The sequence below is a fragment of the Trichosurus vulpecula genome, chromosome 2 (assembly GCF_011100635.1).
Source record: "Trichosurus vulpecula isolate mTriVul1 chromosome 2, mTriVul1.pri, whole genome shotgun sequence".
NCBI classification, from domain to species: Eukaryota; Metazoa; Chordata; class Mammalia; order Diprotodontia; family Phalangeridae; genus Trichosurus; species Trichosurus vulpecula.
In genome coordinates this window covers 396,838,559-396,910,647 of record NC_050574.1, presented here as the reverse complement: position 1 = coordinate 396,910,647, position 72,089 = coordinate 396,838,559, and the positions used below count along the sequence as shown (strand labels likewise).

At 36.1% G+C, this 72,089-nt stretch overlaps 2 pseudogenes; one reads left to right on the top strand and one right to left on the bottom strand.

The window, feature by feature from the left end:
- Positions 1-28,501: 28,501 nt before the first annotated feature.
- Positions 28,502-50,505, bottom strand: LOC118837244 (annotated as a pseudogene).
- Positions 50,506-52,309: 1,804 nt separating this feature from the next.
- LOC118837243 lies at positions 52,310-52,714 on the top strand (annotated as a pseudogene).
- The last annotated feature ends 19,375 nt before the right edge of the window (positions 52,715-72,089 follow it).

Here is a 72,089-nt window from a genome sequence, read left to right as displayed (position 1 = left end):
ATGATTTGAGAATATTACATTTTTTACAAACTTGTTCATCTCTTCATGTAAATTCTTTTTGTCTTATATAGTTTCCATGGTATGAAAAGAAAAACTAACCCATATCTCATTAAAATTTAAAAAGTGAAAATGAGACAATAAGCAGGTGTGGGAAAACATTTGAAGCTCAAAATGTAAGGAAATAGTGGAGATGTCAAGGGATATAGGTAAAAGGCCTAGCCTTGATGCCACTTACTCATCCTTTATCCTCTAAGATTCATAATCTTGGCATTTTTTTTCCTGGTCTCCTCACTCTCCTTCACTCAACATTTCCAAGCCACTGCCAAATCTTGCCATTTGTACTTCCCTAACATCTCTTACGCATGTTACCTTTTCTGCACTCAAACAGATACCACCTTAGCTCAAACTCTTGTCACCTCACACCTAGATTATTGTAACAGTCTCTTAATTGGTCTCCTTGCCCCAAGCCTTCACAGAACCAACAAAGTAATTTTCCTGAACTACAGATCTAACTACGTAACTCTAGTGGCTTTCTATTGGGTGGAAGATAAAATACGATCCCTTCTGCTGAGCTTTTAAAAACCTTCACAACAATCTTCCAAACGATCTTCTGTACAGCATCCCATCTGCCATAACCATGCTTTTGCCCACATGCTTGGAATGTACTTCTTCCTCACCTCCATCTCATAAAACCCCTCTTTTCTTTTAAATTAACACATCATAAATATCATCTTCTGCATGAAATGTTCCCTGATCCCCAAATGTTAGTGCCTTCTTTTCCAAATTATTGTTTTAATGGTTTTGTATTTATTTACTTTTTATTCATGCACTATATACCTAAATATGTACTTGTTCTCTTTTCCATTAGAATGTAATATTCTTGAGAGTATGGAATGTTTCATTCTTTGTACTTGAATATCTAGAGCCTAGTAGCATGTTTGGGGCATAGTAGTCATTTAATACATGCTTGTTGATTTATTGATTAAGTATATTGCTAAAGGTGGAAATGTTTTCACTCTCATCTAGTCTTATGGAACTTTATATACCACTTATATACTTATATTTCTCTGATTCATATATTTTCTGTATACAATTTTCATTACTAGATTATAATATCTTCAAGGGCAGGGACAAAATCTTCTTTATCTGAGAAATTCCTTCAAAACCTAGCATAGTGAATTTGCTATAATAGGCGGTAAATAATTATTTGAATAAATAAACAACTGGATGAGTGCAATTAGGATTAGATTATTTAGCTTCCAATTGATCTTAGTCTATCTTTCCATGGCCTTTTATTAATATAATTTGTATTGCATCATGACCCAAAAAGGATGCATTTAACATTTCTGCCTTTCTGCACTGGATTGTGAGATTTTTATGCCATAGTACATGGTCAATTTTTGTGTAGGTGCCATGTATGAGAAAAAGGTATATTCCTTTCTATCCCCATTCAATTTTTTCCAGAGGTCTACTATATCTAATGTTTCTTAAATTATTTTCACTTCCTTAACTTCTTTCTTGTTTATTTTGTGATTAGATTTATCTAGTTCTGATAGGGGGATATTGAGGTCCCCCACTGATATAGTTTTGCTATCTATTTCTTCCTACCCTATTTCTTCCTAATTTAACTTATCCTCTAAGAATTTGAATGCTATACCACTTGGTGCATATATGTTTAGAAATGATATTACTTCATTGTCTATGGTGCCTTTTAGCAGGATATAGTTTCCTTCCTTATCTCTTTGGATTAGCATAATATATTCTACTTCAGCCTTTTACTTTTATCCTGTGCATATCCCTCTGTTTCAAATGTGTTTCTTCTAAATAAAAATTGTAGGATTATGATTTTTAATCCATTCTGCTATTCACTTCAATTTTATAGGAGAGTTTGTCCCATTCATATTCACAATTATGATTACTATCTGTGTCCCCATCCTATCCCCCCACCCACATTTACACTTTTCTTTCTTCTTTTTCCCTTTCCCTCCTCATTATAGTTTTGCTTTTGACCACTACCTCTCTCAATCTGACCTGTCTTCTATCAGCCCTCTCCCTTTTCCTTTTCCCTCACTACTTCTTCCCTCCCTTCTATCTCTCCCTTCCTTTTTTCCTCTTTCCTCTCCAACTGCCTATATAGCAAGTTAGATTTCTATACCTGAGTATGTTATTCTCTCCTTGAACCAAATCCAATGATTCAAACAATGCTCATCTCTCACCCTTCTTTCCCTCCACTGTAATATGTCTTTGTGCCTCTTCATGCAATGTAATTTAACCTTTTCTGCCTCCTCCTTTTCTCTTCTCCCATTACAATCCTTTTTCACCACTTAACTAGGTTTTTATCATCACATCAAAATCTACTTAAACCCACTCCCTCTGTTTATATATTTTCCTTCTAGATGATGTGATAAAGATACAGTTCTCAAAGGTGATGAGTATCATATTCCCATGTAGGAATGTAAACAGTTTGCCCTTATTGAAGGACATGCTTTGTTCCTGTTTTCCCCTTTCCTGTTTATCTTTTTATGCCTCTCTTGAGTTTTGTATTTGAAGATCAAATTTTCTGTTGAGCTCTGGTTTTTTTCATCAGGAAAGTCTGAAAGTCCCCTATTTCATTGAATGTCCATCTCCTCCCCTAAAAGATTATGCTCAATTTCGCTGGGTAGTTGATCCTTGGTTGTAATCCAAGCTCCTTTGCTTACAGAATATTATGTTCCAAGCCCTCTGATCTTTTAATGTAGAAGCTGCAAGGTCCTACATAATCCTGACTGTGGTTCCATGATATTTGAATTGTTTCTTTCTGGATGCTTGCAGTATTTTCTCCTTGATCTGATAATTCTGGAATTTGGCTACAATATTCCTTGCTGTTTTCAATTTGTGATCTCTTTCAGCAGGTGATTGGTGGATTCTTTTGATAACTATTTTACCCTCTGGTTCTAGGACTTCAAGGTAGTTTTCCTTGATTTCTTGAAAGATACTGTCCAAGCTCTTTTTTTTCATCATGGTTCTCAGGCAGACCAATGATTCTTAAATTATCTCTCCTGGATCTATTTTCCAGGTCATTTGTTTTTTCCCAATGAGGTATTTTATGTTTTCTTCTATTTTTTCATTCTTTTGATTTTGACTAATCATTACTATCTCATAGAGTCATTAGTTTCCCCTTGCCCAATTCTAATTTTTAACAAATTGTTTTCTTCAGTTAACTTTTGTACCTCCTTTTCCATTTGGCCAATTCTCTTTTTTAAGGAGTTGTTTTCTTCAGTGTACTTTTATTTCCATTTTGTCAATTGTATTTTTTGAAGGAATTGTTCAATTTGTCTTCTACCTCTCTTATTTGACTTTTAAAATCCTTCTTGAGCTCTCCCAAAAAGGCTTTTTGGGTTTAAGGCCAATTCATATTCCCCTTTGAGGTTTGGATGTGGGTCAATTGACCATATTGGCCTCTCCTGAATTTGTGTTTTCATCTTCCCTGTCACCAAGATACTTCTCTATGGTCATTGTTTTTCTTTGATGCTTCTTGCTCATGTTGTTTGCCTTTTTTCCTGGCTTTTAAGTTTGATCTCTGCTTCTGGGGCCCAAGGGCCACTGTCCCAGACTTCTTGTCCTGGGGGCTAGGGGCCTGGTTATTGGTTTTGTTTACTGGGGCCTCAGGTGCTAGCATCTGGATGTTGTAGTGGTCTGGTAGTTTACCTGGTGCTGAGCTGGAGCTGGTGATGGTGGCTGGTGTGTGCTTGGTATTGGTGCTTGCCACCCTGGGCCTCAGAATCTTCCACTGGTCCACTGAGATGGGGCTTGCCCCTAATTTGGTGGGACACCTCCTGCCCTGGTCTCCTTCATCCACAGCAAGAGGGACCTTTCCCATTAATCTCCCTAGCTTCCCAAGCTAAAAGACTACTGTTCCTTTTTTTTGTTGTCTGCTGGCTCCACTATTAACAGGATTTTTTTTCCTGGGGCAATACTCTCTGGGGTTTTTAAAGTCTATAAGGCAGGGTGAGAGCAACTTACTTCTTACTCTGCTGTTTTGGCTCCAGGAAGTTTAAATAGGTGACTTTCAAACATTCAGTCTGCAGACTGATAGCCCCAGGAGCCGCTGTTGCTGCTGCAACAGGCCCTGTGCAGGACTGCACTTCTCTCTCACCCAGTTCTGATAGACCCGCCCTTGTCCTGACCTTCTATGTTGTCTCTGGTATCTGTGGGCAGAGAGATCTAGAAATTGCCACTACTGCCAGTGATTCAATCCCCCAGGTCTGCTCTGGTTTTGCTATGGTCGGGTCCCCCCGGTGCAGCCTGCATGCTAGACTGCACTCTTCTCCCAGTGCAACAGACCCTTCCTGTCAACCTTCCCAGATTGTCTTGAGCTGGACATCTGCCACACTCTGTCCCCTTGTGGATTCTGCTTCTCTAGAATTTGTTTGGGGAGTCAATAGCCAAAACTTCCAGTAATATTCTCTACTGTAAGAAATATTTCCTAATGCGAGGTCATCTAGATGACTTTAATGTACACACACACCAATAGATAGATAGATAGACAGATAGATGGATGGATGGATGGATAGAATGACAGGAAACAGGGAGAAAGGATTTAAAAAGGCTTATGTGGGGTAGGAAGTATGAAATGATAATCTCTTCCACTGAGGGCAAAAAAAGGCTGATTAGGAAGTAAGGAGTTATAAAACAAATAATAAGAATGCAGTTTCTTAAATAAAAGGCCTTTTTGCCATGCCCACAGGAGGCAGTGGTTCAAGAATCCTGGAAGCAGATATCCAATCCTGCTAGCATGGTGGGCTGACCTTGATGTTTAAATTTGCCCCTCCTTGAGGAAAAGAGCTCTTGAATAGAAGCATGCAGAAGGATAAAAGGGAGAGACCTGAACAAGAAGGAAGAAAGGAACCCTAGAGGGTAGAGACATACACAGAGAGTAGGCAGATGTTGAGAGACAAACCAGCAGAGCAGAAGGTCTGGCCTTACCCTATGCAATGCAGCAAATGGAAAAATGGCCAAAGATCTGCAGTTCCAAGGAGGTGAGAACTGGTCAAAGGTCATTTCTCAGGTGACCCTTTCTACCCCCTTACAAAATTTCTTGGCACTTTTGTGATTAAGCAATACAAGCAAAATGAATTAGATTAGGTTGTGATTGTGATGGAATACTACTGTGAAATGATGAGCTCATGATTTAAAAAAACATGTAAAGACTTGCATGAAGAAATAAAGAGTGAAATGAGCAGAACCAAGACACTGTTGTATACAGTAACAGTAATATTGTTTTAAGAATGACTTTGCATGAATAATTCATTGTGACTATTATAAATACCCAAATTAACTATAAAGGACATATTGAAGAAAGACACTATCTGCATCCAGAGAAAGAATCGATAAATAGAAGTATGCATAGAATAATCTTACACACATATGTGTATATGTGTTTGTGTGTGTGTATGCGTGTGTGTGTGTGTGTGTGTGTGTGTGTAATTTGTGTGTAATTGTAGCCACCTCTAGGGAAAGGTGGGGAGGAGAAAAAAAGGGAAAAAAGAAAAATAAAAATTTACATGATAACTTTGTTGTATATTTAGAAGGAATAGCAAGTTTTGCATAATAGATTTGCATTTTCATGTGCAATCATCTTTTTTATTATACTATGTTACGAAAATGCTTGTTTAATTCCATAAATTAAAAATTAAAAATAGATTAAGTATAAAAGCTTGTTTATTCCTTATCTTTTACTTTTCATCTGGATTTGATTTACCTACCCAAAACTCCAATGGCCAGAAGGATGTTAAGCTATGTTTCTATTTTATTTAAGGCTTAGAAATAGAAATTGAGTAGGAAAAAGAGCTCCTTTGATTCTAGGAAGACAAAATTTTACTTGAGCATTTTTAAATGCACAAGAGAATGCAATGAAGCTCAAAGAGACACACAGACAGGACAGTTTTGAAGTTATTGTTGAACTTGCTGCATGACTTTCTCAAAACCATAAGCTGTTTGTGGCAGACTTGCAGTTTAATATGCAATCCTTTTTTTATTATTAATCTTTGTATATGGAAATGTTCATGGTCGTTTTTGTTTGTCAGGTTCAGAAGCCTCTCTTTACAAATTTGCAAAGGGGTTTCTTTTGGTGGTGCCTCATTCATTTGGGAATTTCTTATTCTGCATGAGATCTACCAAAGAACATTTATTCTGTCCCGGTTTGCCCAATCTTAGAACTTCACCCTTAAAAGGTCTCTCCCAGAACACAAAATTCCAGTTCACTCTGCCTGCTTGACCCATTCTTCATTCATTATGGCCTCATTTCCTTTCTCACTAGGGAACATAATAAGTCCACATGTGTCTTTGTTTACAATTCCATTATTCAGGTCTTTTCCCCCTAACCAGAGTGGATGCTTTACAAGGGGATCCTCAAAATATATCATTTGGCACCTGGAAAAATATATATTACTTCCAGACTATTAGACTAATCATTTCTAGACAGATCTGGAGCAATCTTTCTCCTCTCACACTTTAGTGTCAGAAAGAATAAGAGAACAATGGGTAATGATAATGGTAATGATGATGATGATGGTGATGATGATAACGATGATAATGGAACATTAATAAGGGAACCCTGGCATTCCAGTGATTCCTCCTATTTTATATCATTCTCCTTTCTTGAACAAATAGCCTAGGTTTTTGTTTGTTCGTTTGTTTGTTTGTGTACTTCATTCCTCTGTTTCATGATACCAGTTCCCCCCTATTCTTCCTTTATCTTTTTCTTTCTTTTTTTTCTTTTCATACAAAGATTTTGTATTTCTGTTTCAGGTACCATGAATGCATCAGCCAAATTCATACTTTCTTCATGGTATAGAAGAAAGAATACTTTCCCTGGAGTCAGGATAAACCTGGGTTTGAATCCTGTCCATAATCTATTCGACTGATGTGGCAATGGAACCAAACCTTCTAATCATTTCCGGGTTAATTTTCTGAAGAAAAATGGGAATAATATCTTTAGTACCTATTTCACAGTGTTATTGTGAAGGATATAATGAGATCATGTAGTTAAAATCCTTTGTAAGATATGAAATGTTATATTCGTGTTAGCTATTACCTCTTCTTCCACAATTACCGAAGTATAGACAAAGGATCGTAGATGTAGGGCTATAAGGGAACTCACAAGTTATCTACCTAGTTCAATGCCTCTCATTTTATAGATAAAGAATTGAAAGCTAAGGAATTAGTACAGTGCTTGCCACAATGTAGGTATTTACTAAATGTTTATTGAATTAGATTAAGTGATGTGCCCAGGGTCAATAGGGAATAAATATCAAAGCAAGGACCTGATACCAGATCCTCTGACTCCAGAAGAGTTGTTTCTTTTTTTCCCCATTGTACATGAAGCCATTGCCCACTGGACTTTGAGGGAAAGACCCTAGAGAGTTAATCTATACCTGGACAAATACAAATAGGTAGAAAGGAAATAAACATTCATTAAACACCTACTATGTGCAAGGTACTGTGCTAAGAGCTTTAGAAATATCATCTTGATTGTCCCAAAAACCCTTGTGGTAGGTCCCATTTTAGTGTTGAGGAGATTGAGGCAGACAGGTTAAATGATTTGTCCAGGATAACATAGCTAGTAAGCAATGGCAACAAAAGGACACTCTCAAGGTCTCTCTGAAGAACTTTGGAATGTGATTGAGTGTCATGAAAGATCCTAGAAAAGGCTCACCCAGAATGGCATGCCTGTGTCAAAGAAGATGCAGAGCGGAGTTGTAGTATCTCAAAAGAAACATGAGATGTGCAAATTTAGAAACACCAACACTTCAAATGTTCATGGGAACTATTTGTGTCTGACCTGTGGTACAGCCTTCCAAGCCCATACTGGTCTGATCAGTCACAGTCCGATGCACTGTATCTTCACTCCAACAAAGTTATGTTATTTTGGTCCTCTTTGAGAACAAAGGACAACAACCAACCAACCAACCAACCAACAGGTAATAAAGAGGTCTGAAGTTAGTAGCCCAGTCTTCTGACTTCAAATAAAAACCCATTCAAGATCACACAGGCTGAGGATTCCTGTTTCCTCATCTTTCCTTTTGTGGTACAGTGGAGCATGTGCTAGATTTGAAATCTAGAAAGCTGGGGTTACTCTACCATTTACTGCTAGTGTGACCTAAAGCAAATTCCTTAACTAATCTGGGCCTCAGTTTCCTCTTCTATAAATGAAAGCTTTGGATTAGATCTCTAAGTCCCTGTCAACAATAAGTTTTGATTCTGATTCAATTTGTTTGCTTTATAGTTGCATAGTTCTCCCTTCTATAACAATGCAAAATTTCAAAGCCAAAGAGTAACCTGGATAACATTAGCTCAAAGGTGAGTCAAGAATTTCCCTTTTACTCCTAACTCAAAAAAAGATGCAAAAATGAATTATTCTCCTTCATTTCCTTTTCCTTTTTTTCTCTTTCTCATCCCCAGGACTCCCATGTTTAGAATACAAGGATATGGAATGAAAAGGGGGATATAATTAGTGACTAATAACTAAAGGAGTCTTAAAATGCAAAAAGCTCCATAAATGTCAAAAAACAATGGATGGGAATGAGCACACCATCTTCAAGTAAGGCTCCATGTGGAAAAAATGTGCAATTACCAAAGCATCAATCGCATAAGCTAAACCATTTTGTATACATGATAATGCTTGAGGAATTACTTTCCTATGAAGAGCCATCATTCCCTTCAGATGAAAAGCAAATGTCACCCACAATGGAATAGCCCACACATAATAAAACCCACTCACACCTCATGCCAAATATGCAGACATGGGAGTGCTATTGGCAAGCTTTCCAAGGGAAAAAGATACATTCAGTCATAATAATTTCCTGCCTAAATAAAAGAAAGCTGTTGTGGGAAACACACCTTCTTTGACTTGGGCAATGAAAAGAAACTACTGTAAAAGCCAAGGCATATTGATAGGAATCCATATACAAAACTGATAGAAGCATTACCACAGGGTTTCATTATTGGTAACTACCTGACTTATGTGACTATTTCACCTGAAAGTTCTTAGAATTTAATTCAAGGCCAAAACCCAAACAGACTACTCAGAGTCCATTCTTCCTTTCTGGAAAGCCAGAGAGCTCTGTCAAATCATGGTTTAAATTCATACACACATAGCCACTCCACCCCCTTCCCACCAGATTCCATCAGATTCTGGAACTTCCATTTCTCAAATGCTCAAATGGATTTATGTTCTCATTAATTTGGATATTCTCTTTAAGGTCATGCAGCACAACCCATTTATGTCTTCCAATCCTGAGGGTCTCTTGTCAATGACCCCCCCCCCCATAATTATAGCCTTGTTGCTATCTCCTGACCCCAAGGAGAGCAGTGTAATACTAGGGCTGTGCACTTGCCATCCTTCACCCTTGCCATGTGATATCCCATTTTTTTCCTTCCTGTTCTGAATTTTCTTGATAACAGCCTTTGTCCATGATGAATTCTTGAAATTCTGCATTGGTTATATATTCCATCTTATTCTAAACCTGATGTGCCTCTACATTATGCATTTTCAGTTCTTTTGACACTGTTGGAATCCATGTCTCCTATCCCATCCATGAGGGAAAAAGCCACTAGTAGAATCTTGGCATTAAAAATCTAGGTCTTTGTTCCTGGAAAAAGTTTGTGGTCATTAAAGGAGCTTTGCCATTTCCTGTTGAATTTTTTGGCACAACTCCTTGTTCATTTGTACTAACTATCCCAGATGTAAGCACTGATGACCAAGGTAAAACCTTATTTATCCAGCTGTAGCTACTATCCTCCTCTTAACTATACCCACCCGATAGATCCCCTAAAGGAAGTAATAGCTAATTCTCTTTAAGATGAATTTCATTCATTCATTCAGAATTTGTATTCATTTAGAATATCGTACTTATTTAGACAAGGATCTTGGGTGATGTTCATTTTTTAAAAATTAAATGTATGAAAGATATGTAATGTTGGAAGGGTAGCATGGAAAGTCCATGGAACCTGTCTAAAAGTTAGTATAAAGATCCTAGAGAGTTGTACAAAGAACTCAAAGATTGAGGACTTGCTGAAGGCTACATAATTAGTAAAGAAGGAAAGAAGCATTTATTAACTGCTTATATATGCCAGATGCTGTGTTAAGTGTTTTACAAATACTTTTTCATTTGATCCTCAATTCTACAATTTTCCTCATTTTACAGTTGAGAAAACTGAAGCAGAAGAGGTTAAGTATCTTGCCCAGGGTCACACAGCTAGTAAGTGTCTGAGGTCAAATTTGAATTCAGGTCTCCCTTACTCCAGGACTCTATCCAACATAACATTTAGCTAGCTAGTAGGTGTTAGAGGAAGGACTTGAACCTAGATTTTCCTGATTCAAAGCATGGAATTCTATGTACTATATGCTATGTTGTCTCGAAACTTCATTTTTGCTCTAAGAAACAAAGCTTTATCATGCAAAACAAATGTGAATGTTTCACAAGGGGGATGTTTAAGTTACTTAAAAGAACAAAATCCTTGCAAGTACCTTAACTTCCACCTGAATGTGAGCACTTGAGTGTTAAGTACAAATAATCACAAAACAAACTTAGCAGGATTCCTACTTGAATTGGGGGAAAGTTTAACTGTACTTGCAAACATGTCATGCTGCCATTGTTTTTAAAGCCATGAAACAGAGAAATCCTCTTCCAGCTGCATACATTGGAATTACAGCCATGATACAAGGTGGTTTATGTGAAATTTGGGATCACTTTATATTGTTTTTATTTCATCTTGGGAAAGGACCCTTCAATCCCTAAAAGAATTTGGAAGGAAGACCCCAGATTTAGCTACAAGCATTGCATTAAGACATCTTGACCGCAGTCTATGAAATTTTATTTATCTTTATACACCTCTCTGTGGGGCTGTTTCATCATTTTATTATTTGTACATTAAAGAACATTGTTGCTAATTAATACTGTTCTAATTGTTGGTGTGGTATACTTTCTGTCTTTGAAGTTTTTTTGATCCTGTATTTAGGGAATTCCATTTACTGTTTTACTTTGCATAGTTTGGGATTTGGGAACCTGTACTTGCAAGTAATTATTTAATTTATCTTGATATTGAAATATGTCTATTATCTCTTCTCCCCTCCAATCTCATCACTTCTCAGAGACCTAGTTCTTTTTAACAGTATTGAGATTCTCTGTTCATCATGCCTTATGACCTCAATTCCTGGTAGAATGCATCTTAAAGAGACACAGTATAGTGTACAGAAAACCACCCTTATAGTCAGAAAGATGAGTTTGAGTTTCACAACTGAGTCATTCTGGCTGGGTGACTATGGTGAAGTCTCTTAACTCCTCAGTGTCCCTAGAAATTCACTAAAATGATATGTTGCAGAATAGTTGCCAGTCTGCATTGGTAGAGGGAGTTTTCTCATTGAGAGTTCCCCAATTTGATAAAATTATAGGTCCAATTCATACATAAAGTGAACCCTAATAAAGTGCTAAAAGTCTTCCTACTGCTGCAAACATTTAATTGCTTAATAAAAAAGGATTAGACTTATTCTGTGATCAAGGACCAATCAGAATTACAACCTGTGGATATTGGAGGAGTTTTAAAAAGGGACAGATTTTAGCATAATATTGGGGGGTGTCATTGCTAACAGAAATGGAATTGACTAGTCCTAGAAATGATCATGAATTCCCTGTCCTTGATGGTTTTTAAGAACAATTCTGGATTGCTATTTCTTAGGAGTGCTGTAAAGAGAATTCATGCTTAAAGTTAAATTAGATGGCTTCTGAGGACGCAATTCTTGATACTATGTCTATGTGAAATCAATAAGCTTGGGATCTCCAGACTGCTTCCTTGGCTTCTCAGGAAGCACTTGAATGAGTAGAAAGAATTACATATCATTAGAATGTGATATGGACTGTTATATTTAGGCTAGATATTTAGTAGCTTTGATAAACCATATATTAGAATTTAATACTTTGAAAAACTGTGATTTGGGGTATTTCCACCATCAATACAAATCTCAAAATCTCCACATATTGGTAAAATTTATTTGGTCAAGTACACTGAAGAACACAATCTTTCTTTTTGGTCTAGTTTTATTCAAATAAGATATTTTTATGAAATTATTCCACCTCCCAAATCTATGCATTTTCACTGATTATCCTCCATGCCTGGAATTCTGTCCTTCATTATCTCCTGCTTTTCTTGGCTTTCCCAAGTCTTAGCCAACATCCTTCATTCTACAAGAAGCCTTCTCATCAAGTTCTCATTAATTTCATCACTTTCCTTTTGAGATTACTTCTAATTTATTATAGATATTATATATATATATGCATATATATATACAATCACAGAAATCTATATTTAATGGATAGCTATATCTATTACAGGTATAATCTATATTATCTATATAATTTATGTCCAGTATACATATAGATAATAGATATACTTAAAACATAGTATTATTCTTTTGCTACTGCTACTCATTCGACTGTTCCTTCTTCATCTCCTTTGTTGAATCATCATGTATACCACATTCATTGGATGAGCGTTATGCCAAGACAATGTCCTGGGCTCTCTTCTCTTTTCTTTCTATATTTGCTCATTTAGTGACCTCATCCATCTCCTATGGGTTCAATTTTCATCTCTATGAAGATGATTCTCAGCTCTAGACTCCTTTCCTATACCATAAGCTGCCCATTGGACATTTTGGACAGAATATCTCATAGTCATTTCAAATTCAACATGTCCAAAAATAGAACTCATTTGCCCTCTCATAAATCTACTCCTCTATCAGCCATATGTATAAAGTAGAGGGCTCCATCAAGTGTTAGTTACTTAAGTTGACAACCATGGTATTATTGTCTGTGCCTCACCCTCACTTACCCTATATATCTTATCATTTTTGTCATTTCTGTCTTTACAATATCTCTTGTGTCTATCCGTTCTCTTGGCTCACGCTATTTCTGTGTCTTTCAAGCTAGCTGAAATCTGATGGTAGTAACCTGAATGCTGGCTCCCATTTGACAATGAAGGGAGATTTAGTCATTTATATATAAAAGTGACTAAATACTACCCTGATTCAGGTCCTCACCAGAACCCATCTGAATGATTACAATGACTTCCTGTTTGTTCTCCCTGCCTCAAGTCTTTCACCACTCAATAAATGCTCCATCTAGTTGTTGTTCAGTTGTTTCAGTAATGTCCAATTCTTTGTGACCCCATTTGGGGATTTTCTTGGCAAAGATACTGGAGTGGTTTGCCATTATCCTTCTCCAGCTCATTTTACAGATGAGGAAACTGAGGCAAACAGGATTAAGTGACTTGACCAGGGTCACACAGCTAGAAAGTGTCTGAGACTGGATGTGAACTCAACAAGATGAGTTTTCCTGTCTCCAGGCCTGGCATTCTATCCCCTGTGCCACCTAGCTGCCTCTAATGTGCATTTCTCACCACCTCACCACCCATACTCAATCTAATAAATATACTTCTGGATCAATAAACTCATCTGTTAAATTTAAAGCTCTCAATAACCTGGTCCTTTCTTATCTCTCCATTCTTCCTACATTTTACTTGCTACCTCACACATTCTATGATTCAACTTTACTGACATAGAGGCTGTTTCTCATACATGATGCTGCCATGTCCATGCCTTTGTGCCATTTGTCCTCTAGCAGTCTTTGGTTTTCTTCAAGAATAAGCATGTGACACCTTCTGCAGGAGCCTTTCCCTAATTCACCTTTTGTTCAGTTGTTTCTGTCATATCTAACTGTTCATGACCCCATTTAGGGCTTTCTTGGCAAACTAGAGTGGTCTGCCATGTCTTTCTCCAGCTGATTTTATAGATGATGAAACTGAGGCAAAAAGGGTTAAGTGTCTTGCTTAGGATCACCGAGCTAGTCAGTGCCTGAGGCTGGATTTTAACTTAGATCTTCCTGAACCCAGGCCAAATGCTACATCAGCTGCACCATCTGGCTGCCCCCAGTTGCTAGTTATTATCTTCCATCCAAATTTACCTTTGTATGAATCTTGTATATACCTATATTTGTGTATGCTATATCTCTGCTTACGTTAAGCCTTTCCCTTAGCTAAGAAATCCATGGGAAAAAGACAGGTCTATCTCAGGGCTAGAATTCAGAGTGGGTGGATATCACTTTTCTGTGTGTTTGGGGAGGAATCATTTTGAGTTGGAGAGATCTGACAAAGTAATGTGAGAGGGGGAGACTTTTGGAATTAGTATATCTGCCTTCCCTATTTCAGTGGACTGTTTCTATGTAGTTGCCAAAGAATGACACTTAAAGCTGTTCTCTATTCCCCCAAGACTTAGGATCCCCTCCAAATCTTTGTCCAAGGAAGGGAATATACCAAGAACATAGTTTGTTGGCTAACTTTGCCAGCAGGGCTTTGATTGCTCCTAGATCTCTAGATTCAATGATAAGTTTCTATTATAGCTATCCCTTTAGCTTATCCTATAAAACTTCAAGCAACTGTATGACTTCTTATTTCTCCAGGACTCAATTTTCTAGTTTATAAAACAAAGAGATTGGTCTAAATGGTCTCTGACGTCTTGTTTACCTCTAAATAGCATATTAGACAATCAACCCAGGAGTCTTTGAATCTATCGAAGCTTACTGCCAGTGAATCCAATAGCTGATCTGCAGTATAGCAAGAATTTGAGTCTTCCTTAATTAGAGGCTAAATGCTAGATTTACCATAACTACAATGCGAATGCAGTTTTCAGTCATTTGAGAGTACTTTTAATTTGAAGATAGCATAGTGTTTTCACCTTTTAACCTTTCAGGAAGAACACTCAAATTTCATAGACAGCAAAAATTATAGATGATTTTCTTGTCTATTGCATTCTGGTGTCTCATCCTAGCAATTCCACTCATATGCCCTCTACACACCACCACCATATTTTTTTTCAGAGAGATTTAAGATTGCCTTAAATTTGGACATACTTCATATTTTGTTGTTGTTTTTTTTTTTTTTTAAGATGGAAACACAAGGATTTTCTTGGATAAACTTTGCAACTAATATTACTTCAAAAGAAGATGAAACCGAAACAGTCAAATGCAAAGGCTTTGCTATAACTTCTAAGTGATCAAGGGGTTTATAGAAAGGAATCTTAACAGAGCCAAAATTTAGACCAGGAAGAGCTTACATGCCACAAAATGATCCACTAAAATCTCAACTATAAATTATCAAAGCAGGGCACAGAAATTAGTTACCCAACTCTCACTAAAATTAAGGGGGTTTGATTGATCAGGGTTTCAAAAATATGGGCAATTCCCCATGAGAAAATGCAGAACAGACTCAGAAGTAAGAAATAATAGAGGTTATCTGTGACCAACCAGGTCTTTTCTAGAAAATATTTGATGAGATCTCCAAATCTATGGTGATATACTTCCTCTTGAAGAAACACATATCCCAAACAGGGATCCCACAATGATTCAGTTTGTTTTAAGGCTCATCATAGCCAACTCAGGTCCTATTTTAGAGTATGATTCTATGACTTTAGGCATGTCCCTAGAATTCTTTATCCAGTATAACAATAATATCCCATTTTACATAGTACTTTATATTTAATAAAACACATTACATTTATGGTATTTAAGCCTCATAACAACTATATGAGGTAGTTGCTATTATCCTACAGTGAGGAAACCAGAGCTCATAAATTCTAGTTAAGCAACTTTGTCAGGGTCACATGGATAAGTAAGGTAGGATGTGAACCCAGATCTTTCTAACTCCAAGTTCAGTTCTCTATCCAGTAGACTAATTGCTCGGGGCTGATCTACACTTGCTCTCTCACTTGCTTCTCTCCCCCTTATGATGACCCAAACAGAATTTTGTGATGCCTGGAAAGGTTCTATGACCCAGCAACTGAGTTTTTCCTTTATGGGCCTCATGGGAATTAAGAGCCTTTACTCTCAGTAAAAGGGCAGCTAGGTGTTATGATGGATAGAATACAGGCCCTGAAGTCAGCAAGACTCATCTTCCTGAGTTCAAATGTGGCCTCAGACATTTATTTACTTGCTGCATGACTCCAGGCAAGTCACTTAACCCTATTTGCCTTAGTTCCTCATCTATAAAATGGCAAAACAGTATAAGATCTTTTGCAAGAAAACCCCAAATGCAAAAATACCACATAATTCCTCTTGTCTTTGAATCATTTTGGAAGCAGAATTTTAAAGTTTCATTAAGTGGAGATGTGACTACATGGAAAAGGACTGTTGTCTGGGAGAAAAAGATGTATGAAACTCCATACCTTATGATAGTGAAAGTAAGCATATTTCACCTTTGAAAAATGATGTGAGAAATTTCTCTTCAAACCTTATAGTCCAAAGACTTAAGAAACAAAACAACTTTTACAATTTCAACATTTTGACAACCACTCTTTTCTGTTGAAGGCATTGTCCTGATGCCTAAGAATACAAAGACAAATATGAAAGTAGCCCTGCCCTCAAGTATCTTACATTCTGCTCTAATGAAGCTGTGTAATTTGTATGCTATGAAAGATTAATTATTTCAAAGAGTAACATCAATAAATTAATTAGCTCATTGTCTCTCAGGATTTCTGATGAACAATATGTTGCAGTTTCAAAGCTATTGGCACAGTGGGACCAGGTTTCTCTGTAATGAGTGTCTATTTACATAAAAAAATAGGCAATGCTTTATAAAGGAATATTTCTGTTTTTCTGGAGTTTTCTCATGAGAAACCATAGCAAAAGGCATATAAGAAAATTGTGGTCACACTGTCTAAGTATATTTTTATATTTCTTTATTATCTATGGGTTTTTAATTACCTGGATATGGAATTCAACAGTATGAATTATAAACAAGTCTTCATAACTATAAGCAACATTTCAAAATGATAGGAATATTTTTTATTAATTCAAAGATTAACAGACAAAGGCCAGAAAGAAGCAATGATGGGCAGGATAACTTTGAAACCTAGAGGTTGAATTTAAAATTTAAAAAGAAAGTAAGCAGTATCTGATGGCTGAAGTTTCATAAACAATGCTCTTTTCCTGTTCTGTTTTGTGTGTGTGTGTGTGTGTGTGTGTGTGTGTGTGTAAAATTTCAGTTCCTTAATTTCAGTACACACACACACACACCTTCCCCTATCCCTCAGATAAAACAGAGACATTTTATAGCCTCTTTGGCATAATTTTAAATATAAATAGGTATATGTTTTATGTATAAGCATGTATTTATAAATTTAAATAAATGATTATATTTATATAAGGACAGCTAAGTAGATAGATTGCCAGGCCTGGAGCCAGGAAGACTCCTCTTCCTAAGTCTAAATTTGGCCTCAGACACTTACTAGCTATGTGACTCTGGGCAAGGCACTTAACCCTGTTTGCCTCAGTTTCTTCATTGGTAAAATGAGCTGGAGAAGGAAATGGCAAATCACTCTAATATATTCACCAAGAAAACCCTAAGTGGGATCACAAAGAATTGGACATGACTGAAAATGACTGACAATACAATATATGTGTATGTATATATGTATATATACATTCCTATATATGTACATATACATATATTGTGATATCGTTATATATAATTTAAATATATATATACAAAATTTAAAATGATGCCAAAGAGGCTGTAAGATATGTTTTGTCTCAGCAATAGGGGATTATCCAGCGTAAATTTTAAAAGTATGGCTGTAGAGGAGCTACATTCTTGTATTCCAAATTCAATTCAATTAAAGAAACATGTATTAAGTTCCTACTAGGTATAAGTTATTTCTCTGGAGAATTGAGTGATGCCCCAATAAGCTGTCAAATCATCATTTGAGACATTAAAGCCTACAGTTGTGAAAATGCAACAGTTCCTTTTTTATTTTTTCAACAAGTTAAAAAATTGATCAGGATGCAATATTCACCTAGAAAGTCATATGCATTTTAGTTCATGATGATAACTAATGCATTAGTCCTGAAAGATAGTACTGTGATATTAAAGATAAGAACTAATCTTTTATCAAGAGACTAGGTTCACAAATCTTTTCTCTGTCTTTGTCATGTTAACTGCGGTAGGTAGAATTCAAAGTTTGTGTTCACTGAAATAGGAATGATAACAATGGGTTAATGGTTATCATGTGTTCTCAAATCTTGTAATGTAAAGTATTTTGATGAGAATATTTCAACACCAAACGCCCTGAGACATACATTAAATAACTTGAGTAAACATTACATGGCAAAGCACTCACATATATTTATCTTTACAAATACATCTCAGAGTATTTTGGTTTTATACAAATTTATAAAGACTATTTTACACTTAATTAATTAAGAAAAAGCTGACAATATTGCTGAATTCAGTACCACGTGTTAGTATCTCCAACTGATGCTTCCGTATTGAGTCTTATTGAACTATTAAAAAATTTTTAACTTCACTTGTTTTCTGAAGGACTTGATTAAATAGCTTAAAATGGAATTACAAACAAATGGGAGGAAAAGGGAAAAAAAAATCTTTACAGCATAGATCATTTAGCCTCTCCAACTATTTTTGTTTTTAAGGTTTCTCTTGATTAAGAGATTAAGAGATTATCCCCCAACCCTCTAAAATCACTTTAAAAGAATGATAAAGTTTCTTCATTGATTTTTGCACTATAGTCAAGAAACTCTTATCTGATTTGGCAACTAGAAATTTGTTTCATACTGGTCCAATGTAAAAAGGAAAACATTTGATTTGTATGAAAATTTTCACTATTTAACCTATGTATTCCTGCAAGAAAGTAATCCACAATGGAAAGGTTGGGGAGGGGTGGTGAAGAGATACATTTTGCATATGAAGAGGACAGACAAAAACTTCAGGGGTCAGTCACTCATTGCTCTTCCTATAAATCAATTCCCCTACATGTGTGGATATGTGCATTCTTCTCCCTGTTGTCATGCCCTCAGTCATAGCCATGCCTGATGTGAGGGCCACACGTCGAATCCTTACTCTATAGACTGCAATGGAGCTGCACAGTGGTACCTTTACATCTCTGCCAGCCAGGGTTATTACTGAGTTTTATAACTTTGGCTATAAATAAGGCCTTGTCATCTAAGCATTCAATTTAAATACCTCTCAGTTTTATTTTTGAACACTGGAAGTTAATAATAAATATCATCTTTGTTTTCTAATTTTTTTACTGAGTTGATTTAAATGCTCTTGACAGCTCCAATCCAATACTCCCATCCAAGCTGACAAGCATGACACGCATCTCTGCATACAAGCTCTCAATTATGCATAATCCAATGTTTTCTAGGGTTTTAATTGAATCACTAGTCTCAAACTTGTTATTTTTAATTTACAACATTTGATTTCTGACACCGGCCCCTCTCTGTCATAAATTATGCAGGCAAGAGCTTTAGTTGTGAGGGTGATTAAAAAAAAACTAATTAGGCATGATTAAAAAAAACTAAAACAGAGACCTCTTAAATATGTGCATGTTACCATGTAAAAGAGGCTTATTTCACTGGAAATGCCTCATTTTTTTTCTTAGAGATTATGTTCAGTTTGGTACAATTTGATTGATTTTGACAGAAATGAAAGAAAATGTTGGATTTTTTTTCTTCCTGAATATATACCAGAAATTGCATTACATGGCCCGTTGATGGGAATTTCTCCCTCAGCTCATTGAATGTAATTTTGTTAAGTGGGCAAGAAAATGAATATGAAGAAAACTGAATATAATCCAACATTTTCTTTGGCACCAACAGCAGCAAAGTTCAGACATAGCATACATAGATACAGATGCATACATATATACGTTTGTAAGAGCTACAATTAGTGGTATTGCTCTCTTATGCCACAGTGACAGCAATGTGGGAAAATATGGGAAATGTATAACTTCACAAAAAAAAAAAGTGAACTTTACTCAAGAAAGAAGTGACTTGAATTTAACCACAGAAATGTAGTAAGAGATCAGCTGACTGGATTGCTTAGCCTTTCAATGTGACTGAAAAGTTATGAAAATCAGTCTCAACAGATGACATGAATCTACAAATGTTTATTACCAATATTCTTCAATAGCTAAAACTGGCTTATTAAGTCTTACCAGGTCCAGTGTTTCTTTCTTTTCCTTCCTTCTTTCTATTCTTCTTTCCTCCCTTTTACCTTCCTTCCTTCCTTCCTTCCTTCCTTCCTTCCTTCCTTCCTTCCTTCTTGCCTTCCTTCCTTCTGTCCTTCTATCTTTCTTTCCTTCCTTTTTTTTGTTCCTTCATTCCTCCCTCACTTCTTTTCTTCCTTGCCTGCTTCCTTCTTTCCCTCCTTCCTCTTTTCTCTTTCTTCCCTTCTTCCTTCCTTCCTTCTTTTTTTCTTTCTTTCTTCCTTCCTTCCTTCCTTCTGTCCTTCTTTTCAGCCTTCTTTCCTCCACTTGTCCTTTTTTCTTCCTTTCTCCATTCTTCCCTCCCTTCCTTCCCTACTTTCTTCCTTCCCTCCTTCTGTCCCTTTTTCTCTTTCTTTCTCCCTCCCTTCCTCCCCTTCCTTCCTTCCTTCCTGCCTTCCTTCCTTCCTCACTCCATTCTTTCCTTCTCTACTTCCTTCTTTTCTTCTTTTTCTTCCTCTTTTTTCTTTTTTTTCTTCCCTCTTTTCTTTTCTTCCTTCCCCCTCCCTTCCTTCCCTACTTTCCTCCTTCCCTCCTTCTGTCCCTTTTTTCTTTTTCTTTCTTCCTCCCTCCCCCTCCTTTCCTCCCTCCCTCCCTCCCTTCCTTCCTCTTTCTTTTTTCTTTCTTTTCTTTCATCCTTTCCTTCCTTCCTTCCATCCATCCTTCCTTCCTTCTTTCCTTCCTCCTTTCTTTCTTTCTTTCTTTCTTTCTTTCTTTCTTTCTTTCTTTCTTTCTTTTCTTTTTTTTTCTTCCTTCCTTTTCCCCTGAAGGAAGCTCAAGAGAGAAGATGCAATTTTTGGTCCCTTTTCGTGGAGAAATATTTGGTTCAAAATAAAGAAACACTGCTTAATAATCAAAGCTGATAGAAAGTTGAATGGGCTGCCTTAGAGAGGTAGTGGATTTTCTTTCACTGAAGGAGTTCAAACAGAAACTGGATGGTTGCTTGTTGGGTGTATATTTTTAACCAACAAAATTCACTCAAAATTTAGTGATGATTATGTATGTATGTATGTATGTAGTAGCGTGTTAGGCAGCAGGAGAGACAACATAATTTGGTAAGACACTTCCCTTACCTCAAGGAAACTAGAATATAGCAGGAGGGTGAGACACAAAACCTAAATGGCTTTAATATACAACGTGGCACAAAAGCATATTAAATTGGAATTATTCACCTTTGAGATCCTTTGAAAATCTAGGATTATGTGACCCTCAGAGGCTACTTAAATTTTTGCCACCAATCCCACTGTGTCTCATAACCCTAATTGAGGGCTTTTCCCTCCCATCTTTAAGAAGTCATTTTAAGAAGGTGACTATCACTTTGAGGACTAAGGGAAGAGAGGAGGAAGAAAAGGAAAATTAAAGATAAGTTCAACCAAAGCTATTTATGCAGATGTAAGCATGCACCTGTCACAAGTTCTTTATAGAGGATGCTAAATCAATGATTTGAAAACTTTCTATTCTTTGTTGCAAGTAGACCCATGTAGAATTTTCTTACTAAGAAGAGGCAAGAAATTCCAAGCAAAGTAGAACACCGTCTACTCAAGAGATCATTATGCTGCCTCTGTAATGCTATGCTTCTGACCCTTCAGACTTTACAACATGGTCCCCTGGGTACCTGCACTCCTCCTCCCTCCCCAAGCTTTTCAGCTCTTTTAAGTGTTGTCTTCTCCCCCTTAGAATATAAGCTCCTTGCAGGCAGGAGCTATCTTTCTTTTACTTGTATTCATATCCCCAGTTCTGAGGAGAGTATGTGCTATCTGGTAAGGCTTTGCTTAATGAATGTTTGTTGTCTGCTTCTCCTACATTCACATAGCCATAGTTCTGTCTCATCAACTTGTCCAAATGTCAGTAGTATAAATAAATGTGAAGGATATTTTTCTCAAAGAAAGTGGAATCTGTAGATATCAACACAGCTTTGACAAGACATATCTAGTAATAATGATGACTTGCAGGAGACTGAAAACACGTCCTCATGAGTAAATAACGTGCTACATTCTTCCCCTGGCATCCTTCTAATGTCAGGAAGAAATGAAGTAAGTCACTACTCACATTGGATGGATCCCTCTGTAGCAAACTTAGGGGAGAACATAGACAAGACTAGTGCAAGATGGCCAGATATTTGAAATTTGTCATCAGCATTGCTGTAGGAAACATTTAACCAATGTGACCACAGAATAATCTGGGTATTTGAGTTTTGAATATGTGGTTTTCAACAGCACCAAAATTTATACAGTCAAGCTCGTATGACACAGGATTTTTCTAATTTGGCAAACAAAATAAGTAGAGGAATAGTAAATTTGTATTGTAGCTTTTTAATTGTTTGAGAGAATCTCATCAATGGAATCTCTATGTTAAAATGCATGTTAAGTTTTGAGGCTCATTATATAATTGATAATCTGGTCTACAAAACTTTCTACTCTTCTATAGACCCAGATAACAGTGTACTAAAGTGCATGCTTCTTGACAACCCTACAAGTATTACTACCTTTTATTAAAAAAATTTCATATACCAAATACACCAAGTAACATAGACTGTACCTTTATATTCCAGTGAAGAAAGCAATATATAATGGAGAGCTGAAACTGGGGAGAGGGAGCCAAACACAGAAGGGTGGAATAGCTAGAGATCCTGCAGAAGTGCTATGGAGACCTGGAGGCAACTAGGTGGCTCATTGATTAGAGCACTGGACCTGGAATCTGGAATACCTGAGTTCAAATCCAGCCTCAGATACTTCTAGCTATGTGACTCTGGGCAAGTCACTTAACTTCTGTTTGCTTTAATCCACTGGAGAAGGAAGCGGCAAACTACTCTAGAGTCTCTGCCAAGAAAACCCCATAGACAGTATGGTCCATAGGGTTACAAGGTGTTGAACACAACTGAATAACAACAACAACATTGAACACCTGGAACAAAGAAATATAAGACCAAAGTGGAAAATTGCTAAAATTTCAAAAAGAATATTAACTAGAGAGGCATAAGGGGACATCTAATGCAGTAGAAATAGCAATGACTTAGAAGTTCAAATTAAGCTTACTGCCTGTGTGACCCAAGCAGGTCAAACCTCTAAGGGACTCAATTTCCTTATCCATAAAATGAAGGGTAAGGCCCAGAAGACTCTTAAAGACTCTTTCACCTCTAAAACTATGATCACTATATAGCAACATTTAATAAATTTCATGTGACATAATGCTAAGGATGAAAATGTTGAATAAGATACTTATTGTAAAATTAGTTAAACTCACAAAACCTTGTCAAGATGATAATGCCCTCTTAATCACATAAGGAATAAGTCAGTGATAGAAACAGAATTAAAAAAAAAACACTTAAGTAGTCTTGTAAAATTAATTTCTCCTTTTTAAAAATTAGGAGATGGTATGAAGAGATGAAAAATGTTGTTACAGGTGTTTCCTATTTTTAGATCCTGTAGAAATGGTTTCTGAAAGCAGATTGTACCATAATGCAAGATCTTGAATGAGAACTCACTCTTTCCCTCATTTTATCCAATACATTTGGTTATCATTGGCAAAAATTTCCAAATTGTAGGATGACCATTTTCCAGACAGCATCAAATGATCCCAGCAGCAATTTATAAAAGTCCCTGTATTTCAGAGCAATGTTAGCTACGCTCCCCTCCTCCACTAACTAACCCACTGGTACTTAAAACAACAATTTTTAAAGTTAGTTTTACCCACTAATTTTGGCTTAAATTTAATTTGTGGAGCAGAGTCCAAAAGATTTCTTGGTAAAATTATATGGGATTAATAACACATAATAACAGCATTTTTTAACAAAAGCAGCTCAGGAAGACAATGAAGCAGTCTGTTTTGTATGCCCTTTAACCATGGTGGACAACCACAGTTTTGAGTTCAAACTCTTAAGTCTCCTGTTTATAAAAATGCCCATCAATTGGGGAGTGGTATGAATATAATATAATACTATTGTGCTATAAGAAACACTGAACAGGCAGATTTCAGAAAAACCTGGAAAAACTTACATGAACTGATGCTGAGTGAAGTAAGCAGAACCAGGAGAACATTGTACATAGTAACAGTAACATTGTGCACTGATTAACTATGCTTAGTTCTTCTCAGCAACGATCTAAGACAATTCCAAAAGACTCGTGATGGAAAATCATGTCATATCCAGGGAAAGAACTGATGGAGTCTGAATTCAGAACATAGCATACTATTTTCACTTTTTATGTGGTTTTTTCATGTTTTTTCCCTTTTGTTATGTTTCTTCTTTCACAACATTACTAATGTGAAAATATGTTTTATATTATTGAACATGTATAACCTTTATCAGATTGCTTGCTGCCTGAGAGGGGGAGGGGAGGAAAGGAGGGAAAAAATTTGGAACTCAAAATCTTTCAAAAAATAAATGTTGAAAATTGTCTTTACATGTAATTGGAAAAATAAAATACTATTATAAATGTTTTACATTGCAATTCTATTGAATATGCATTGAGAGACCTGGATAAAACTCAAAATTTAAAAAGAAATGTCTCTCATCCTCATGGAGCCTCTATTCTGGTGGGTTGCAGGGAGGGAACATGCACAAGTATTTCAAGTACAAGAAAGATTATGGAAGGTACAAAAGAGAGGTATAAACTTCTCTGGGAGGTTACAAGGGATATAAATCACTATGTACTGGGCAGATTGAGAAATTTAGTTCAAATCAATCCAGCAAATATATGCACTAAGCATCTATGATATCAGAATGTCTGGAAATTATAAAGACCAACCTTGGCCCCAAAGAAGAGAAATGAGAAAGCATCACCTTCCAGTCATTTGAAGAGGCTGGGATCCAAAAGGGATTTGTGTGTATGTGTGTGTGTGTGTGTGTGTGTGTGTGTGTGTGTGTAATAGCCAGATTTTTTTTTTTTATGTAAGAATGAGTTTTGCTGAATTGGCTTTTCTTACATACTTGGTTCCCAACTTCCCCTTCACTGGCACTAGCACCATTATGTTTCCAGTTAACCAGACTAAGATGTTTGGAATCATCTTTGAATCTTACCTCCATCATTATAATCCTTATCACTGACATTTTGTCATACTTTAGGTTTGCAAAATAGTTTATATACATTTAAAAATTTTAAGTCTTACAAAAAGGCTGTGAAGTATACATACACAGATATATTCTAATTTTACTTTTGAAGAAACTGAGGCACAAGGTTAAATCACTTTCCTAAGGGTCAGATAGCTCATAAGTGACAGGCAAAGTACTTGAACCTAAACCTTCCCGACTCCAAATCCAGTACTCTCTTCATTACCTTGAGGAGTACTGAGGAATAGAACAGTAAGAAGCAGGAAAAAAGAACAAAGAATGACAACATTTAATCCTGGAGGTAAGTGCCCAAGGGAGGTGATTATGGATAAGAGAGAGAGAGGAGGTTCAAACAAGGCACCTCAGTGAGGTTTGTCAGCTCTGGTCAACAAAAAGGAAAGGAGACCATACATGTCCTGTGCTCTAATTGTCTATGAGACCAGTAATTCACACTCCTAAAACCTGTGACCCAGTGATATTAGCCACTTTTTCTGATCCTCACACCAAATTCCCATTACTTTCACTTACTGTTCCCCATACCTGGAAATCCTTTTCTCATTTCCTAATTTCTTTGAATTCCTCCTTGTTGGCTGAAATCCACTTTCTGCCAAAAACCTTTCCTAATTCCCCTCTATGCTAGTCATTTGTTACTATTCATTTTTTGTTTTCAAAGAGGACCAATGACATCACAAGGGTGATGTCAACTTGTGGCTTCCCTCTGTTGATAATGTCCAAATTTATCTTGTCTATATACTGTTTGTACATAATTATTTGCATGCTGTCTTCTCCATTAGATTGTAAGCTCATTAAAAGCAGAGGCTGTTTTACCTTTCTTTATATTCCCAGGACTCAGCACTATGCTTAGAACAAATAAAGGCTTAATAAATTCTTGACTGGCATCGCATGAGAATCCTTTCTACAACATCCCTGATCAATTATCATCCAGCATGTGCTTAAGGACCTCTAATAGAACTAACCAATTTTCCCATGAGGTAGCCTTTTCCACTTTCAGGCAACTATAATTGGCAGCTTTTTTTTTTTACTTCAATCAAACTCAAAGCTTTTTTGTAGTTTGCAATTATTGTTCCTAACTACCTTCTATAACCACATAGAAAAAAGGTCTAATTCCTCTTCTTCATAACAATTTTCAGGTATTTGAATTGCTGTTATCCACTGCTATGCCTAAGTCTTCTCTTCTCCAAACTGAATGGAGCCCTAGTTCCAAAGATATGGGACTCTCATTTTGGTGGAGACGAATGCCTTTCCCTGCATGAATGGTAGGGTGGAATTGACTAGAATGGGAGAGCTTCTTTCTCTTCAGTTCTGCATGAATGGTAGGGTGGAATTGACTAGAATGGGAGAGCTTCTTTCTCTTCAGTTCTCACTGAGTCTTCTTCATGACTATTCTAGTCACTTTGGGCTTTTCTGGCTTCCACCTTTGAGAGGGAAAATAGAAGAGGCCAATTTCACTTCAAGATTCTGAAGGAAAAGACTCTGAGAAGAAATGAGAGAAGTAAGAAATTGCTCTCATGTTCTTTATCCTTAGCTTTTTATACTAGAGACTACATGGGACTTCCTCTTAGATGAGAGAAATCAAAGATTTTCTTTGGATTGAGCTAAGTTAATTCACTCTCATTGGGAGAGCTGCATCAGGAGTCAGCCAGAAGCCAAGAACAGCAGGGGGGAGGAGGAGGAACCTAGCCCCAGGGCAAGATAAAAACTTATCAGCAAGGCATGTGCTTTTCTGCTGAATCCCCTTGGGATTGTTTGGAATACAGGGGGAGGGTGGAGTTGTCTGTGGTGGGTTGGGGAGAAGTGCCGTAACCCTGAGGACCCATCCTGCTGGCTTTGTTGCCTAGCCACCCCTTAATACTTGAAAGTGGGGGCTGGAACTGTGTTAAGTCTGGGACTTGGCTCATTAGAGCATGCACCTGAGAGTGCCAGAAGGAAGCCTGCAACAGCAGCATGGAGAAGAGGACACACCCCCAAGAGAACTTTTACTTGGACATTTTTATTTTAGATTGAGGGAGGAAAAGCTGATTGCTCACTCCCGGAAGATTTTGACTTCCAAAGAATAAGAATGATGTTTTGTTGTTAGGCCTTATGGCCACTGTGGTAATGAGTTGTTGTATTGCTATGTATTTTCCAAATATGATGTGTTTATTTGGTAGGAATTATGTTGATCTGATGTAGATGTTAATGCTTATCCAGATACAAATTTCCTATGTAATGGACATGCAAGATCTTGGGGCCAATGGTAATGTTAATGGGATCTGAAGATCTTCCCTGCCCATTAAAAGGCCTCACATGGAGCCCATTAAAGGAAGCTTCCTTAGAGGAAGTTTGCTTGTAGGAAGGCTTTCACACCTTTGGGTATTGACTAGATTAGGCACTGAGTCACCAGGGTTGTGATGCCTTCTGGCTCTGAGAAGTGTATATATATATTCTGAGTTGGTATTTTGCTTTGAGGGGTTCACTTATGAGAAGGATATTTTGATTCCATGGTTGAGACTCTGAGTAGCCATATGTTCAGACCCCCAACTGTTCAGATGTAAAGGCTCTCTCAATGCAACAGGATATGTAAAGTGTTTAACAATATTGCTTTGGTTCAGGAAGTTAAGAGCCCTGTCTGTTGGTCTTTATGGTAATTTCTCTGCTTGTATTTTCTCTATATTTTATTTTCTCTGATGTTCAGGGGGCTGACTTTTCCCCTGAATTAGTGAATGTAATTAAAGAAGATTGTTGACCCTTTAAAGTTGCTTTCCTTTAACAGTATATTAAAGAACCTATGCTAGCAGGCCATCCTGGGTATACTAGGGTGCTTGCTGTTTCAGACCTACACAACAACACCCTGATGCTACATGTGGAGGGTGGAGCCCCTCACAACACATAGGTCTCACTACATAAATTAAACTTCATGAATTCTTTCCATCTTCAATTGATCTTCATATCTCATTATCTTAAGGCATGTTGCCATGGTGGAAGCCCTCTCCAAATGCTCTAGATCTTATCCAAGGTTGGGGAACCTGCAGCCTTGAGTTCACATGTGGCCCTCTAGGTCCTCAAGTGTAGCCCTTTGATTGAATCCATACTTCACAGAACAAATCCTTTTAGTAAAAGGATTTGTTCTGTAAAACTTGGACTCAGTCAAAAGACTATACCTAGGGACTTAGAAGGCCACATGTGCCCTCAATTATTATCTAACACTTTCAAACATTTGACACCTAGAACCAAACAGAATATTCCCAATATATTCTATTTTTTTCCAGAAAAGGAAAAAAAAAGTTTTAATTTTCACTTTTTTTCATAGTCATAAAATAAAAGACAAAATTATTCATCAGGATTCTAAATTTTAGAAAATGTGTTCATGCCACCTGCCGTTGATCAAGCAGTTTCTGTTTCTCCTGGAGAAGTGCTTGAATCTGGGCTCTTCCCCACTCGATTCGGCTCTGGAGCGTGGCAATCTCCCCAGCCATCAGCAGAGCTGCCCGGAAACTTCCTTGGGCCTGCCGCAGACTCTGGGGCACCAGGATCCCAAACCAGGTCAGGGGATCCCGCTCTGGAGACGTCGCAGAGGTGTGGGTGGGGTGGGCTGCAAAGGAGACCCCTGAGGCTGCAGCCGCCTGCGAAGCACCGGAAACTGAGACTCGGACTCTGGCTCCCCATAATTACTTACACCTTGGGACACCTGGGGTCTCCCGTCCTTCGGGGTTCCAGTTCCAGTGAAAATCACCTCGAACTCAGGCCGACCTGGCTTGGGCTGACTCGTGCAGACGCAGAAGTGAGCCATAGAGGAGCTATACCGAAGGGGGCTGACAGCCTTGGCACCCATAGCATAGCGAGTCTTAGAGAGGGAAAACTAGCCCTCCTCCACTCGGGCATTCAAGGCCACCTGCTTCCCTTCCAGCTGCTCAAGTTCCAGGCGCAGCTGCACGAGGGTCGCATCTAACCGGGTGCTCGAGGCTCGCAAAGCCTCGGCTTCGGAGGCCGCAGCGCTTTGACCCCCAATATATTCTTACCAGAGCCTAACCCAGTAGAACTACTATTTCTCTTGTTCTGGGTATGATGCCTTTCTGAAAACAGCCTAGGAAGAAATTGCCCTGTCACACTGCTGATTCAAATTGAGCTACACCTTACCCACCCACCCCCAACCTTTTTCAGATAAACTTATCTAGCCACACTGCCCTCATCTTGTATATCTGAAGTTACTTTTTTTGGGGGGGTGGGGAGAGACTCAACTGTAAGAATGCATTTATTCCTATTGAATTTCATCTCAGTAAATTCAGTGTAGTGCTCTATCTTATAAAGGTCTTTTTGAATTCTGACTCTGTCGTGCATCATGAAGGCTATCCTTTCCAACATTTCCTTATATGCAAATTTAAGAAACATTCCATCTAGGTCTAAGCTATTGATGAAGTGTTAAACAGCACAGGGCCAAGCCCAGCATTGAAGTTCAGCATAAGAGACCTCCATCCTGGTTGACAGGAAACCTTTAATGACTAATCCAAATTACATGTGTATTCCATTCCAGATATACTGCAGATCACCATAAGAATACGAACTCACTTATTTGGACTAAAACTGCCTCGTGGGCAAAACACAGAAACAATGGCAGGTGATTGAAGGTTTTATTCAAGAGTGAAGAGGTCCAGTAAGAGAAAATAAGTCCAGAAATGAGGTGAGCCTAGTAATATGTGTTAAGAACAACAACAACAAAAGGAATCATTTAACTCTACTGGGAACAAGAAGATCAAAGAATCAGTCAGTAAGTCAACAAGCAAAAGCTCCTAGCAGGAGTCAAGAGCTGGAGATACAATATCAAAAGTGAAATAGTCCTTTCCTCAAGAAGCTCTGCCCTTTAGAACATCTCCATATGCTAATGGTGGAGATAGTATGGACAGAGCAGATTCCAAATGAACACAAGGTTGTTGTTGTGTTCATCCTTTGTAAGAGGACCATGAATCAGGGAAATGATGACATGACTTGCAGTTGATTTTGATTTGAGTGAGGGGAGGCTGTGCAAGATCACCAGCCTCACTTACTCCTCCAGAGCCATCTGGATCCAGTGATCAGATATTCAACAAGATGACTGGAGATGAACCAGGATGCAATGGGAAACCCTGGCTAAGGTCTTTTCATGTACTCACTTAGAGTGAGGTGACGCCCATTCAGGGAAATAGATCTCTTTAAGAAGTGAGTCAAGGGGCAGTCTGGGGGGAGGGGGGGCAGAGCCAAGACGGTGGCATGCAAACAGGGACTTACTTGAGCTCTCCCCCAAATCCTTCTAAACACCTGTAAAAAATGACTCTAAAAAAATTCTGGAGCTACAGAACCCACAAAATGACAGAGTGAAACTAGTCTCCAGCCCAAGATGGCCTGAATTGTCTCTGGGGAAGATTTATCATACCATGCTAGGAGTAGAGTGCAGCCCAGCGTGGACCATGCTGGAAGACACCAGGCCAGAGTACACCTGATGGAGCAGGCCTCAGGGCCCTGAATCATTGAGCTGTGGCAGTTTCCAGCATTCGCAAAGTACAGATGCCAAAGACAACAAAACCAGTGGACCTGGGTGAGAAAAGTACATGATCTAGCCCCAGCCCTAAGGTGACAGAGGTGGCTGCCATGGTGGTGGCACCCTCAGCAGTGAGGACTGCTTCCTCAGCTCCAGGCCCACAGATGGTGGGGAGAATCAAGTGGGTGATCAGAGCAGGACTGCAGGGATATCTTTGCTGGTGATGAGGCAGTTTTCTCTTGCTTTACCCTGCTTGGATTGGGGTTGCAGTCCTGGTTGGCAGTACTTGGGGGAGGAGGAGAACTGGTGTGGCAAAGCTTGTGCTGGATGTGGAGAGGGAGTCCTCTTGGTAGTTACATGGCAGAAAGGAGTGCTTGAGATCACTCACAGACCAGAGCACAGGCCACGAGAGGAGTGTCATATGACCTCAGAATAGAAGTAGCAATGAAAACAGCAGCACAAAACCCCTGAAGCTTGGGACAGAGCATGCTCTACTCTGAAAGCAGTCATACCCTGACAAAAAGCTCAAAAGTCAAGTAATTGGCTGGGAAAATGAGCAGGCAGTGTAAAAAAAAAACTCAGACTATAGAATCTTTCTTTGGTGACAAAGAAGATCAAAACATACAGCCAGGAGAAGTCAACCAAGTCAAAGATTCTACATCAAAAGCCTCCAAGAAAAATATGAATTGGTCTCAGGCAATGGAAGAGCTCAAAAAAGATTTGGAAAATCAAGTAAGAGAAGTAGAGGAAAAACTGGGAAGAGAAATGAGAGTGATGCAAGAAAATCATGAAAAGGGAGTCAACAAATTGTTAAAGGAGACCCAAAAAAGAGCTCCAAAAAGCTAATGAGGAGAAGAATGCCTTAAAAGGCAGAATTAGCCAAATGGAAAAGGAGGTGCAAAAGACCACTGAAGAAAATACTGCCTTAAAAATTAGAATGGAGCAAGTGGGAGGTAGTAACATTATGAGAATTCAAGATTTTATAAAACAGGACCAAAAGAATGAGAAAATGGAAGACAATGTGAAATATCCCATTGGAAAAACCACTGATCTGAAGAATAGATCCAGGAGAGATATTTAAAACTTATTGGACTACTTGAAAGCCATGATCAAAAAAGAAGCCTAGACATCATCTTTCCAGAAATTATCAAGGAAAACTGCCCTGATATTTTAGAACCAGAGGATAAAATAGAAATGGAAAGAATCCACTGATTGCCTCTTGAAAAAGATCCCCGAAAGAAAGCTCCTAGGACTATTGTAGCCAAATTTCAGGGTTCCCAGGCCAAGGAGAAAATATTGCAAGCAGCCAGAAAGAAACAATTTTAGTATTGTGGAAACACAATCAGGATAATACAAGATCTAGCAGCTTTTACATTGGGATCAAAGGGCTTGGGATATGATATTCCAGAGGTCAATGGAGCTAGGATTAAAACCAAGAATCACTTATCCAGAAAAACTGAGTATAATACTTCAGAGCAAAATATGGATTTTCAATGAAATAGAGGACTTTCAAGCATTCTTGATGAAAAGACCAGACCTGAGTAGAGAATTTGACTTTCAAGTGCAAGAATCAAGAGAAGCATGAAAAGGTAAACAGGAAAGAGAAATCATAAGGGACTTACTGAAGTTGAACTGTTTGGTTTACATTCCTACATGGAAAGATGATATTTGTCACCTATGAGACCTTTCTCAGTATTAGGGTAGTTGAAGGGAATATACATATATAGACAGAGTGCACAGGGTGAGTTGGAAAGGATGATATCTAAAAAAAATTGAGGTGAAAGAAGAATATATTCAGAGAAGGAGAAAAGGAGAGATAGAATGGGGTAAATTATCTCACATAAAAATGGCAAGAAAGAAACTGTTGTAATAGAAGGGAAGAGGGAATGAGTGAATCTTGCTCTCATCAGATTTGGGTTCAAGAGAGAATAACATACTCAATTGAGTATCTTACTCTATAGGAAAGTGGAGGGAAGGGGATAAGAAGGGGTGGGGGATGATAAAAAGGGAGGGCAGATTGGGGGAGGAGGTAGTCAAAAGCAAACATTTTTTGAAAAGAGACAGGGCAAAAGGAGAAAAATGAATAAAGGGGGACAGGATAGGATGGAGGGAAATATAGCTAGTCCTTTACAACATGACTATTATGGAAATGTTTTACATAATGATACATATATAACCTATATTGAATTGCTTGCCTTCTCAAGGAGTGTGAGTGGGGAGGGAAGAAGGGAGAGAATTTGGAACTCAAAGTTCTAAAAACAAATGTTAAAAATTGTTTTTACAAGCAACTGGAAAATAAGATATACAGGCAATGGAGTATAGAAATCTATCTTACCCTACAAGAAAGTAATGCGAAAGGGCATGGGGGGAGGGGCTGATAGAAGGGAGGACAGACTGGGGAAAGGGGAAATTAGAATGCTTGCCATCTTGGGGTGGTGGGGAGGGTAGAGATGTGGAGAAAATTTGTAACTCAAAATCTTGCGGAAATGAATGTTGAAAACTAAAAAGAAATTTAAAGGAAAAAAAAGAAAAAAAGAAGTGAGTCAAGGGATGGCCCTTTTAATTAGAAAAAAAGAAAGGAAAAATCAAGCTGGAAGAGCAAGATCCTCACGGCTGCTGTTCCAAAAAGAAACAGTTACCATTGACATTCACTCTAAGTCAGGAGGGCCCAAAATACAGCCATTATGTGGAGCTTGGGCGGGGACCTATTGTGGTCTAATGTATGAGCTTTAGAAGAAACTGATTTTAAGGTTTTTGATAGGAAGAAAGAATAAAAGAATGAAAGAAGGAAAGAAAAAAGGAAAGAAAGAAAGAAAGAAAGAAAGAAAGAAAGAAAGAAAGAAAGAAAGAAAGAAATAAGGAAGGAAGGAAGGAATGAAAGAAAGAAGGAAACAAGGAAAGAAAGAAGGAAAGAAGGAAAGAAAGAAGGAAAGAAAGAAAAAAAAAGAAAGAAAGAAAGAAAGAAAGAAAGGAAGAAGGAAGGAAGGAAGGAAATCTACCAGTAAACTTCAAGTTAAGTGGGCAGCTTCTGGCCATCAAAATTCACCTTCCTTTGGAGAGGAAAAGAAGGAGAGGGAGAGGAGAAGCTGAATTACCCAAATAGCTGGGTCCCCTTTTCAAGCAGCTCAGTATACTCATAGGTGGTTTGTTTGTTTTTTCATTTTCGAAGAGGACCATGACATCAGGGAAGTGATAACATGATTTGAATACAAGGTAGTTTGGGAAGAAAGGTTACTAGCTGCTGGAGGGATGCAAAAAGGTGTATAGAAAGGAGGTATTTGAGTTGAGTTCTGAAGAATACCATGGAAACAAGATGGTATAATAGGTAAAGTACTGGAACTGGAGTCAGGCAGACCCAATTTCAAATCCTGCCTCAGACATTTACAACTCTGGGACCCTGAGCAAGTCACTTAAGTTCTCCCTATCTCATTTCCTCATTTGTAAAAGATGGATAATAATGTAGGTTTAATATGAAGATCATATGAAATAACATATGTAAAGTGCTTTGTACTTAAAAGTGCTGTATAAATGCTTCTCCTCCTCCTCCTCCTGTTTCTTCTTCTTCTTCTTCTTCTTCTTATTATTATTATTATTATAATTATTATTATTATAAGTAATGCAGGTGAAAGGGAAAAAACATTTAAAATGGGGAGATAATCATTGCAAACTTATGAAAATGGTAGAGGGAGCGCCTTCTGTATGGAATGGAAAGTAGAACAATATGGCAAGAAAATAGAATGCATAAAGGAGAGAAATCTATAAACAGAGAAGAAGGCAACAAATTCTGAAGAACTTTAAATGAACTCAAAGGAGTTTATATTTGATCCTTGAGGAGCCAGGAGATTTTATTGATGGGGAGGCAAAGGGAGTATAAAACAATTAGATTTCCACTTTAGGAAAGTCATAGCACCTGTTTGGATGGTGGATTTGAGTAAGGAGTTTGAAATGGGAGACTAAATAGAATACTTGCAATAACACCATGTAATAAGGATCTGAAGTATGGTGGTCTCTATTTGAGTGAAGAGGAGATGTAGTATCTAAGAGATGTATAAAGAGAAATGACAAGATTTTGTAGTCTAAATATGAGTATAAGAAATTGAGGTTGACAACGTGGATGTAAACTGGCATGATTAGAAGGATATGGCACCTTCAACCAAAATAAGGAAGTCCAAAAGAGGAGCAAAAGTAAGGGTAAAGAAAGATAATGAATATCATTTTGGCCATGTTGAGATTGAGAAGCTTATGGGACATCCCATTTGAAATATCCAATAAACATGATGCATAATTGGACTTCATGAATGAAACCAGGGCTGGGTATATTGTTCTGGAAGTCATCTGTGTAGAAATGCTTAAGCCAGCTAAGATGACCATGACAATTGTCAGATACTAGAAGTGGTTAGTTTCTGATTCGTTTCTTTTATTCCACCAAGGTGAATAATTTTCAGACAAAAAAAGGATAGGTTACAAATGGTTCAGGAAATTAAAATCAATGATAAATAAAAAGACAGTTAGAAGGCACTTAGCTACAAAAATGGCTTGAAGTCACTAGATCTGTGTGAACAACCTTTATCCCCCAGGAGATTACCTCCTATACCATTCCTTTCTTCTTGAATATCATTTCTGCTATTCTAGTGGCTTTTTTCCTCAGAGATACAAATATATTTAGGTGTCCCCTGTTCTTAAAGAAACAAACAAATCCCCTCACTTAACATACCATTCCTTAAAACTATCAGCATATAACTTTTCTCCCTCTTATAAATTCCTAGAAATAATAGTATCTATTCGTGCCTCCATTCCCTCAAGCCACTATGTGCCAAATATTTTATGCATTTATAATTATTTAGAATAGTTTTCCTTTTATTACTTCCTCATGGATTTTGTTATTGTAATATAATACCTCACTAATTTGTAAAATTATAATTGTACCTATCATTACTGGTATTATTCTGAAGATTATCCACTTTGGTAGAGAAAAAAAGAAACAAAGTAGAAACTGATCACTTCTGGTATCTGATAATTGTCATTCTTCTCTTAACTTTGTGAAGCATTTCTATTGATTTTCATAGATTTCTGTTGAAAACAGTTGCTTTCATGAAGCTATTAATAATCTCCATGAGTTTCTTTCCTCATTCTTTGGAGCTTTTTAAAAATACATCATCATGTCAACTGTCTCCATTTTGACAAATTTGTCTCTAATTTCTTTCTCTTGTCTTACTGCTCTCACCAGGATTTTTATAACTACTTTGGATAATAGCAGAGAAAGATAACATTATTATTTTGTACATTTAGTGATAAACCTTCTAATATTTAATCCGCAAATATTGCATGTTTTGGGTTACACACATATGCATATACACATATGTGTACATAGATATTTCAAGAAATTAAAATGTGGTCCTTCTCTGCCTATATACTCTAGAGCTTTTAGCATTATTAAGTATTGTATTTTGTTAAAGGCTTTCCCTCCCTCCCTCCCTCCCTCTCTCTCTCTCTCTCCATATATATATAATCATATGTTTCTGGATGGCTTTGGTATGATTAATTATATTAACTGCCTCCTAATGCTAAATCATCTTTGTATACCTAGTACATATAAAACTTGATCATACTAAATAATTCTGGATATAGTCCTGTAATCTTTTTATTTAATTTTTTGCTTTTTTGCATGTGTATTCATTACTGATATCAGTCAATAGTTCTCTTTCTTTGTCTCTTCCTCTTATGTTTTGAGTTTGAGGATTATATTCATCTTATAAATATAGTTTAAGAGAGTGTTTTCTTTCTTAATTTTCATGAATGGTTCATGTGAATAGTTAGTAATTAATTATCCTTTAAATGTTTAATGGATTTAAACAAGAAATATATCTGAGATGAAGGGATATTTTCCCTTATGCTGTTAATAGCTAACGTTCAATTTTATTTTATATAATTTTTAATTTTTTATATAATTTGGTTGTTTGACATGGCAATTTTATATTCTGTTAATAGGAATATTTTATATTTTTGTGAATAATCCTTTTTAAGCATCACATTTAATGATTATCTACAAAAATTTAAATAAACAAATTAATGAAACAAAAAATAGAAGTCTAAAAAAGCCCAAATTAGCAAACAGAGATTGATCAAATCATAAATGAACTCTAAAAGGAAAGACTCTTCTCCTAATGAATTCTACTAAGTATTTAATGGACCAATCATACTTTATAAAAAAAAAATATCTAAATGACTAACAAGTACTTTTCAATACTCCTTACAACAAAACAAATATGGTCCTGATATCCAAACCAGGAAGGGATATGAGTGAACAAGAGAATTATAGACTTTACTAATGAACATTCATTACATAAAACTTTACTATTGTATACTCATGCATAATTTTATAAGTCTTAGCCAAGCAGCTACAGCAGTATATATACATATTATACAAATATATACACATATATGAACATATATGTATGTATGTATACATACATGCACATGCACTTATATATACATATACACAAACACACAGATATATATACATATATATACTATATATATACATGTATGTATATGTATGTACATTTTTGTGTCTAGTGGTAGCCATCTCTAGGGTGGAGACAGAGGAAAGAAAAAAAGGAATTTACATGATAATATTGTTTTATTTTTGAAAAGTATAGCAAACTATGCATTGTAGATTTGCACTTTTATGTACAATCATATTTTTTATTGTACCATGTTATTGAAATGCTTCTTTTATTCAATAAATTAAAATAAAAATAAGAAATAAAAATAAAATACATAATCTTAATTATGTATAAATTGAAAAGGCTTTTTTCTTCAAATTTTATTGCAAAATCAAGACCATCAGAAAAGAAATAAGTGAGGAGAGAAAGCATTAAATATCTTTGAAAAAACTTATCAGAGATATAAAGAATATATGTATGTATACATGTATGTTTACATATGAAAGATCAAGAACAATTTCCAAATAGATGTCAGCAGAAGATATTTAATTTTAAAAAATCAACAACCATATAGAATAAAAATGTTTCAAATCATTAAGAGAAATGTAAAATATAACCACTATGTGATTTTACCTCACATCTATCACATTTGCAAATATTATTTATTGAAAAGTAGAAATGGTTAATGTTCAAAGCATGTGAAGAGGGGAAGCAAACCAATACTCTGTGGAGTTATAAATTGATTCAATTCTACTGGAAAGCAATTTACAATTGTGCAAAAAATTCACTAGACTGTTTATATTCTTTGACCCAGCAATACTACTATTAAGCTCATACATACCTTCAAAGAGGTTAGAGAGCAATAAAAGTTCTATATAGTCTAAAATTTTGCAACCATCACATTTTGAAGTAATGTGAGACCAGAAGGTAGTAGGCATAGCAGGAAAATCGTAACATCACTAGAAGATATCATCACTGCAGCATAGGAGGCACATGCCATGTTCTGACCCCATGTGTTTCTTATTTGAGCATACTTCTGGGTGTATCCACAAGTGTATCCTATGGTTTTTCTCTCCACATGCATTTCCTAACTGTAGCCATTTTCCCCACTGATAAGTTTATGTATTTGTGGGAGAGTGTAGCCCAGGTCTATGGGGGAAATGTTCTATTGCTACTTTTCTAATGCTCTTTGACTAAATGCTTTTGAATTTATCCTCTGGATAACTAGTAAAAATAAATTCATCCCTGGGGACCCATAAACTGTGATTTATTTGAGTAGAAGTAGACCCACAAAATACAGAAAACTTGGGAAAGCTTCTCTGTGGACACTGAATGAGGAGTAGATGACTCAGACACTTAAATTGCAATACACTGCTTCTGTACCATTAGACAAGAATCAAAAGTGAGAGTACAAGCTCTGAATTTGAGATTCAAAAAGAAAAGAGAAAAGGAAATGGATATATGATTCAAATAATTTTATAGGAGTGTTTTCTCTGAAGTCTTGTCTTCAACATTTCTTCTGTATTCAGAAATGATTTTGTCACTGTATACAAGAAAGCAAAACTTAGTGTGTTTAGACAGCTAAGGCTACTGGGGTGGGGGGGGGATGGTAAAGAGGAAGGGAAAGTTGTAAAGGAGATAGACATACATTTTTGCCCCCAAAGCATTCACATTGAATATATGCCATCATTATGAAAAAATGTTCCTTGTTAAAATTCTCTTTCAACTCCTCCTCAAGGTGTGGAGGTAAACCTGGATTTTCCGAAGCTGCGTCACTAGAGTGAAAGTCTTGACAAATCTTAGCAAATAGGAAGGCATTTGAGTAATGGCTTAATGACAGAATGACTGTATTTTGAAGACCTATGCAAGAAAATTCATTGAGTGCCATCATCAGTTGGTTGGCCATTGGGGAATTTTGTATATTGGTTGCTTTAGCTACTGAAATTTGAGAGAACTACCTACTAAAGCAAGGAGGGACTATGAACTACGTTGGTGGAGACAGTATCTACACCAATGAAATCATAGATTTATGAAGTAATAGGGAGAATGCGTACCCATTTATCTATTCGGTCTCAATGAGAAATTACCTGATTCCCAGTAGTGTAATCATGTAATGCCGTCATGATTTAAGTGCCAGAGGATTTTTATTTCAAATCTCCAAAAAAAGATCGAAGGCTGTAATAGGGAGATTCTTGCATTTGGCTTTTTGTTTTAGATCCCTTCTAACTCTGGCCATTCTGGTGATGAGTAAAGACTAAACTAGTTGTTCAAGACCTAAGGGTCCCCTAGGCCCTTTCAGAGTGCCCTTGAGATCAAAACTATTCTATAATAACACAAAGATTTTTAATGTCTAATGTGGCAAACATCAATAGATATAATCCATATAAACAAGAGCTCTTTGGGGGATTGACAATAATTTTAATAGTCTAAAGGAGTCCTGAGAACAAGTAGTTTGAGCACTGCTGGACTAGATTCACAAAAAGTGATTCAGTAGGCTTGAAAAAACCTCTTAAGTGGAAAACTTCCCAAGGGACATTTAAATCAAGCAGAAAAGTCCCTTGATCTAAACGGTGGCTAAAGATATATTGCATCACTGATAGAAAAATATACACTGAACACCCCTGGATATAAAAAGTAGGAAAAAAGAAACTTCTTTTATCCTCTTGATACCCCTACCCTCTATTTGTTTTCCACTCCTGATAGAAGGCAAATTATTCTGTTGAAATGAAGGTACTAGGCAACCTGTGCCTCATGGTCAGAATAGTAACCTTTCTTGATCAAGGTGATTTTTATGTCAGTTAATGTACACTGCCCCTAAAGGCTAAGTAGACACTTTGTGCCATGGAAGGGACATACTTCATTCTGCCAAATTTACAAGGAATAGAATTGTTCATTGACTTTCAAGTTTTCCCAGAAATATTCTCTCTTTTTACCCCTCCTCAAAGGAACATAGATGAAGAGCTCTAAGGGGCCATGGAGATACTAGGATCATAAGTAGAGACCTGGAAGAGACTTTGGAGGTCTTCCAGATTGATTTCCTCATTTTATAGATGACTCTTCCCTAGTCATACAAATAAAATGGTACATTGACTTTTGAACATCTGCTAAATATCCTTCCTTAAAAATGCTGGAGGAAAAACTAAAACTAAAGATTTAATTCCAAAAATCTTAAAAGAGGCAAAACAATCCGAATCAGAAGTACTTCTCTGCAGTCAGAGAGAAGCCTGTGGCACTGGGGCAGTCTGAATTGCCTCTCTTATTCAGGAATAAATCACCCACGACTCCAGAACATGTTAGTTCTGTAAACCTGTCATTCATGATCTGCAAATTGTTAGACATTAGAATACAGAAGAACATAGCTTTGATACACAGACCCTTGATATAGGTGTTGCAACTTCAACACCAAAGAGGTATGGTTTCTGCAAGCAGGCAGGTTGAAATTTCATGCCAAGAAAAGCCTCCACTCTTATTCCTTGAAGACTTCTCAGCAAGGATTAGAATATACATATTTCATGCAAAAAATCAGACATAAAAAACAAAATGGCTCTTATTTATGAGTGGGGAAATTCAAAACCTGGAGCTGCAACCTCTACTTAATGCCGAGGCCATGAAAATGCAATGATCTACAGAAATTCACACATTCGTCTCTGGGGGCATTGTTACAGGCTCATAAAAAGTCAAATTGCTGTTACTTGAGCTTGCAAATAATTCATACGTATCATTTGTCTTATAGTCCTAGCATTTTCCTGCTGTGCTGACCACCTACCCACAAATGTGCACTGTAGCAGTCCCACTCTTGACACAAGCACAGGAAGAGAGGAATGTGAAATTGGAGGAGATTCAGAATGCCAACGCGAACCTGCCCAGCAGATGCATTCTGACCCCAGTGCAAAATAGCTAACACTTGCCCAATGTGCCAGCTTGTGAGTTTATAGTCTAATAACCTTGGAGAAAAGTGCTGGCCAAAGCAACACACTGATGAAGAAATATCCAACCAGATTGCTTTTCTTATTAGTATCAATAGACTTCCAAAATCTAATAACTACAGAAACTGAGAACAAGAAAGTCTATCTTGATTTGGTCCTTCACAGTTCCAGCTCATATTCACACAAAATCAATTCTTCACTAAATTGCTTAATTGATAGAAAAAGATCAAAAGAAAGGAAATATTCTGATTTCATCAATATCCCACTTTTCTTCCTTACCTGTGTGGGATCAGAAATAACAGGTTAAGGAAAGCAACAGGCTCTAATATACTTATGACTATGGCTCTCTCTCCTCTTTTCTTCTCCCCTTCCCTCCCCTCTTCCCTCCTCTTCCCTTCTCTTCCCTTCTCTTCTCTTCTTTCTCCTCTCCTCTCTTCTCCTCTCCTCTCCTCTCTTCTCCTCTTCTCTCCTCTCCTCTCCTCTCCTCTCCTCTCCTCTCCTCTCCTCTCCTCTCCTCTCCTCTCTCCCCCCCTCCCCTTCCTCTTTTGTTCCCAATTTCCTTTAAATATCCTTCTCTTTTGTGCCATTTTAGGATGTTTGAAATGACTGTGTACCACCATTCAATAAAGCCCATGCTAATTAGTGGCCAGAAGGGTGGGTATCTCTCATTTCATCCTCTCCCTATTGTGGAGTAAGCCCAGATAAGCCAATCAGCAACCTTAGGTAGAAAGCATTAGAGATGCCTTATTTGATCCTCTACTTTGCTCCACATGTTATATCCACCTTTTAAAGCTTCAGTTCAAGACAGTGTTTCCTTAGCACATTCTACCCACAGAGAAGGATAAAATAACAATGTTTGGCTTTCTTTTTTTTTTTCCTTGGGGAGTTACAGGGTCCTTGAATCAAAATATGAAAGAAATAAAGTTGGTCCTGTAGGAGAGGCCTCAGGACTGACCTTCTTCTCTTACTCTGGATTCAGTCATTGCTGATGCATAGACTGGATTAACAGTGATGTCAGCCAGAGAGCTGGATTGTTATCTTCAGCACTAAAAGAAAAGCATTAAACTTTCATTGAATCAAGGAACATTGTTAGGTGTGGGGAAGGAAAGAGTGCATGTGTCTGTCTGTGTGTGTTTGTGTGTACATTACAATGTCTCCTAAGGTTCAGTTTAATTCAACGCTATACCACCAGAAAAAAAGTAATGAGAATATAGCCTTCTTGAATTGCTCCAGTCCTGCTCTTTTTCCCTCCCCCTGAAAACTCTGAAAGGAAAAAAAAAATTGCTGCAAATCAACGATACTAGGATTTCCTCTTTGTTATTCAAATGGTGGCTATGTCTGCTGAAAACAATTTACTTTCACAGACATTTTCATCATGCAGTATCTTGCTGGATTTTATGGGGGGGGGGGGAAGGACCTGTGCCATCTTTGCATTTAAAAGAGACAGATGAAGATTCTTATTTGCTGAATGAAATATCGATCTCAATAATTGCCTTGAGTTCCAAGGAGATATTAGTCCCCTTTTCCTTAAATGCTGCTAAAGAAATCTAGCTGTTGGTTAGTGGAGGGAAGGCAATAGGCCTTCACCAAAATGGTATGTTATTAAAAACTCAATGAATCTTGAAGTGTCTAGTTTATTTAACGTGATTTCTTTTGGTTGCTTTTCTTGCTGTTGTTGTTTTGTTGTTTTATATAAATGCAGAGGCTATTTTAATTTGATCTGTGTTTTTACTCAAAAAAGCACCATTCTTTCCCATGGAGGCTCTGTTCTCTTTCAGGTTTTCTCAAGGGACTTAATGCCATCTCCTCTGTCACAGCCTACTCCAACTGCTAGCACTATGGTCAAGAGGCCAACACTCATCAACTACCAGCTTCATGAATGCGAAACTCAACAAATGATCCAGATTAGGTCTAGGCCTTACAACTACAACTCAACATGAAGTTGGGGGATTAGTTTTTCCCTTCCTACCTGAAGGCCAGAGACCAAAGTGACCTAGAGCTTCCAGTGAAGTAAGTTATCCATCCGAAGAATATCTCAAAACTCAGCATCAAAACAAAGGATTTCTGAAATAACAATGCTGCATTTATAACACTGGTCTTCTGGTTGGCTCATCTGGAGACCCATTCTAGTATGACTTTGAAAATTAGATTTCCACACAAGCAATGCAATCCCCTACAAGCTTACTGAAGTTTTCAAGACAGGAAACAAAATGAGAGATTTGTCCTCAGCTGTCTGATCATGTCAAATTATCCTCTAAAATTCATGGCTATTTTATTCTCATTCACACTACATTTGTTACTAAAATTTAACCTTACTAAAATCATGGTGTTGGTAACCTATGAGAAATGGCCAATTTCTATGGATATTTTATAATCACTCACAATAAAAATAATTGGTAGAATTTAAATTTATTAAACCATGATTTTGGTAGCCTATCAGAAATAGTCAGTATGTTGTTACATATAAATTCAAATGTTAAAATATTCGTTTTGTTCAGCTTTTTAAAAAAATAGACATTTATTACTACTCACTTCCTTTGGTTTAGGGCTTTACGTATTAATGGAAAATCAAAGGAGCAGTAACAGGCATTTCAGTTGCTTAGCCCTTCTTTATTCATTCTTTTCACTGCCTTAAAAATTCATTAGGAAAAAATATAAAATGCAGATTTACTACTGACATTATAAATTCCAACTTAAAACACACATCTGCACAGTAGGAACTTGAGTAAAGATACTGTCTACTCTAACTCCAAAAAAAAAAAAAGTCAAGCCAATCTCTTACCAGGAAAAGTTGCTTAACCTGTGAAAGAAGCAGGAAGAGGCTATCAAAGGTAATACTGTGAATCTGATCATAGTTAATTTTCAAAAATTTATATAATTTTAATGTTTTGTATTTAATGAGCAAAATTTCTGCATGGCCATCAAATAAATTTGATTGAGAATAGGATATAGGTATGTATAGACAGAGCTTTTTGATAGAAATGGAGTGAGGTTCTTGCTATTCATTTTAACCCCCAAAATGAAATCATCCAAAATATTGATAATTTTTATCAGTAGAGCTACAGGCCAATGATATGGAATTTAGGAGAATATGTTTTCATGACTATGGGGTTTATGGTCAAGATTAATTTTTGCCATTTAAGTTTTCGAGGTTGCAAATGACCTAAGAGCAGACAGTCCTTTTCAACCTCAGTTTTCATGACTTAAACTCATTTTAGAGAAACCAAAGCTCAAATTAATATTTAGATCTGAATGTTGTTTTAAATAAAATAGGGGTAAGAAATGGAGCAACGTACCAGGCTTTTCTTTTACTATGCCTTGTCAGACTGAGAAGTTCTCAATAAGAAGAAATTACACTTTTTAAACATATAACTTTCTGACAAAGATTAAATAACCTTGGACTAATAGGCAAATGGATTATAATCCTTCTGTTTTTACTTGTGTGCTTGGGGCATCTTTTTAACTACTCTGGGTTTTTCTTCATCTGTAGAATGAAGATAGTTATTCAGAACATTTCTCAAGGAAAAGGGTCATTACAGAAATTAACCAGAGAAAATGGCCATAAAAAGACATTAAACATGTCTTAAGAATCCTGTTTTCTCACTTAGGATTCAACATGAAAGGGTAACCCAACATTTGCAGCACATTTTGATAGTATACTATGAAAAAGAACATCTTTTGGATTTATAGTGTGAAATAATAACTTCTAGGAAGATAAAATGAAGAATCTGATTTTTTATCTCTCTACATAGTTGGTCATGGTGATAACCCTTCACCTTAATGTCATTTTCTGGTATTTAATGCTAGTGCTTGTGAAAATTTGTATTTCTTAAACAATTTTAGATGTAGGTATATCATCACCATGTTAGCATGTAGTAGCTGAAATATATAAGTTTTCTGAGTATAATTAATTAAATAAATTATGAATATAAATGATATGAGTATAAAATATCTGAACATAAATTATATTCATTTTTTCCATATATCCTTAGGAACTTAGTATCTTGCAAAGCAGAAATTATAGAAGTGATTTTCATTACCAACACTATGTTGCATTCTATATATGTATGTGTATGATGTTTTATTTTTATGTTTCTGATGCACACAGCTTTTCATTATGTAGATGTTTATTGCAGTGTGTTACAATAACCTCCAGTAGGTTATGATTGCAATGGGTGTTCCCATTTGAGGGTTAGGGCTTTTAAAATGTCTTTTTTTACTGTTTTGTAAATTACAAGCATTTCAATAAATAACTACAAAAAATAAAAAAGTGAGGAAATATCTCCAAGAGTTGGAAAAATAGAAAATGAGGACAGACAAAAAGACAAAACAACAGACTTCTTAAAGTCAGAACTAAAAAATACAAAATGTTTAATGGCCAGAGTCTGCCAATTTTTCCAGATTTCTTTGTTTTCACCAGTGTGTCAAGAATCTGCAATATAATTGACACTTTATCGGTTCTCAGAAAAGTTGAGATATGCTTTGTTTCAGAGATTACCCCAAATTGATATTTCATATGTTTTCTTGTTCCCTTAAACAGTACTTAGGTCTCCATCCAAAGATTTAATGTGCCACTTTGCTCCAGACGAAGCAAAACCTGCTTGTTTATTTTATCACTAGTTCAGTTTAAGAGTGCTGCCCCTGCGTATCTCCCTGCTTTATCAAAAACTTTTGTCAGAATCTAGAATCCTCCACACATAGGCTCTTTCCAAGCACAAAAGCTTTGGGTGCATTGACTAAATTGACCAATTTAATTTCTCAGGTCATAGAGCTGATATACTTGACCCATTTCTCCCAGGCCTGAGGTTAGGCAGAGTGGTATGAGAACAAATTAGTCTTCTAGTAGTAAGCTTGAAGGTTGAAAGGGAATGGAGTAAGAGGTCCCTCCTTTCTCCAAAACAAAGAATCCTTATAAGGAACTTTGGAGGTGAATCAAGAGGAAGAATTCATAATAAAATTTTAGTGATCTTTCTGTAAGTATAGCTAATTCCAGCTTAAGGTGGATATCTTAAGTAGATTTAAAAAACGAGTATGAAATACAGGGAAATTTACTAGAAATATATTGAATGGAGATAGGAGATGAAAATAACTTAACACTTCACTGCCTATAAAAGTCTGAAAGTTTAAAAGATCCATAGTTCACAAAGATTGTGACTGAGATTCCTTTGTCTTTTGTAAATTTGAAAAGTGTGGATGATAGACCTATTAGGCAAAGGAATATAAACCAAGGAGAAGAAACAACAAATAACTGACGAATACTCATTGACCCAACAAATTCTAGCTGCAGGGCTGCAGGTCACAGCAAGACAAAAGTCTGCCAATATGTTCTTTCACCACTGCTCCCATATTCAACAGTGAGAAGGAAAAAGGTCTCCTCATTTACTGAGGAAGAAAGTTGTTAGAAGGAATACCGTAAGTGTTCTTCCATCTTATAAAAAATGTAAGCTGTTTTCTCTTTTTCAATGGAAGAAAATGGTGTAAGGGAACCTTAAGAGAAAGTGATACCTAAACTGTTCATTCCAGCTGGGATTACCCTAGGGCTGAGGTTTGATTTGTAGCTGAAAGATCTACAAGAAAGAAGGAAAAGAAACAGTAGGAATAAAATTTCAGAGATTGGGAAACTAATTATAGGCCAGATTCTTCACTCAGTGCCTATGCTGTATCATTTGAGAAGCAACTTTCTTCCATCACCATAAATCTAAGAATATGACGGCCTTGAAGAATCCATGGTAGAAGCAATAAAGTTAGAATATTTTAACATATTCCCGATTGTAAAGGGAAGAATTTTGCTTTTTGTCCCAAGAGTCCTTTTCTGAATCTTTATAATAATGTGATCTTTTTTTTTCTACTTGAGCAAAATGAAATATAGATTTTTAAAGGATAAGAAAATCAAGTAGTACTAAAAATTCAATGATCTGTTATCTCTTACTTTAATATGTGAATATGCATCAAGTAACTTCAGTTTATTCATCTTTATTTCAACCAATGAATATAGAAGGTGGTGCTTAAACTAAGTCTTAAAGAAAACTAGGAATTCTTAGACGAGGAAGTGAGGAGGAAGTACATTTCAGATGTGGGGTAGCCAGTCTAAGGACAGGGAGGTTTGAGATGGAATGGTAAGTATGAGAAACAGTATGAAAACAAGTTTGATTGGGCCAAAAAGGACATGAAGGGGAGTAATGTATTAATAAGGTTCGAAAGATAGGCTGAGGAAAGGTTGTAAAGGGCTTTAAATGAAAAACACAGGAGTTGATATTTCACCCTAGTGGACAGGGGGCATTGGAGTTTACTAAATATGGAAGTGATATGATCAAATCTGAACCTTGAGAAAATCACTTTGCTAGCTGTGGAGAGAATGGAAATAGATTTACACACGTGTGTTTATGTACATATGTTTATGTGTATGTATACCAATTAAATGATAATTGATTTTATTTATCTCTCTAGAAGTCAACCATTTTATCATGGAAAAAATACATTTTTGAAACCAGAACTGAAAGTCATTACTATATACTGTTAAGGGAGATAGGAAAAAATATTTCCCTTAATTTATATACTTTGCATTAAATATGACATTGTAACAAATAATATTGAAGTTTTATTTTTAAATGTTGAAGATTAACCTACATTCATGAAAGAAGATTACTGAATAAAAATTAAAGTCTAGATTATAGGCGCATATGCATTTATATTCCATTTATTAGACAAAGGTTTAGTTCTCCTTTTTCCCCTACAAAGTATTCTACCCTCCATACAGTCTTGTCTTTAGTTTGGACAGGGGAACAGTATGGAAAGAAACACCCTAAGTTCTTTATGTACAGGTTCCTGAGAAGAAAGACTAGTTATAACACATTTAGAATTATCACAACCATCTTTTTCCTCACAAATAAACAAACCTAATAGCATGTAGGACAGAGAAAAGTCTAATGTCTATTCAATGAAATTTCTTCCCTATTCATCCTTGAATTTGTACTGAGCCACACTTTCTTTTAGACCACTCTTGGCCTAGTTATCAAGCAGAAGGCTACTATACATGTGCATTTAGTTATAAGGGAAATAGTATTTCCGCCAATCCCATTTCCCCCAAGTTAAAGAATATAATGACAGGCTGTTCCTTTTTCATATGCTAGCTGGGAGGGGGAAGGGGAAAACCAGAAATGACTATTAAAGCAGACATGAATGTATGGATCCTTAGATACAGTAATAAGAAGACATGCTTGTGAGAAATAAATCTGGGGGGGGGGGAACAAACAACCAACTATTGATTCAAAGGTGCAAATCCTTTCAAATCAAACTACTTGCAGTTTCAAGAGGAATGATTGAAAGGCTAAAAGATAAACTTTGTAAAATTTCTTAGTAAAATACAGAATCACTTTTTCTCTGTCCAAAATATTTTGACAGCCAGCACACAGCTGTCACCACTTATGAGACCACTCTTATGTGTATGCATGTGCTTTATGGCTGTTTGTATCAGTGTAGAATACGACCACAAATTCTTCTAAAATCAGTTCTTTTTTAGTGAAAGCTCTATAGGTAGTATACTGTTGTGGAATAATTTCTTGAAAGTATTTTTCCTTAATCAAAGGTGACCATGATTGAAATGATAATTTGTAAATTAAAATCAGAGACCACATAATCTATTGGCATTTTGGATTTGGCAAATTAATGAAATGCTTTAGACTGAATCTTTTTTTCTCCTCGTTTTTTAATTACATAATATTCAGGGCAAAGAAAAAAAATCTTTAATTCCTTGATATCCAGTTTATTTTTTGCTTTGTTTTGATAGTCACCTTATAAACAAGATAACTTTTGCATCTTTGTTTTCTTAAAGAAGTTATGTTTGTTTTGCTGCAGAAGTTATATTCATTATATATTCTTTACAGAAATTGTATTTAGCTTTCAAAATTAAATGTAATTTCAAACAATATGAGCAAATTTATAAAGTCAGAGACCAAAATGTGCAAAATTGCTTTTCTTTATAAAATAAAATTATTTTTTACAATACTTTCATTGTGTTTTCACTCAATTTTAAATTTAATTTTGCCTGTGTTCACCATTTAGCAATATATTTGCATTTTAAATGATAAATGAATGCCATGACTTCCTTATACTATTTGGATATTCTCATCCATTTTTATATAATGAACCTTTCTATATATTTCAAGTAGGCTGTTACATAACTTGTAGGTATGTTCATACTCTATTAAATTCAATTATTTATAAAAAGCCAACATAACATTAAAACAATGTCTGAAAAGTTTTCATAAAATTGCATATTTATAACTGTTTAATTCTCCGTGTCTGTACAGACCATAGAAACTACTACATTAGTAATATTTTAACTGTGTACTTGGTCTTCCTTGGCTTTATGCTCTCTACCTATAAAATAATTTTGTTTATTTTTAGACATGTAACAATTATATTGATATCAAATCAGGGCAAGATGGAGAGTAATCAAACTTCAGATTAGATAAGTTTACAATTTTTTTCATATCTGTAAGATAAATACATTTTTTCCTTTAGCAATAGCTCTATTTTTTTTCCTCAAACCTATGCTTAGTAGGAGTTATTTATATTGCCTTTTACCTCTCCAGCCACCTAACACCCCAACATGTAAGCCCTCTTGCAGTTAGGACCAGTAGTCTCATACAATTAACGAATGAAAGAATTAATTTATTTCTTTTTGTTTGAAAATACTACTTAGCATTTCACCTATTATAGGGTGAGCTTTATCCCAGAAGGAACTTATCTCTTTGGTGGTATAGAGAAAGGGAAAACAAATAAGTTTTTATGCACCACACATATCTACCATGTTTGAAATTTAAATGTAGAGGTAAAAGGGTTCTCAGAGATACCTTTTGCTGAGTACAATATCACCTTGTTCATCTCAGTTACTGACAATTCCCTGCTGATAATCACTGATTATCTCAACTATAGACAGTGTACCAAACTGAATTACAATTTAGGTCTAAAGTCTCCTGTACTATTGGGGAATTTTGTTTGAGGTTGTTTTTGTCCTTTGGACCATTTAAAGCAGTTGAATGAGGATCCGTTCATCTCTTCATGTGTGGGACTTCTGTTAGCTATGCAGCCTGGTCTTATCATTTTCTCCTTTTATGAATTTCACTCAGAGTGCAGGAGGGATCTTGAGCACCTTAATATTCACTTAATTTCTGTTTTGATTGGAAAGATGAGAGCAAACTCATTTGGAAATGAATTTTGTCATTTCGGACTGCATTCGAGGTTTTCTTGAGATATGTAAGACTGTGAGAAGTCATCCTCATCACAGAATGTGGGAGCTCATCTTAATTATGGTCGATTGCAGTACCATACTTATATTAATAATGTTTTTATGTTAAAGAGATTTTTTTGACCTTTTGGAGTACGGAAATCAATGAGAAGTTGATAAAGCCAAGTTCATTGCTGCCGAAAGTAAAACCAGCCTGATTTGTTTACTTACCTAAGCCTTCATCTGTCAGGCCCATTCTGAAATGATTTATAGACCTCTACCCAATGAAATCATTTAAAGTAGATTAGATTCAGGGAACAATCACCTCTAATATGACAAGCTGATGGAGGCTGACAGGTAACCAAGTTGCTCTGGATGGCAAACAAGTTCCTGAAATTCTGATTAAATTAAAATATTAATGGTACCACTGGGAAAATAAGATTGAATCATGTTAGGCGAATTCACTATTAGAACCAAAATGCAAATACAGAGTCACTCTGTGTGGGAAGAAAGCCTGCATGGGTACCAGGGGAAGTTACCTTAGTAAGCGAGAAAGCAGGAAGTGAATTCAAATGAAAAGCTTGGTGTCAGGAGCCCATCTTCACCTTTCCAAGGTCTGTGAAACAACAAGGCCTTCTGGGCTCTGGGGGTGGTAGGAAGGCTTCTGAGAGCTTTCATATTTTTATGGACTTGCTGCACCATGTTAATGAACATCTCTTGTCTCCTTCAGGTTATAAAGGTTACTCCTTTGCATCCTTGTTTCCTGCTTTTCCTATGTGCCCCCTCCCAATCCCACCTTTGTATTGGTTCAGTTCATGTTTTAAATTTGCCTCCATAAGCTCTAACCTGCCACACAAAATAGTTCTAACTGAATCATAATTGCCATATAGACCTGAAACTCTGGAGGCTTATGTATTCAGAGGTTCAGGAATGTGGTTTCTTTTTGATTAATTGATTTGTATAGGGTTTTTTGAGGAGGTTTTTTTTCCTATTGAAGCAACATGTATGACCCTTTCACTGGCTGTCAGGGGAATAAGTTCTCTTTGTTAACAAGAGCTTAGTTATACATTTTTGTGTGTGTGTCTTTAATGATATCAGGCACTTTATAATTGAGTCACCCAAATCTATTGCAAGTTCCAAGTTCTGAACTAGCAAAGACCAAAGGAAATAAAGCATCATTGCTGTCCCAGAAGGGTTTAACTGAAATCGCTACATAAGATATTATTAACCATGAGCTCTGAGATGGTACGGCTCCTCTGACTAGAAGGCTTGGTAATATGTGCTAGAAACTTTGGAAAACTAAATAAGTGCTTCCATATTTAACAATAAATTATATTTCTTCCCTAGATTGAGAGGAGTAAAAATAACATTTTTGTTTGATGAGGAATTATCCCCTGTCACAACATAAATATATTGCATTTTTACAAGGGGAACACTTTAAAGAAAACATTTTTAAACATACACACATTAAAAACAAAACAAAAAAGGAACCTTGGCTTATCCAGATATTTAGAAAGCAAAAGGCAATGATAAAATCTCAACCGCAACTTTTAATCTGTAAGTCATCATACATATTACAGTTTTAATGTCACTGAATCCAAGTAACAAAATAGTCCTGGTCTAGTTTTCACAATTATTTTTAGAAACAATTTTAGACAGATAGACACACACAGACACACACATTTACACACACACATACACACGAAAACAACTTTTATTTATATTTAAATATGTGTGCAATTAAAATTAAGAAGAATTACTTTTAAAGCCCTATAAATTCTGAGAAAATTGGCATGGCCAATTCAAAACAGGTACTCATGAAATTTGTGCCATAGAATTTATAGTCCAATTTAAGGTGCACAGTATTTCTAATTCAATGAATTTGGAACAATGCATGATAGTCCTAATAATCTATCTGTTATTCAAATGTGTTGCAATTTTCCCACCTATAAAATCTGAAAATTTAAAATTTATGTGGGACCTCTCTCAGAGACCAATGAGGACCCTTAAAGGAGGCCCCACCCCTTCAAGCCCTGCCCTTAGAAAGAGCAGCCACAGCCATGGAGGAATATCAGCCCCACAATGATGAGCTTGGCTTCATTGCTGAGGAAGGACACAATATTGTGGAAGAGTGTATAGATACTATACTGAGTGGCATGGATTATAATACAAATAATGTCAATATTAAACTGAAATTATAGCTAAATAATCCTTAATACATTTGGTAAAGTTAGGTAGGACATATGAATATATTGGTACTTATTCAGTGATGACAAAGAGTAGACCTGGTTTACACACAGCAAGTTCATGTTTGTTTTTTCTTTAATACCACATCTGATAGAACCTGTACTATAAGATGGGAAAATCAAACCATCAGCTATATCATCAATGTTTCTGCCATTGCTATTATCCTGTACCTAAATGGAAATATTAGTATAACAAATTATCAAAATGTTCTTGAATAAAACTATTCATAGTCTTATTTAATTACCTTATTGTGTCAGAAGTGAAAGTATGTAATTGACTTCAGAACAGTAAAAAGTGAACATTATAACTAACTAATCTTATGGTTCATAGTATACTTTAAACATTTCCATAGTTAGAAAAATATCAAACCTAGAAAAATAAAATGTTAAGTCTAAATGATATATTTATATTCTCACCAGCTTTTCATTAATATTATGCATCCAGGAAAATGAAGGAATTAAGTTTGGGATAATATTCTCTTGAGTTGGAAAAATAAAATTCTAACCTACATAAGTCTGTATCAATTAACCAAAGTTCTTAGCTCAATAATTAACAGAGCCTTATTTGGTTATACAAGCAAAATACTGTATTACATGTTTTTTTTCCTTTTATCAAGTACTCTTATACAGTAACTAGAATTAACTTATTTTTAAAAGTAATTATTTAATGATTTGTTGCCCTTTATTCCAAAATCTTAAGTTAAGAATTGAACAATATTGGTGGATTGATTTCTCTAGTCCAATAAAGTTCACTGTAGAATAATAACAGATATACTAATTCAATAATAATTGTCTTTCCAATCATTCATTCTATGTTCAATAAGTATTTGTTGATCACTACACATAGCATGCTGTTTAGTTGCCATATTATATGGGTTATAGACATGGGGATAAAAACATTTGGTCTGCAACTTAGACTATACAAGCCAGTGATATTTAATTAATTTTAAGGGGAACATAAAATGAATAGAAGCCATGCAGAAGTTAACTAAATCAAGTTCTTAGTATAGGTCAATTTTATTTACAATTGTAGACATGACTTAGAGAAATATTTAAATAAAGTTTGTTGAAATATATATTAACATTTAATTTTGCTCTTATTTTCATAACTAGTAAATTATGTTTATTGTTTGATTGTTAATTGGCATTTGTAAATCACCTATGTGAAATTTAAAATGTTTAGGGTAAGTTAAAAATGTACAGTGTACTTTCATTAGCAGGTTATGTAACAACTAAGGGCTTACAATATGTAGAAAAATATACTGAGAAGCAAAGGCTTTAAATTAGTATATACACAGATGTGCTACCAAATGCAAATTCAGTCTGCTGTCTAAGCAAGAAAATAAAGCTATAAATGCAAAAAAGGAGAAAATTTAAAATATAGTGTTCTCACTCAATGCATTCCCACAAAGGTAAAAATGTAAATGCTATTCAGAATGAAAGAAGATGTTTGGGAATCTATCAAACTGCCATTTTACTCTTTTGCATCTCTGTTGACTTTGGCATACTGTGTAGGCTGAATGGTTGACTAATGATGTAGTTCAGTTTTGGTTTTAGAGGTTTCTTTTGGACACTACTCTTTGGTATGAAATGGAATAGTATCTTAGCAAAGCTAAGGAAAGCCCAATTTACCTTGTTATAAAAGAAAACGAACTTTCTTTATCCTTGGTTTCCTGTCTCCACATGTCATCAACATTTTCCTAGTGAGGCTCTAGCACAACCAAACAAGATGTTAATAATAAAGTTTAAAGAGAGTAAACTTTGAATAATTTAAAAAAAACCACCTCAATCTCTGGAGAATGACAAAACTGTAAAGGAAAAAACTTGGAGGAAGGCAGGTAATAGGGGAGAAAAACATGAATGAAAGATTCAGTCATTCCTTTTTTTCCAGTAGCTTATAAAGATGTCCCAATGAATATAGGACCTGTATTCAATGAGAGAAGTCATAGTGTGCAAGCCATACAAATAAACCATGGAAACTGTTTTGATCATGTTGATTCAACCACATGCATAGACACACTGATGTTTTCATGGACAGGACTACTAATGACATTCAGATCACCCAACTTTAAGTCTGTGGCCCTAAACAGTGAAATATAAAATATTCAGACTCAATGAATTCAGAATTTTCAATAAATTAGACATGATATGAGTGAAGCTGGTAAGTTAACTAGATCAAAATTGCTGTAGCTCTTAAATGCCTATTAGAAACTTAAATGTATGAGAAATTGGCAAAAGTGATAGTAAAGGCTAGTTATGATAGAGTGGGTAGATTAACTATGTCAAAGAAAAGTATTTGAATTTTCTGTAAACAGAAAAAAAATAATAAAGGAAGGTGGCAAAAGAGTGATCATTATAATACTTAAAGGAGAGAAAGGAAATGATTAAGACATGAATAAGAAATGGAGGAAGGGTCATGGAATAAAAGATATTTGCTATGATTAGAGAATTAGGAAAAGAGAGATTTATAGACAAAAGAGGTAGGGAAAGCGAGTCTAATTAACAGCCACAGTAGTTTACTACCTTATCAGGAAAAGAGGAATTCAATCCAAGAAACACTGGAGATTTTGCCCCAGTATATGTGAGATTTAAACTTTTATTCATTCATTAGCTTAATATAATTAAGGTATTTGTACACTGTACCTTAAGTGGGAAACCCTGAGATTAAGTCTCCATTCTATTACATACTCAAGTCACTTCTCTCTGGGTCTCAGTTTTCTCAAATGTAAAATGAGGAGCTTGGATGACATAATCAATGGTTCCCTCCACTTCTAACATAATGTAATACAAGAATATACCTGTGCATTCTCCTAGTAAGTGGTTTCAATTATAACCTTCTGCCACTAGCAACTATCCAAAAATCAATTCTTTATTAACAAAAAAGTGATGTTTTATTTTTATTCCTAATATAAAACTATAATTTTAGAAAGCCAGCTCTAAAATGATGTGATCTATAATCTGAGAAACAAATTATCTTTTTCTATAATAAATTAGCTATAATAAAAAGCTATTTTGTTTCCCTAATCTTCACTTCCATTTGAAAATAATCAAAAACTCTCAGTTCAAAAATTTTCAAATTAGAATGAAAGTACTACTCGTGAAGATCTCTTACTTTCCGTATTTTGAAAGTAGATGCGTCTACAAATAAACTAGGATTTTTAAAAATTCTATACTGAATACATTGGACATTTATTGAATGCCCGTGGTGCGCAGAGTCCTGTAATTGCCACTGGCCAGTTATCTACATCTCGGAAAAATGTCACTGGCTCCTAGAGGTCTATTTCAAAACATTTCTTTGATAGTCAAGGAATAACTTTGGATTTATATACATGTAATGTTGCTATATTAAAATGACCCAAGTGGGCCTTCAACTAGCTATGATTATTTGTGACATTCACTAATGTTTGGAAATGTATAATTTTACACCAAAACATTAAACACTCCAAAATATATGGTACATTTAGGGACCATGTTTTTAAGAATAATTTGTCAAGTTAGATTTCTGAAAATTTTGAACTTAACCTAAAAAAGCAACTCAAGTTTCATATCCCTAAGTTATAAATAACTAATCTGTCTTTCCTAAAATACCTTGTTCTCTAATATTAATCATGCAATATAAAAATAACAAGGTTTCATTTTGATCAGGAAACAGAAAAAAGAACTCACCCTTTTGGAATAAAGCATAGGGCAGGGGATAGGGCAGCCTTTGCTATTGTGAAAATTCCAAGTTGTCAAATATTTTTTTAAAAATAGTTACAATCGTTTTTAAGTAGCTCAAACTCTAAACCAAAATATATTGTTCATATTTGAAACAAAAATAAAATTAGCAGGTTAGTTAATATAATATAATTTATAATCTGACTACATTACACAGTAATTTATAGTAAAAAAAAGAAAGATTAGTTATATGACTTATCACTTAATAAGAATCACAAAATTTAAGTTGCTAAGTTATTTTATGTTCTTAATTAGCAGAGTCTACATTCATTCAATTTTCCTGAAGAGTGAATAAAATATGAAACTGTGAGTTAGAAGGCTTGAATTTCCTTGTTTGCTCTTCTACTAACTGTCTGAATCTATATAATTGTGGTTGAATGCACATAACCAGAGTTTCCATGGCACACCCTTATAGTTTCATAAGCTGTTAGTCACAAATACAGTTTCTTCCTTCATGACTGAATGTTACATAAAAAACAAAAATGGAATATTTCAGCAATTATCCAACATGATCTCATCTACATAGATGTTAATATGTTGATAATACATTGAAGTCTTTAAGAAAAATAATATTAATAGATGAATGAATCACTCTTTTATTTGATCTTTATTCCCAAAGGTAATTATTTGTTATAAGTAAAGCCTTTTTCTTTTATTACTATCCTGTGGAATTAAAGTATTGACCTGGCTTTGATCCTTGGTGTGACATGTAAGACTTGGAGAATGTCAGCATACTTGTGAAATATAAACATATGTTTATTGAAGAAGCACAGTAAGAAGAGGCTTTATTTTTAATATATAGCTAGCCTTTGAAGGAAAGGTATGATTCAGTCTTCAATTGACTGAGCACTTATTTAAAGCTCTATTTTGTCCTTTATGCTCAAAGGGAGGGAAAAGTAAGACAACCGATTTCAGCAGGTGCAGCTCATTCCCCTTTCCAAAACCTCTGCAAAAACTTTACCCAGACACATAAGAATGCACTTTCAGCATCTTGAACAGCGGTCCTATGCTACCAGGGACCTTGCCAAACATGAGCAAATCTTCAAGATTTTTTTTCTTTCTGTATCTCCTGGAAAATATTAATCCAGGCAATGGGGCTTGATGCTATTTCTCCAGAATAAAGCTCAATAGGTTTTTTCCCAACCCACCAAGTTAAATGGGTAGTTTACACATGTGGTCATTAGTCCTATATACCTTGCAAATGAAATGAACTCATATGCCTTAGCTATAGCAGCTATATGACTTTCCACAGGGACTTGTACAAATACTAGAACTATGAAGGATCTCAATGACCACTTAGTATAGCCCTGTTGTTTTATAGATGAAGAAACTATGGCCCATCAAGGTCAAATGACTTGCCCAAGGTCACATAGGTGATAAGTAGAAATCCAGAATTTAAAGCCAGATTCTCTGATTTCAGATAAAATATTTTTCCCACTATAATATACTGCTTCCTATGGCTCAATAAAAGTTAGAGCCAATACAAGGGATGACAATGAACTGTTGAGCCCATAGCCCTCAGATCCACTGCTTCCTATACAGCACTGGACCATTTTTTATCCAACAGAAGATAGTCTGATATTATGTTTCTTCAAGTTTGTGAATGGGGGGGACTTATTTTACCCCTTTATAATAATAAATAACACTTATATAGTGCTTTGAGGTTTGAAAAGCACTTTATTTATATTAAAGTATTTGATCTTTATCAGACTCCATGTGAGTTATATAATCCGGCATCCAGGGGCAGTACTTCCTAAGATGAAGAAAGCACTTCAGAGTTAAATAGCTCCAGAATGATTCTGACACCATGTTCCTCAAAATGGTGGGTGGTGGGGCAGGGGGTAGGGGAAGGGTGCCATATAGGCACTTATCCTTCAAGGTTCCAGAGGTAAAGGATTGAGAGTTTTTTTTACTAATTCCTCTTAAAGGAACATGATGAGACTAGAAGTCACAAAGAGGAAACCATTTCCTGGAATTTATCTGCTGAAATGGTTCCAACTTGAAGCAAACAACATAGAGGACCCAAAGACAATGGTGCCATGGTCTTAAACTACTTTAAATGGGCAGATGATGTACAAGAGTCCTAATAAATATCCTCAGAATCCTATTTTACCTACTATTAAGCTACATAATGAACTTCTGGAATTATTGAGGGTATTATCACCAGTATTATCATTCACTGTCTAGAGAGCTGAATTCAATTTATAACATCACCATCCTGGTGAACACACTGGCTCTTTTATTGCAGAACTGTGCTATCTGTCTTACAACAATAACTGGAAGAAAATAAGCATGTATTTAGAACCTATTATATGCCAGGCACTGTACTAAGCACTTTATAAATACATTATTTTCACAACAAATCTAAAACCAAGTGCTATTTTACCATTTTACAATGGAAGAAACTGAGGCAAACAGAGATTAAATGACTTTCAATGGTTACATAGCTAGTAAGGGTTTAAGGCTAGATTTAAACTCAGGTCTTCCTGACTCCAGGTTCAATGCTCTATCTGCTGTGCCATCAGCCATCTTAGAAGATTCCTTAGGTGATTGTTGCAGAATCACCTCCTATATAGAACTCAGGATAAATACCTTCAACAGCTTCTTATAACTGAACTAAATTCAATACTTATAATAGCCCAATAACTCCTTAAGAGTAAGTATTATTGCTTCTCTCTTTGTATTCGTATTTCTTTGTATTTATGGTCTAGCACAGTCCGTAATGTATGCTCATTGACTGATTAATCACATACTCAACAAGCAATTCCTAATACTCACAACTAAGACAGAGAGTTATTTCCAGCAAGTTCAGTGGAACACAGGAAATATATAATATCTGTAAGTCAGTTCAGATATGCCAGGCCTGCTCAGGGTATGGAATGGGATGCTTCTGCTTGTAGTCAATTCAGAGAGAAATATAAAGAAGTAACACCTTGACAGATTACATCATTAAAAATAATCAAAATGGTCCATACAGTGCACTTAATAAATGCTTGTTAGTTGATTAATTCACTGAATGATGAAAATGAAGTTCAGGAACCAGCCACAGTAGTTCATAACATCTGGCATCCAAAAATCTTAATCATTCACATGACAGCAAAGGCACAGTTTACTAAATATCTGTCACAAGCCGAGTTGTTGTTTGTTATTTGTTGTACAGTCATGTACAACTTTTCATGACCCCATGGACCACAGCATGCCAGGCAGGCCCTACTATCCTCCACTATCTCCTGTCTCAACTAACGTTCATTGCTTCCATGGCACTATCTATCCATTTCATTCTCTGCCATTGCCTTCTCCTTTCATCCTCAATCTTTCCCAGTGTCAGAGTCTTTCCTAATGAGTACTGTGGGTCTCATTATGTAGCCAAATATTTAAATTTCAGCTTTAGTATTTGACCTTCAAATGAACGGTCTGAATAGTTTCTTTAAGTATCGACTCATTTGATCTCCTGGCTGTCCAAGGGACTCTCAAAAGTCTTCTCCGGAACCACAATTTGAAGGCATCAATTATGTTGTGCTCAGTGTACTATGGTATTCATTGTAGTAGACAAGATGGTCAAAAGTGCAAGATGAAAGTCTTGGGATATCTATATTAGTAAAGTTCACAATAAACTCATGCTAGGCCATTTCCCAGAAGTGGTCAGCCCGTTATATATTTTCTTTTTTATAAATCATATTTCCACATTAGTCATGTAGTGAAAGAAGAATCAGAACAAAAGGGAAAAACCACAAGAAAGAAAAAAGAGAGAGAAAATAGTATGCTTTCATCTGCATTCAGATTTCACAGTTCCATCATTCTTTCTCTGGAGGTTGATAGCATTTTCTATCATAAGTCTTTTGGTATTGTCTTAGATGATTGTGTTGCTGAAAAGAGCTAAGTCTATCAAAGTTTGTCATCCCACAACATTGCTGTTACTGTGTACAATGTTCTCCTGGTTCTGCTCACTTCACTCAGCATCAGTCCATGTGAGTCTTTCCAGGTTTTTCTGAAATCCTCCTGCTCATCATTTCTTACAGCACAATAGTATTCCATTACATTCATATACCACAACTTGTTCAGGCATTTCCAAATTGATGGGCATCCCCTCAGTTTCCAATTCTTTGCACCACAAGAAGAGCTGCTATAAATATTTTTGTACATGGGAGTCCTTTTCCCTTTTTCACGATCACTTTGGGATATGAACCTAGTAGTGGTATTGCTGGATCAAAGGGTATGCACAGTTTTATAGCCCTTTGGGCATAGTTCCAAATTGCTTGCCAGAACCCGTCATATATTTTCAATGATTATAATGCTCTTCTAGTTGATACTGATTGCCAGGAGCCCTCTTGCTAATATATGCTATACCTCCTTCACAAAGAAGAGTACACCTATTGTTCTAAGCTGCTTAGATAGGGGCTGGGTCAAACCATTACCAATTCCAATTCACATAGTGCTTGAAGGAGCATAACAATTGTATGAGTCAGATAGTGTCGATATCATTATTCCAATTTTACAGATGCTAAAATGAGGCTTCCTTGGGTAAAGTGACTTGCTTAAGGTTTCACAGCTAATAAATTTTACAACAAAGATTAGAAACCATGTCTCCTGACTCTAAGGCCAGGACACCTTCAAATGTACCATGCTGTCTCAATGTAAGACGCCCATGAAATTAGAGTAACCTAATACAGAATATTATCAAAGATCTCCCAATGTGCTCTTTGAGGAACTGGGAACTTGCCAAGGGAAGCAAGTTTCACTTCATCTACATCCAGAACAAACCATTCGCTTGAAAACTAGAAATGAACCCTTTGTTCCATATTTTTTTTAATCTTGAACATCTAATCAAACAAGGTGTCACTGGAACAACCACACACACACACACACACACACACACACACACACACACACAGAGTGAACTACATCAATTTTACTGGTACTAAAACTTAATGGTAAGGGAAGACTGGAGACTACAAGTCCACCGAGAATAAGGTACTTAAGCTGTACTCATAACCAGTGACTTGTCAGTCAAGTCCTTGCTGTACCTTATGGGGGAAAGGTCTTTTCAAGAAGCTGATTAGATTTATATAGCCTTGGTACTTAGTAAGTATAGCCATGCACTTTAACTGGGTAAGTGTTTTCCATTTGCTTAAGAAAAAAAAAGGAGGGGGGATTTTTTTTAACTATATAGAGAATTTAAGCCCTTTTCCAAAAGATGCTAGTTCTAATGGAAATAATTATTAAGTGAACATTGCTTGCAACTGTCCATGGTATATTAAAGAAACAGCATGGAAATAAAGATATTACCATGTTATTAATGTTTATTGTTGAAATATGAATACACAAAATATATGACTGAGTGTAGTATTTAAATTGCAAAAACGCAGAGATGTTTAATAAGGTGGCAGCAGTTCTGGGTTTTTTTCCTCATAATTTTCAATATAATCTAAATTAAGCTATAAAAAATCATTACCTTTAGCCATTTTTAAAATCATCTTACATCTGAAGAAGCCTAACTCACAGCCCACTGAAAATATTACAAGTAATACTGTATTAAGAACATTGATTATTTTCCTTAATCAAATTGCAGTACTATTGAGACTTAAAGCAAAATTATGGAAAATTATAGATATGCCCCATGGGATAAGAAGATGCACTTAATGCATCTGTAAGGGAAATATATTCTCTATTTTAAGGTACACCTTTCAATAAATGATTATTTCTTGCAAGTCATCCCTGGAAGTACATATCTGTGAGCTATAGTGGCGAGAACTGAATTGATGGCAGGAGGTTTAATCCAGCTCTGAACAGGAGTTTGTAGAAATTTGGAATATTTCAGGAAGATATACAGTAGTATTTAGGATGCAAAAGCTATTTTTAAGTCATTCTGTGTAGATGACAACAAGAATAAAAAACCATGTTTAATAGTTCTTATGGTTATGTACCACAGCTGTGGAACAAGCTTCAGAGAGAAGTTCTGCCTTTTTTAAAAGTGTGTGCCTGGCAATTTGGCACTATCATTAACTCCCTAAACACAAAACTCATCTTGCACACAATGCTGCCTGGTTCACTATTCAGATAAACAAAGTGATAATTCACAAAATTAATTCACACTTCACTTAAAACTATTTATTGGATATGTAGTATATGACAGACACTTTGCGCTGCAAAGAAAGGAAGACAATGGTACTTGACAGAGTGTTGGATTTAGATGTAGGAAGACCTGAGTTCAAATTCTACCTCAGGCATTTAATAAGGTTTGTGTACCTGGGCAAATTACTTAACCTCTTAGCAGCTCAATTTCTTCATTATTAACATGAGGATAATAATATTTAAGTCACAGAATCATTATGAGCACTTGATAGAATTACTATGAGGATCAAGTGAGATTGCAACTTGTAAAAAGTGCTTTGCAAGCTTTAAGGTACTATGAATACTAGCTATATCCTAATAGCCCCATGGGGCTATTGAGGAATTTAGGATTTATTTGGAGAGGTGTGATACATACATATTTATTCTATACTTCAGCTAAACTGTAGCCTCCAAATCACATTCCACATTTTCCCATCTCCACTACTTTTCTCGTGTTGTTTCCTGTATCTAGATTGTGCTCCTTTCCCACCACTACCTCCAGTTTTCAAGATAATTCCTACCCACGATGTAGAGTCTAAACCCCTTAATATAAAGAATTTATTCTGCGAAGTTTGGATTTCATCAAAGGGCCACACTTGAGGACCTACAGGGCCATATGTGATCTCAAGGCTGCAGGTTCCCTACCCCTGGCTTAGACCCTGCTCAGATTCTACTTCCTCTATGAAACTTTCCCAAATAAGGTCAACCAGGAGTCATAACTCCCTCCTTAAAAACTCCCATAATTATTTGTTCCTTCTCCATTGATATTCTTTTCGTATTCTGTTTTGTGTTGGTTATTTGTCGACTTGTCTTCCCCCCTTTATTAGACTGGAAGCTTCATGAATTTAGGTGCTGGATATTATTCATTTTTGCATTCTCCACAAGACTTATTACAGTGCTTCCCCTTTAGAATTTGGATGCACCAAAGTTCTTTCATGTAGGGTCTTGAAATATGTGCATTGAGAAAGGGAAGGAAGAGGGAAAGTCAATCTACAACACAAGGCAGTAAATAAACCATAAAACAACCCTCCAAAGTAGCGGCCATAGTAGACATTTAATAAATGCCTATTGACTGAGAATAAATTGAGGCTTACAAAAAATGCTAAAGACAATAAAGTAAGTGTGTGTATTTTATTAGAGTGCCTTGTCAATAAATTTAGAATAAAATAAAGATGTCAAAATGTTACTAGATAATAAGACAACAGAATTATTCAATTTCACTTTTTTCTTTTTATTATAATTTTTGGTCATGGGCAAGATTTTCAGAGTGAAAAAAGCAAAATCAATATGGTTACATGAAGTCACAGATGGGTGAGGGGTTAGTAAGAGAGCATCTGGTAGCTCCAAGTGAACTCTGGTCTCTTGACCTAGATGCACTAAATCTCTTGGTACTAAAAGTGCTCACCTTCATAATCACTGAACTGTAACCAATGAATTTGGAGGAATTGTGGAGAGGAGAACCTATGCTAGCAGACTAGAACTAGGAAGATACCCCAATTTTCAAAAAGAGGAAGATGTTAAAGGATAAAAACTCTCCATGAGCTTGAGATCAGTCCTCAGCAAAGACTGAGATTTGTTATTAAAAAAAAAAAAAGGTTTGTGAAGTCACTTAGAGGATGGAGTCACTTAGAAAAAAAGTCAAGGTAACCTCAATTCCTTTTTTTGATAGAATGGTGAAAGTAAAGATGAGAGGAATACTGTGGAAATAGTGTAACTATTTCAGCAAGACATTTGACAAATTTCATGCAAACTTGAACATGCTCAGGGAGGGTTGGTGAGAGGACTTGAGGGCATCTCATAGGAAGCAGCATGAGAGTGTCAGTAAATAGAGCACTGGACTTGGAGTCAGAAGATCTGGATTCCAATCACAACTTTATTACTTCATCACTCAACAGGTATTTATTAAATGCCAACTATGTGTCAGGCACTGTACTAAGTGCTGGGGTGAAAAGAAAAGGAAAAACAGTCCTTGCTTTAAAGGGGCTCATAGATTAATGCAGGAAACACGATGAAAACATTTAAGTACAAACAAGTTATATAAAAGATAACTTGGATATAATCAAAAGAGAGAAGACATGAGCATTAAGAGGAATTGGTAATAGCTTCTTGTAGAAAGTGGGATTTTAGCTTCAATTTGATATCTCTGGTGCAGTAGATAAATCACTGGGATTCAGACTAGGAATACTCATTTTCATGAGTTTAAATCCAGCCTCAGATACTTTGTGACCCTGGGCAAGTTGCTTAACCTTGTTTGCTTCAGTTTCCTCCTCTCTAAAATGAGTTGGAGAAGGAAATGATAAACTGCTCCAGTATCTTTGCCAAGAAAACCCCAAATGTAGTCACAGTCAGCTATAACTGAAATGACTCAACAACAACATTAGCATAATTGACCATATCACTAACAAAATGACAAAAATCATCGGATTATTTCAACAGATCCAGAAAAATCCTTTGAGAGAATACAATACCCATTCCAATTAAAAAAAAAAAACAACACTGGAAAGCATAGGAACCATTGGAGCATTCCTTAAAATGATAAGTAGTACATACCTAAAACCATCCACATACATTATTTGTAACACACAGAAGCTAGAAATTTTCTCAGTAAGATCAGGAGTGAGTGAAGGATGCCTATTATCCCTACCATCATTCAATATTGTAGTAGAGATGCTAGCTTATAGAAACAAGACAAGAAAAATAAATTGAAGGAATTAGATGAGGCAACGAGGAAACAAAGCTAGCACTTTTTGCAGATGATTTGGAGAAGTAAGCTAGTAAGTTTCTAAGGCTAGATTTGAACTCAGGTCCTCCTCTATCCACTGTGCCATTGAGCCGCCCCTCAACCATGATAATAGTTTTCCTAATATTGAACCAGCCCTGAATTCCTGATACAAATTTCACCTAGTCATGGTGAAGATCTTTGTGATATACTGCTAGTATTTTATTTAAAACTTTTGTGTCAATATTCCTTAGGAAAATTGGTCTATAGTTTTCTTCCTCTGTTTTTGCTCTTCTTGGTTTAGGTATCAGCACCATACTTGTTCCATAAAAGGAATTTGGTAGAACTCCTTTACCTGTTTTTAAAAACAGTTTATACACTATTTAAGTGTTTGGTAGAATTCACTCATGAATCCATTTGATGCTGCGGATTTTTCCTTAGGGTTATTTTTCTAAGATCAGGTTATTGAAGTAGTCTATTTACTCTTCTGTTAATTTGGGCAATTTATATTTTTGCAAATATTCACTCATTTCCCTTAGATTTCCCTTAGATTGTCAGATTTTTTTGGCATAAAATTGGCAAAACATCTAATAATTGTGTTAATTTCATCTGTATTGTTGGTACATTTACCCTTTTCTTTTCTTTACGCTGATAATTTTATTTCCTTTTTTCTCTTTTTAAAGCAAGTTAACCAATGCTTTATCAGTTTGTGTTAGTGTTTTTTTTTTAATAAGACCAGCTCCTAAGTTTATTTATTAGCTCAATGTTTGTTTTACCTTAATTTTTATTAATCTCTCCTTTGATTCTCAGGATTTCTGCTATGGTGTTTAATTGGGGATTTTTAATTTGTTCTTTTTCTCGTTTTTTTATGCCCAATTCATTGATATGCTCTTTCTCTACGTTATTGATGGAAGCATTCAGAGATATAAACTTTCCCCTAAGTACTGCTTTGGCTGCATCTCACAAATTTTGGTATGTTGTCTCATTGTCGTCCTTTTTTAATGGAATTATTGACTGTTTCTACAATGTGTTCTTTTACTCATTCATTTTTTAGGATTAGATTATTTAGTTTCCAATTAATTTTATTCTTTTTTTCTATGGCCCTTTATTGAATGTAATTTTCAATAGTATAATGGTCTGAAATTGATGCATTTAATATTTTTGCTTTTCTACATTTGATTGTGAGATTTTTATGTTAAATAAATGGTCACTGTTTGTGAGGGTGCCACATACATCTGAGAAAAAAAGTATATATTCCTTTCTATTCCCATTCAATTTTCTCTGTAGGCCTACCATATCTAACTTTTCTAAAGTTTTATTCCTCACCTTGGCTTATTTCTTGTTTATTTACTGGTTAAATTTATCTAGCTCTGAGAAGAAAAAGTATAGTTTTACTGCCTATTTCCTCCTGAAACTTATTTAACTTTTCCTTTAAGAATTTGGATGCAAAGACATTTAGTGCATATGTGTTTTGTTTTGATATTACTACAGTGTCTAAGATTTTTTTTTTAACAAAATGTAGTTTCCAAGCTTATCTCTTTTAGTTAGGACATCTTTTTATGTAGCTTTAATTTATTTAAATACTGGTTAAGGACTCCACTGGAGTACTTTCTAGGAAAGTGTTTTTTGTTTGATTTTGAAGAAAGGAATTCTTTGTTATGTTATTTATCTTTCTTGGAAAGTATAAATGAATATATCCCATCGTTGTAAACAAATCCTCAATAGAATAATTAGTAAAGTTCTGGAAAAAACCTGATGTCATTCAAAGTCCTTCGTGCTCCTTCTCTTGTCCTGAACAATTTGTTCCATCTTTGGGACTGAGTACCAACCAGGCAAAAATAGTTTTGCTGCATCACTAGGTTGCTCCATCTTTAAAAGCCACAGTGTTTAGACTCCACATCTCCAATCCCTATTTAACAGCTTCACTTAGCATGATAACAGTGAACATTGTACACTGCTGATATTCTCCTTCTTTTCCTTTTTCACAATTTCACACAAAGGAGTAGACATGACAGTGTTCAGGAAACATCTTCTTGCTCCTCTTGCAAAGCTTTTGGTAGCTGGGACTCTTTTCCTTCTAACATTGTACAGTCTGGGTCTTCCTCTTGAACCATTACATTGACTATTACCTCCTCTCCCTTAAGCAGTTTATCCTGCAATTCTTTCTCTGGTTCTTGCAACATGACTTTTTTGTTTATTTATTTCTGTCTCCTCAATCAGTTTAGATTGTATGTCCTTCATCCATTTAGACTCCAAGTCCTCTATCAGTTTAGACTCTATGTCCTCCTTTTCCTTCAGAATGATCTTTCTTGCTTTTGATTCTTTCCTCTGCAGCTGACCCAGTTTTCCTATTCTTTCCTTCTGATCATTATTTTTACTTCCTGAAGTATTTTACTCTCTGTTTTTAACTCGACTTCCAACATTGCTACTCTTGATTTTACATCCTCCAACAGCCTAGACCCAATCTCTTCCGTTTCTTCTGGCTTTAATTTGTATAGTTAGGTTTAATTTTGCTTTTGCTTTGTCTGAAATCATGATTGCTATTTCTGTCTTTTTTTAAACTCAGTTGAAGCATAATAGAATCTGCTCCAGCCCCTTATTTACACCCTGTATTTGTCACTCTGCTTCAAGTGTGTTTCTTTTAAACAACATATCGTTGCATTCTGGTTTCTAATTCATTCTGCTATCCTCTTCTGTTTTATGAGTGAATTCATCCAATTCACATTCACAGTTATGATTTCTGTGTATTTTCCTCTATCCTAATTTTTTTCCTCTTCATCCTTATCTCTCTGTTTTTACCCTCTCCCTCCTCAAAAATCTCTTTTACTTCTGACCAGTCTCCCTTAACCCACCCTCTCTTCTACCAGTCCCTCCTTCTTATCCCCTTCCCCTCCTACTTCCCTAGTGTGCAAAATAGATTTCTATACCCAACTGAATGTGAGTTATTCCCTTTTTGAACCAATTCTGATGAGAATGAATTTCAAGCATTGCCCATTCTCCCCCTTTCTCCCTTCACTTTAAAAAGCTCTTTCTTGCGCACCTCTTTTATGGGCTATAATTTCCCTGTTCTTCCTCTCTTTTCCCCCTTCTCTCATTACATCCCTCTTTCTTACCCCTTAATTTTTTCTTGAAATCATCCCATCATAGTAAACTCACACCTGTGTTTTCTGTATAAACTCCTTTTACCCGCCCTGATAATTATAAAGTTCTTAGAGTTATATGAATCATTTTCCCATATAGAAATGTAAACAATTTATCTTTATTGAATCCCTTGTGATTTCTCTTTCATATTTACCTTTTCATGCTTCTCTTGAGTCTTGTGCTTGAACTTCAAATTTTCTATTCAACTCTGGACTTTTCATCAGGAATGCTTACAGGTCTCTATTTCATTAAATATACAATTTTGCTACTGAAGTGTTATACTCAGTTTTTATGGGTGGTAGTTTTGAAGGTGTGATTTCCTTCAGTATTTTTGAACCTCTTTTACCAAGCTGGTGACTCTCTGTTCAAAATTTCCTCACATCATTCTCATTTCTCTTTACAATCTCACCACCATCTCTATTATTTGATTTTTAAAATCCTTTTTGAGCTCTTGTAGGAATTCTTACTGGGCTTGTGTTCAGTTCTCTTTTTCTTCCTTTTGAGGCTTTCCTACTAGCTGTTTTGACATTGATGTCTTCCAAGTTTGTGTCTTGATCTCTTTTCACCATAGAAGATTTTTATGGTCAGGTTCTTTTTTTTTAGTTGTTTCCTCATTTTTCCAATCTATTTCTTGATTTTTTTTACTTTCCGTTATACTTGGGCTCTGCTCCTGAGGTGAAGGAAGCACTGTCCAATGCTTCAGGTTTTTTGTGTTGCGGTTGTTTCTAGGGGTCTGTGGATTTTCTGTTCTTCCAAGGTGGTATGACTCAAGGAGAGTTTTTCTCACTGTTTTCCTGGCCTGTGCTCTTGTCTTCACCCATGAAGGTGCCTCACTCCCCTATAGCTGTAACCAGATCTTCTGTTCTCCTATAGTTTCAAGTCCTAGTGCTCTTTTCTGCCTTGAAATTGAGACCTGTGCTGTTGCTCCCTTGTGAACAATCACACTCTTCTCCTCCTTGGAACCATGACCAGGGCACCTACTCCCCGGCAGGCACAAGTTCCATTGTTCCTCTTGGCACTGGAACTTTGATTAGAGTCCCTGTTCCCCTCCTGATGTAAGTGTTAGCACTCTTTTCTGCCTTGGACCTGAGACCAGGCCACCTACTCCCTTGTGAGTGACTACAAGGAACTGTGGAACTGTGACCAGGGCTGCTACTCCCCCATAGCCACAAGTGCTACTGCTCTCCTTTTCCCTGGAACTGCAACCCAGAACTATGTACAGGTAATGCAAAAGGGCCCTGCACTCAGTACCAGCAAAGGGTCTCCTGTTATTTCCTTCTTTCCAGTTGTCCAACCCCTTACAATCTCTGGGCTGAGAGCTTCTGAAACTTCTGCTGCCGCTGTTGCAGTTTTCTCCAAGGCTTGATGCTGTTGTTGTCCTGGTGTGCACTATATTCTGGACTGACTCACACCATGGTGTCACTAACCTCTCTTGTTTACCTCTTAAGTTGTCTTGGGCTGGAAAAATGTCTCACCTCAACTTTTATTGGCTCTGCCACTACAGAATTCAGTTTGAGGCATTACTTAAAGTTGATTGGAGGGAAATGTTGGTAGAGTTCAGTTGAGTTGCTGCCTGTACTTGATCATCTTGGATCTACCTTTCCCCTTCATTTTCTTCTTCTTGCTCTGGGCTCAATAACCAAATCATTTCCAGAGTATGGATAACACTGCTCCTGGAAGAAGTGTGTCAGTTGACTACCCTACGTATCAATTCACTATCTCTGTGATTCCCCTGATGTTCCTCTCTCTGGACACTATTGTCATATAAATATTGGCTTCTCCTATTAGAATGTAAGCCTCTTCTGGGTACAGACTGTCTAAATTTTGAGTCTGTATTCTCAGAGCATAAAGTAATGGCTGACATATGGTAAGGGCTAAAAAGAAAAGTATTTTTATTCCTTCATTCCTCTTTTCCCAGGGCTACAAATTTCCCTATAGGGGAAAATCATTGTCTAAAGCCTTTATTTGATCATTAATGTTGGAACAATTATACCAGAAATACCTCATCGATGTATTTCATAGTTTTGAGGATGAATTGAAATAAGATATACAAAATGATTTATAAACCTGTAATCACTAAACAAATATTAGCTATTATAAATAATAATAGTAATAATTAACTTCCTGGTGCTATGTTAAATTTCACAAAGTATCTCATTTCACTGTCTTCTAGATAGTTAGGAGTCTATGCTCTGCCTTCCCAAATGGAGCACAAGCTCCTTGATGGCAAAAACATTATCTTGTATATTGTATCCTCCACACCATCAAGTCCATTGCAAATGCTCAGAAAATTTAATGATTTGATTTCTTGGCCCTTCTTTTCTTGAATTTTCTCAAGGCAGATTGTTTGACCTTCTTTATGCACTTAAGTGCATCTAAGGTGGAACATGTTTTGAAATCTCCTTTTCAGTGTAACATGGATTACTTTGGCTCTATTCCCTCAGGATTCTCATGTGTCCTGATAGGGTTGGAGTGTCTTTTTCTCTGCTCTAGGCTCTAACCTCTGCATTTATGCTCTTCCTATTTTAGGGGACCTGTGCCTAATGTTCCAGTTTTATTGAAACACTAAACACGGTAGCCTCTGTAAAAGAATATTTATTTTGGAGATCTAGCAAGAACCTATATAGCCTTTCTTGCAACTCCTTCAACACTTTGTTCTCTTGGGATTGGGAAGTTAAGCTCATAACTTAGCACACTTTCTACATAGAGTTGGTCCCAGCAAGTTCAGGTCGAAAGGTCCAAATCGTTTGCCATGACCCCTCCATGCTCCTTAAGGCATCAATGCTGGGCTGGCTGCAGAAAAGGACATATTCCAAATCCTGAATTCCCATGGTTTTTACTCCTGACCTTTAAAATTCCCTCCATCAGAGACCTCACTCTCTGCATCTACAACAGAAAAGAATGAAATAAAAGGTAAGTGATCCAGGTCTATTTCTCAGGAATGATATCACCTCAGTGGGGGAAGGATGACCTAAGGCTCTTCCCTTATATGTACTTCATGGTTTCACTATGAATAAAGGCCTCATTAATCCTGACATGAGTATAGCAAAGAGGCAATCAGAACTGATCCTTTAAAAATGCTGACAGTTCTGGCTACACAGTCAATATAAAAAAGTCTCCTACCAACTATATGATAGTTCAACCAGAAATAGTAGGTGGCTAGGTGATACAGTGGGTAGAGTGCTGGGCCTGGGGTCAGGAAGACTCATCCTCCAAAGTTTAAATCTGGCCTCAGACACTTACTAACTGTGTGGCCCTAGGCAAGTCACTTAACCCTGTTTGCCTCAGTTTCCTCATCTATGAAATGAGTTGGAGAAGGAAATGGCAAACCACTCCAATATCTTTGCCAAAAAAACTCCAATGGGGTCATGAAGGTCTGGACATAGCTGAAATGACTCAACAACACCAAGAGCAGCAACAACATCCAGGCTTGGTCTAGTCATTGCTATTCTCCCAGAAGCATCTCCCTAGTATCGTCCATGTGGAGAAACCATCTTAGCCTGCAGATGGGATCTGCACATGTGCCAGATCCCCATTATCCTGGTTCAAGAAATATTAGAAAATAAATATTTCTCTAGTTTAAAAATCCTTTCAAGATTGTCCCCATAAGAAGAAAGACAGTGGGTCAAGAAAAAAAGGCCTTCCCATTAAAACTTGCTTATGGTTGGAAACCAAGTTTTTATCTGGTTAGGATCACTGCTTTCTCTACCTCCTTAAATTCTTGGGCTATTGATATATCTAAGAGCAGGCATCTGTTACCCCCATTTCCTAAGGCATTTTCTTATGATCTACCTAAGGGAAAGAACTTATGTTCCATTCAGAGAACAGGACGTTCTCTTTCTAGTGGAAAGGATTACACCGTGGATTGCAAGGAAGAAATGCCATTTCAGTCTTTAAGTGGAGTGG